At 37.6% G+C, this 72,089-nt stretch overlaps 2 protein-coding genes, 4 long non-coding RNA genes and 1 pseudogene across 10 annotated transcripts; 3 read left to right on the top strand and 4 right to left on the bottom strand.

Moving 5' to 3' along the window:
- Nucleotides 1–21,257: 21,257 nt before the first annotated feature.
- On the top strand, nucleotides 21,258–21,800 carry LOC113280677 (ervatamin-B-like). Its single transcript, XM_026529273.1, has 2 exons — nucleotides 21,258–21,442; nucleotides 21,530–21,800. The coding sequence occupies exons 1-2, from the start codon at nucleotides 21,258–21,260 to the stop codon at nucleotides 21,798–21,800; spliced, it is 456 nt and encodes a 151-aa protein (XP_026385058.1).
- A 2,173-nt stretch (nucleotides 21,801–23,973) lies between these two features.
- On the bottom strand, nucleotides 23,974–26,759 carry LOC113278538. The gene is made up of 3 exons (XR_003325561.1): nucleotides 26,623–26,759; nucleotides 24,203–24,299; nucleotides 23,974–24,117 (listed from the first exon to the last, which is right to left on the bottom strand). It is a non-coding gene; the product is annotated as an uncharacterized LOC113278538 (long non-coding RNA).
- An 8-nt stretch (nucleotides 26,760–26,767) lies between these two features.
- LOC113278537 lies at nucleotides 26,768–28,059 on the bottom strand. 2 transcript variants are annotated; one of them, XR_003325560.1, is made up of 5 exons: nucleotides 28,005–28,059; nucleotides 27,750–27,919; nucleotides 27,499–27,655; nucleotides 27,364–27,377; nucleotides 26,768–26,798 (listed from the first exon to the last, which is right to left on the bottom strand). It is a non-coding gene; the product is annotated as an uncharacterized LOC113278537 (long non-coding RNA). The 2 variants fall into 2 exon arrangements; XR_003325559.1 differs by having other exon boundaries at nucleotides 27,499–27,919.
- Nucleotides 28,060–30,051: 1,992 nt separating this feature from the next.
- LOC113284502 lies at nucleotides 30,052–34,925 on the bottom strand. 4 transcript variants are annotated; one of them, XR_003328198.1, is made up of 7 exons: nucleotides 34,576–34,925; nucleotides 33,913–34,009; nucleotides 31,863–33,371; nucleotides 31,694–31,769; nucleotides 31,437–31,537; nucleotides 31,097–31,349; nucleotides 30,052–30,982 (listed from the first exon to the last, which is right to left on the bottom strand). It is a non-coding gene; the product is annotated as an uncharacterized LOC113284502 (long non-coding RNA). The 4 variants fall into 4 exon arrangements; XR_003328196.1 differs by having other exon boundaries at nucleotides 31,863–34,009; XR_003328197.1 differs by lacking the exon at nucleotides 33,913–34,009.
- Nucleotides 34,926–48,283: 13,358 nt separating this feature from the next.
- On the top strand, nucleotides 48,284–49,050 carry LOC113284501. Its single transcript, XM_026533992.1, has one exon. It carries the CDS (start codon nucleotides 48,305–48,307, stop codon nucleotides 48,848–48,850), a length of 546 nt encoding a protein of 181 aa, XP_026389777.1. The 5' UTR covers nucleotides 48,284–48,304; the 3' UTR covers nucleotides 48,851–49,050.
- A 4,467-nt stretch (nucleotides 49,051–53,517) lies between these two features.
- Nucleotides 53,518–56,363, top strand: LOC113278536. The gene is made up of 3 exons (XR_003325558.1): nucleotides 53,518–53,633; nucleotides 53,782–53,878; nucleotides 54,969–56,363. It is a non-coding gene; the product is annotated as an uncharacterized LOC113278536 (long non-coding RNA).
- Nucleotides 56,364–69,713: 13,350 nt separating this feature from the next.
- LOC113284500 overlaps nucleotides 69,714–72,089 on the bottom strand; it is a 4,512-nt pseudogene continuing 2,136 nt past the window's right edge.

Raw genomic sequence — 72,089 nt, 5'->3', positions numbered from 1 at the left:
ATTTACCAAAACTAACCTATTTATATTCACATGCTACAAGACATAAAAGATTAGGTAACGACAGAGTCAGAATATAAGAAACTAGCCCAAGGAGGCCATTGTTTCACTTTCAGAAGGTGTTGGCTATTGTCGTTTTAGCTTCTTTATTTATCCACCATTACACTAGTCTTCAATAATTCTGTCAATAGTGAGGGATGGCACTGTTGCGCCAAAGCCTTCGGAAACACTACTAGTGTTTCAATCAGCTCTTATTGCTAGTGACAGTGAATTTCGGTGACACTATTAGTGTTTCAATCAGCTCTTGTTACACTACTAATTTCAGTGACACCAAGTTATAGATTAAATTGGTGGAGAAGCTCTTATTGCTAGTGACAGTGAAGAAGAAGAATCTATTAAGATCAAATTGGTGGAGAAGCTATTAGTGCTGGTGACCGTGAAGAAGAAGAGGTTGCAATGGATAAAATTTTACTGATGATACAAATGCAATGGATAAACACCCACTGTTGATCCAACTGAAATGGATAAACACCCACTGTTGATATAAAATTATCTGAACCGATGGTGGCGGCGGTGATGGTGGTGGTGGTTGTTGTTATGGATTATTAATGGTGGTTGATGGTTTTGTTGGTGGATCTGAAACTGGAGCTAATGAAATGGTAGCATTTTCTCCATCAGCATGGATAAACATCCATTGTTGATCCAACTGCAATGGATAAACTTCTACTGTTGATCCAACTGAAATGGATAAACATACATTGTTGATCCAACTGAAATGGATCAAGTACTTTTGTTGATACAAAAGTATCTAAACCAGAGGTGACGGCGGTGGGTGGATCAACTACTGTTGTTGATCCCTAAATTGGATCAACATATGTTATTGATCTTTTCTTTTTTTTGTGATGATTGCATCAGTGGTGGTGTTGGCGGTGGCGGCGGAGGTGTTGGTGTTGGCGGCGACGGCGGTGGTGGATGCGGCGGGCTGACGGTGATTGCATCAGTGGTGGTGGTGGTGGCGGTGGACTAGTGATGACGCCGGTGGTGGTGGCGCTAGTGGTGGTGACGGACTGGTGGTGATGGTGCAGTGGTGGTGGAGTGGTAGTGGAAGAAATTTGTTCCATTTTGAAATAAATAAAAAATATTATATAGGTGAGGGTATTAAAGTAATCTAATATTAAATGGATAAGGTTATTAAAAAAGGAGGGGCATATTTATTGTTGCCCTATCCGATGTTAGTTGTCCTTGAGACAAATCTGGTCGTTCATTTTTGATCTGGGAAATGTAATCTACCGGTCCAAAACGGGTGAAATGAAGTGTAACTAAAGAGAAATTCTAAATTCTAAAACGTGTCATCCGGCAAGTAGACTATACATTCTCTTAGCGCCTTTTTTACTCCAACTAACCTTATCAAAGGCTACAAATCCAAGCCGATTAAATTTGAAACGTTTCATCCAGCGAGGTTAATTTGGTAACTATTCCTACATTTAAAACTCAACTACCCCACCCAATGGATCCATGATTATCCGGAAGTAGTTTATTATTTTTCTCTTTAACTGTCGATTGGGCAGTTACTCGAATAATTTTGGTGTTTATGTTTTACAGGTTCTTCTGGTAGTCTCTCTTTTGGCATTATGAAGTTAGAGAAATACCAGAATTATTCCAAACTTCATGAAGATTTGGTTTTGTTAAAATGTCAATGGGAGACTTTTCGTCGACTGTCTCGAGCACAAAAATAATTTTTTCGCTCTCTACATTTGATTTTTTTTTCCAAATACTGTTTCTTTCTTTTTCCATCAAAATGGCGCTAACCTTCTTGACAAACACCTCCTTGCAGAATCTGTTCTTCCACCAGGCACCAGCCTCCATCCAAGGTAATAAAACATATATTATGAGTCGATTAGTACTAAAGAAGGGTTTTATTTTATTGTTGTGAATTTTTGGATCAATTGTAATTTTGTGTAATTTCAGCATTTCAAGTTAGATTTAGACTATCCGTACGTATCCGTTTGCTTGTGATTATTATCATATGTGTTGCTTGATAGTCAAGGTTGAATTGATTTGGTTTTTTTGTAAGTGTAATTTCTATACAATTTTGTGTTGTTCTTTTCTTTTCGTTGGTTATTAATTTGATCTGCTATGGGTAGAGTTACATCAACAAAATTCCCGCATTAAATCATGGAAGCAAAGTTTGTAATTAGTGTGTACACATATATCTCACTATCAGACACGTGTATATAAAAAGATACATGGAAAGCATGCAGGCCAAAACATCAAAACATGATGCGCTACGAAACACCAAATAAACCCCGAGGAGTTACTTTATGTCATCCCCAAAAGAGAAGCTAAGATCAACGGTCGAGAGAAAGTTAGCTGACACGGACGTGACAGGGGCAGAAGACACTTGTCTGACACGAGCAGACCCCTCAACTACCCACATTAAACACTCTGAGCAGTGTACGTGTCGATCAACCTGTGGAACGAGCGAGGATGTCTCTGCGGGATCAAGGGGCACACGCAGACCTCTGCGTAATAGATGCAAGGACACAAGAAGATAAGGTTCCAACGGCCTTCAGAGATGGGTCCCACATTCTAACCTTATAAATACCCCGTCTCCACCAAGAGGAAGGGGGATCGGAAAAATCAGGAAGGGAAGGAGAGAGAGAGAGAGATTGCAAGTGTAAGTTAATCATTTAGAAGAGAGAAACATGTAAACCCAAAAGTTATTCGACTATTCGTGTAACCGTGAAGAATATAGTAAAACAACAAACCCCGTGGACGTAGGCCTTAGTGCTGAACCACGTAAACCTTGGTCTTGTTTACATTTCTACACTTTATATTTATTTAGCCCCATGGATCTTTACTTATACGTTTTGCTTTCTTTGTTTGTACTTATATCCCGTGCGCAAACGCCTCGCATGGAGTTGTTAGATGAGGCTATGATAAACCCGAAGGTTTTGAGCCAAGGAATCAACACTAGGATATCATCATCACAAATCTCTTTAGATAATGATGATTGATTGTGAGCAAATGGATCCTTCGTGGTTTGTGTGTTCACAATTTGGCGCTAGAAACAGGGACTTCGTTCCGGTAAAAGATTTATCTTGTCCTGTGATTTCATTTTAAACTGGCATATGATTGCTCTGATTTATCATCTCGGACCGTTTAGATCATTTGTTAACTGTATTGTATTCAAAAACCCACCTTTTATCTTCGATAAGATTTATTGTTCTAATCCGCGGATTTACGATTTTCTTTAGATCTCGTGCGAACCTGTCTCTCTGGGGGGTTTTTCGTAGTTTTTATACTAAGGATCTCCTTTAATAAAACTTTAACCCGTGTATTGTAACTTGTGTGTATTAATCCTCTCCTGGAAGAATGTATTTCGCCAACTAACCCGCTTCACGTGGATATTCTCGTTTTTTGTTTGAAATGCCTTATGCAGAAAGAACGTATTGTGAGTAAAGAAGGAGAGTTTCGGCGAGATTTCATTGTCAATAAAAGGACACGTGATGGAAAAGACGCAGGAAGCAGGAAAATCCAAAGCTTTGTCAAAAGAAACACCCAGGACAACCCCGGTCATCACCCGAAGCAAGCAGAAAGGAGATAAAGCTAAAATGACCAGTCAAAGGCAAGATACTGCGGAAATCACTTCACCTATGAACGCTAATTCAGTTGCAGCGGCGGCTCTCAGAGCAGCAGCGACAAAGTACGGTGCGGCTGCGGTAGTCCCGAAGGCTGTAGAGGCTAGCAATACTTGCGCCATGAATCAACTTAATCAACCAAGAGAAAGGGTGGATGAATCCAGAACATTCCAACCCGTGCACCTTCTAACTTTTGGAATGCCACCAACAAATGATCAAAATCAAACCATATCGGCGGCTCCAGCACCGCAGAGGGGCACTCACCCCAATTTGGAAATGCCAGCAACCGAAGCTGAACCCCTGCCACCTTTAGTGCAGACCGTGGAGGAGGGCGGCACCATGGATGTATTAGCACGTGCTGGGACTCCCAATCAGGGGTCCAACCAATCACATCGACTGATGGCTGAGCTTGAGGAACTGAAGAAGAGCCAGCAGGTCTACGCAGATGCTGTAGCCCTGTTGGCCAGAGAAAATCAAGATTTAAAGGAGCGGATTGCTCTAAGCACGAAGACCAGCCAACAACTTGATGAGGCAAACTCCAAAGCGCCAGAGCCAAACCGAGACTGTAGAGTCGTCATAGCGGCTAACGAAGACGCGACAAGGGGAAGGAGCGTATCCGACCCGGATTATGACGATGGAGAGTCAGACGATAACGAGCAGAAGAATTTAGGGCACCACCGCGCAATGGAAGAACTACGAGATGAGATGATGGGGCCGAAAGGAGTTGCTTAGGGGAGAGATCTCACCAAGATAGGAAGAAACGAAGGGATGAACGAAGAGCAGGTTACCGAAAATTCGAAGATCAAGTTTACACGAAACTCAACGCTAGCTATGCTCGTATCCTACGAGAGATCAAAGGGAGGGAAAACTTGGAGTGGCCATGGTCTAAGGGAAAGCATCCCCCGAGATCCGAGAAGTCTAAAGATTACTGTGAATATCATTGTTTCAACGGACACCAGACTGAAAAGTGCAAGAACCTTAAAATAATGATCCAAAAATTAATTGATGCGGGAGAGATCAAACATTACGTACGAAAGGATGATACCGAGGACAGATCCAAGCGAACCAAACCAGTCCAACTTCCGGAAGGAAACCGAACAATCAACACCATCTCGTGTTCTGAAGCCACAGGACCCTCACTTACAGCGCAGATAGGAAAGAGGTTACGGAAGCAATTCGAAGACCGCTGCGAATTATATAAGGTCGATGGGATAGTGGTGGACGAACACGAAGAATGGATGGAATCTCCTATCATCTTCGATGCCGAGGATATCGAAGAAGATATGGAAAACCATAACGATCCCTTGGTCCTAACACTACCAGTAGCAGGATGTAACCTCAAAAAGATCCTCATAGACGGGGGAAGCTCCGTAAACGTCATATTTTACGATGCATTCAAACGGATGAAGCTCCATGATGAACAGTTAATGACCTCTTATCACACCATCTACGGATTCAATGGAGCAGCCACGAATCCCTTGGGAGACATCGTGTTGCAGGTTAACGCAGGGCCCATGAAACTGGAAACCCGATTCAGTGTGGTGGACACCCCTTCCCCCTACAACGCTATTATTGGACGAAAATGGATACATAAGATCAAAGGAGTTGCGGCAACATACCACCAATATCTCAGATTTCCAACACCTGAGGGAGTAATGGAAATCAAGGGAGATCGGATCACTATGCGGGAGTGCCAGGCCACTCAGGATCACATCAACAACGAGCAAGAAGAGCAGCGAAAAATCCGAAGAGTAAAAAATCAAGAAACCGCGAAAGAGAAGGCCATAGACCTGTTCCTCAAGGAAACTACAGGGAAGGGCTTGACAAAAGATGATAATGTCCTAAGCACAGAAACAAGTACTTCAACAACCAGCGAAGAACAGAAACACGCTAAATAGCAATTAAAGAACGTCCCAGTCCTCGGAAACCCGAAGCCTGTGTTCACACCAGTGGAGCCCGTAAAAGAAATCAACATAGGAACGGAAGAAAACCCGAAGATGATCAAAATCGGGACCATAATGGACGAAGGAAGGGAACATTCCTTAACCAAATTACTTAAGGAATACACGGATGTGTTCGCCTGGAAGCTAGGAGATATGCCGGGGATTGACCCAAAAGTAATCCAACATGAGCTACGCATCAAACCGGGCACGCCCCCGTTCAGGCAGAAAATACGAAAAGTAGCTCCAGAGTATCATGAGGCAGTAGAGACAGAACTTCGGAAACTACTAGACGCAGGATTTATCAAGGAAGTCAAGTATCCTACCTGGATCTCCAACATGGTCATTGTTCCTAAGAAAAATGGAGGGGTTAGAATATGCATCGACTTTGCTAATCTCAACAAGGCATGTCCAAAGGACAGCTATCCGCTGCCGAGCATAGACCAGCTGGTAGAAGCAGTAGAAGGATATGAAGAACTGTCATTCATGGATGGACATTCTGGCTACAACCAAGTAGCCCTGGCAGAAGAAGATCAGCCACACACAACGTTCTACACCCCACATGGCCTTTATTGCTATACTAGAATGCCTTTCGGACTTCGAAACGCAGGGGCAACATACCAAAGGATGGTCGATGCTATCTTCAAGCCATGGATTGGAGGAACCCTAGAAGTCTACGTTGACGACATTATCGTCAAAAGCAAGCTGCGTAAAGATCACCACCAGGACCTGAGGAATATCTTCGAAGAAATGAGACAACATCACATGAAAGTGAATCCGGAGAAATGTACTTTCGGTGTCACCTCGGGGAAGTTCCTCGGGTATTTGGTAACAAAAAGGGGCATCGAGGTAGACCCAGCAAAGATTCAAGCCATAGTAGAGATGTCGTCCCCAAAGAATTTAAAGGAAGTACAGAAGCTTAATGGATCTATAGCAGCGTTGGGCAGATTTATTGCCCGGTCTTCGGACAAATGCAAACATTTCTTCAATATTCTCAAAAAAGGGAGCAGGTTCGAATGGACCGTTGAATGCGAGGAAGCATTCCAAAAAATCAAAGAACACCTAGCCTCAATCCCGATCCTGGAGAAGCCAGACCCTGACGAGGTTCTGGCACTGTACATAGCAGCAACAGAGGACGCAGTCAGCGCGGTATTAGTCAAAACCAATACAAAGATAGAACAACCTATCTATTACGTCAGCAAGACCCTCAATTCTGCGGAAAGAAACTATACTAAGATTGAACAACTCATCCTCGCATTGGTATGGGCTACCCAAAAACTGAGAACCTACTTCCTAACTCACCTCGTCAGGGTCCCATGCAAAGCACCATTGGAAGCAGTCCTCAAAAGCACAGGAAAAGTGGGCCGAATAGCAAAATGGAACACCCATCTGGACCAATTCAACATCATTCATGAAATTCAACATTCTCGGAAGTCCCAAGTTCTGGCGGATTTCTTAGCAGACCTCCCCCTTGACAATGACGAAGAGATTAAGGGAATACCAGAAGCCGAGGAAAAAAACAGGGATCCAATGGATATCCTCGAACCTGCGAGTCAAAGACAATGGGAAGTCTTCGTCGACGGATCCAAAAATAAGGAAGGAGCAGGAATAGGCATTGTCATTATCACCCCAAGTGGAGAAAGGATTATACAGGCACTTAGATTGGAATTCAAAGAGCATACCAACAACATTGTTGAATACGAAGATGTCGTACATGCCCTCCGTATAATAATAGAGATGGGGGTAACCGATGTAAGGATAACAAGTGATTCGCAGCTTGTCATACGGCAAATAGGGCTCGAGTATAATGTGTACGATGACACCCTATCAGCTTACATGGCCTTGGTCCAAACATTGGCATCACAAATCCCGAACATTAAGTTTCGGCACTTATGCAGAAGGGACCTCAGGCACGCGGATGCCCTAGCATATATATCATCCATGCTGAGGGATAAAAATGTCGAAGCTATTAAAATAGCAAGGGTATATGAGCCTTCGATTGCATCTCAATTCTCCTTCGCTACCAATCAAGATACAGTGGAAGAAAATATCGAAGACCAGGTAGGAGAAGACATCCATAATGACTTTGACGAAGAGGATATCCTGTCAAGAGCAAATCAAGACGAAGACTTCAGCAACGAAGATGACTGGAGAGTGACAATCCATGCCTTTCTCGAAAAAGGAGGCTTACCTACGGATCAGAAACAAGCTAGGAAGATACTCTCCAAAGTGGGAAGATATGATCTTCGGGATGGGGTCATGTACAAGAAATCCTTCCTTGGACCATTACTACGTTGCTTGTCCCGGAAAGAGGGGCATAAAATTCTAAATGATATCCATTATGGTGACGCGGGGAATCATAGCGGCATGAGATCACTAGCTGACAAAGTAAAAACGCAAGGATATTACTGGCCAACAATGATACAGGATGCCGCGAGGATGTCCCGACGATGTGAAGAATGTCAGCGCTTCGCAAAAAAGATCCACGCGCCGGCAACAATGTTAAACTCCGTCGATAGCCCGTGGCCATTTGCAAAATGGGGCGTAGACATCGTCGGGCCTTTCATCGAAGGATCAGGGAAAAGACGATTTTTGATAGTAGCCACGGACTACTTCAGTAAATGGGTGGAGGCTAAGGCCTTGGCCAGGATCAGAGACGCGGATGTGTTACTTTCATATTCCAGAACATCATTTGCAGATTTGGTATACCCGCTGAAATTGTATCTGATAATGGCAAGCAATTACAGGGGAAAAATATAGACATGCTCTTCGATACTTTCAAAATAAGAAAGAACAAGTCCACCCCCATATACCCTCAAAGCAACGGACAAGCGGAAGCTACCAACAAGACCCTCGCCCTTATACTCAAAAAACAATTAGACGAGCATAAGGGAAGATGGTGCGAACAACTGCACAATGTTATGGGCATACAGGACAACACGAAGATCCGCCACCGGGGAATCCCCGTTTCTTCTAACTTATGGAGCTGAAGCAGTCATACCTACGGAAATCCTCATGCCAACCACGAAGACCGAAGCTTGGGAGAAAAACCTCACAACAGATATGATGTTAGAAAGGTTGGACGACTTGGAAGGAAGAAGGGAAGTAGCATTACAAAAGATGGAAAATTATCAACGAAGACTAGCAAGGGAGTACAACAAAAAGGTAAAGCTCGGAATTTTGTAGAGGGCAGTATGTGTTGAGAACAATCCCACGGTATCAGCAAGAAAAGAAATGGGGAAAGTTAGCACCTACGTGGGGAGGACCTTTATAATACACGACGTTGCGGGTAACGGTTCCTACTACCTTCGTAATCTAAAAGGCGAGGTCCTCCGGCATCCTTGGAATGCTAAGTGGCTCAAACCATACTTCCCATAGGAGCAACGCAGACTTGAATCTGCTTGGAGTGTACCAGAAGAAGAAGGGAGCCTGACCGCTCCACATGTTTCTATCTCTGGAAGAGGAATTGCAGGCCTCAACTTATCAATCAAACAAGCTTTCAAATTATCAAGTCAGCGGAATCTATCGACAATATTGGGGAAAGTAGTTAATCTACAATCTCTCAGGGCTCCCCCATCAGTGTCCATAAGTGTAAGACCAGGGGGAAGGCACCCAGCAGAAAGAGATACCCAACCAATCTTAAGGCAATGGGTGAAATATTTTAATCCCATATCCTAGAACGTTGCCCCGGCCCCCACCGTCTGGGAATCCTCTGGCCCAGGATTCGCCAGCGGGGTGACAGGTCTCAAGACGATCACGAAGGTACCTTCCTTCAGTATCGCACCCAAACACTTAAAAACTTTTGTTTTGTTTTTCACAAATGCTTAAAATAAAAACAAACCAACATTGCAGGTATATCAAGAAAGGATCCATTTCATAAAGGATGATTACAAAAGAAGTGAAAGGCCAATTCAAGGATACACATCAAAAAATATTCCTTTTACAGGATATCAGCAAAAAATATTCTTGTTACATGATTACAAAAAGGGAAGGATAATGATGCGGTCCTACAAAATGCTGCGGTCTCTGCCTAGATTGCTGCCCCATCGGCAGGATTATTCCGAAGACTTGAAGGGACGCTCCCACCAGAAGAGGGTCCCGAGGAGCAGGCAAGGCAGAAGGAACTGGACGACGAGGATAGTTCTTCACGAGACCATGCTCGTTCTTAGGCCAAGTTCTATCCTCTCCAGCATCTTGTTCGTCTCCTCAGCCAATTGACAACGAGCCTTGTGCTTAATAACTGTTGTCCGCTGTTGGGCTTGGGATAATAACGAAGATAGCCGATTCACTTCTCTAGAAGCAGCACCAACGGCCTCCTCGCGGGTTGCGCTAAATTCTTGAAATGATTGGTCTGTTCTTCCTGCTGCGCTAAGGAAGATTGAGCCTTTTCAAGTTTTTCATTTGTGACGCGAAGGTGTCCCTCGAGCTCTGAAAAAGACAACACCACGGAGTTAGCGCAGAAAAAAAACACGGTCACACTCGATGAAATAGGATTATACCTTCGACACGAGCCGAAGCCGCTTCATACTCATTAACAACCGCATCTCGCGCTTCATCAAGATGGTCATATTCCGCGGATAATTTCTTATAGTCTAGTTGAAGGTTGGTGAGAGTAAATTGACAGGCATCTAATTCTACCTGCTTCATCGAGTCCATGTGACGAAGGTGGTCGACCTCTTTATTTATCTCTGAGACCCCTTTGCTAAGTCTGTACATACACACTTCAAGATTCCTCTCAGACTCAGCCTGACGAGCTACGTCGGCACGGGACGCGGCAAGAGCATTGCTGAGAGCAGACTTCGGCACGGGCATCATCTCTTCTCTCTGACAAGACAGAGCATACTATCCTTAACCCCTGAAAGAGGAATGGATCGAGCCTTCTGTAATTCTTCTTCCAGCAGCTGAATCCTAGACTCCAGCAAGGAAGTACGCTCACGGGCTTCCCGCAGACTATCACGTGTCCACAGCAGTGTGCCATTAAATAAAGCACGATCATGGTTGTACAGATTTTGCATGTCGACCATCTGAACATGCCTCGCGCCATACCTCAGCCCGAGCATCCCATTTCTTGGCTTCATTCTTAATTTTCTCAACAATCTCTAATACGAGATTTTTGCCGAGCTCTTTCGTTTCGAAGCCATATCAGCTCGGGGACGCCACCCACTGGAGATAGGGTGGGGAGACTCAGACAGAACAACTAAGAAATAGAGGAATGACGACATACTGCGAGGGAAAAAGAACCAAACCTGTGAAAGTTGAAATTTGGCTGCGAGTTTGCTCTAACTCAGCGCGAACAGCAACAAGCTCGGAACGAAGACCGGCCTCTGCTTCACCCAGCTTCTCTTTCTCCTTGAGGCTTTTCTTCAGCTCTTCTATTTCCACCTCAGCCGCAGATAATTCCTTTTCTCTGTGACGAAGCTTAGCCTCGAGCTTCAGAGATTTCGCTTTGAAGAACTGATACAGCACGTGGTTACAATGCTCACTCCTCATCATCTACACATCAAGACGACAAACATTATTTCACCGAAGCATTCGATCGTCACGAAGAAGTATGTACGAAAATTTACCTCCAAGACACGCTGCTGCGGAAAGCCATATTGATACCCGTCGGCGATGGCCATCATATCTGCAACGGAAGTAGGAGGCTCCGGCACAAGGGTAGCTTCGGGAACACTCAAATTTTTTCCCCAGGCTTCAGACACCCGCGCCTTAGAAGACATCTCCATCATGCGACGGGTATACGCAGTAGATTCCTTTTCCCCAGCAACAACAGGGGCGGGATGAGGACAAATAGAAGATTCTTTTCCTTGAACCAATCCATTATGGCGTCCTCACCCTCAGACGTCGGCGACTGTGGAAGATTACCAGGGCATCAATGACCGATTTCCCCTTCTCTGACACGGCCCCCTCAGCACAAATGTCGGCACTCTCCGCGCCACCATCTTCAACAGTGCGTCTCCATTACCATCACCACCAAGAACATCCCAATTATCATTGGGGGAAAGTAAAGAGAAGTCCTCGGGAAAATCGAGGGCATCGTCAAAGAACTCCCCGTGGAGTACATCCGATCAAAAAAAATTCTTGAGAGGCGGGAAGGGTATCCGCGACATCACCAGCAGGGACAGAAATGTCCCCAATAACAACGTCATCAGCCACCACGGCTTTGTTCCTCCTTCATCACCAACATGACCCGAAGACCTCTTCTTCGACATTGATAGGGGAAGTACCAGTACGTTCCTCCCCATCTGTAATCTCCTCATCCTCAGCAAACTCTTCGTTCACTGGACTAGTAACTTCTTCTTGGGCCTCAGCCTCGCCCATCACAATGTAGAAGACTGCTTCGGCTTAATCTTTTTCTTCTTCAACACCTGAAAACCAACACCACAAAAAGAATTATTTTTCCCGACAGTTGAATTTCTAAAAGAGGAGAAGCGCAGCTAGAATCCGCGTACCTGAGCAGTTGAGGTATTCTTCGGTGGAAGTATAGCACCAGAACCTTCCTCCTCGTCTCCCTCTACGACGTCAAGGGCATAAGGAAAATTCATACCCGCAAAGTTCAAACGCCAGGGACAGAAATCTCCATAACGAGCAGGAGGAGACTCGCGTGGCTTACTCTCGGTAGGCCGCCAACCGCGGGGACCAGGAATCCAACCGTAAGCCCATGGACCAACTATTTCGATAACGGTGGCGTGCCACTCGTAGTCATGGTCGCGCTTGATCCTCTCGCGCGCTGGGAAGTTTCCGATGACTAGACCCCTCCGTGCCAGGAACATACTTCAGCTTGGCATCGCTGACCTCATTTAACAGACGAATCTCGCCCCGAGGAGCAGCGAGATTCCGAAGGCTGACACTCCACGGCTTGCGGTTCCTACTATTGACGTAATCACCGAAGGAGTTATTGAAATTCTCAGGAGTATACCATTCCTTCTCCGCGGGATTGGGGACGTAGCAAGTCATCGACGTCTCCCCCTTACTCCGCAGATAGCACTCCTTCAGGGCGCGGAGATAATTCCCCGATAGTTGGGATACGGAACGGCTGTGAGTATTGGTGGAAGAGCCTTCACGACTAGCGAGCACGTCATAGTAGAAGGAATCACCTGATTTGTACAACGGCAGCATAAGACCAGCTTCGAACGCTCCAACCGTCGTTAACAAATGAAATTCATCGAACTCATACTTTGAGATAAGCTCATAAGTAATCATCCTCAGGGGCATAGAAACGAACCCGAAGGCTTGAAGCTCATGCTTTTCCTTGAATATTTCGAGATCAATATGCTTGAAGGTTACTTTTTTCTTACTAACCGAGACACTGCGTATCAAGGGGGCAGCCTCATCCTCCTCGGCGGGGCCGGATGAACTAATGAACCCTTCGGAAGCTTTTCTCTTCACAGGAGGATTCTTTGAAGATTCAGCCCTCGGAACTACACCCTTCGTATTCTTCCCTTTAAAAGTTAGAGGGGACCGCAGACGATGCTCGGGCACTAACGAACGTAGAGGAGGAACATCAAAAGCAACAGCACGAGGCGGAGCGTGCGTACTCCTAATATCATCACGAGGACGAGACGCTGCGCTATCGAAGACTCTTCGGGACCCCGAAGGATTTTTCGGAGGAATCTCTTCCCTAGAAGACGAGGCCTTCGCTCCAGAAGAAACTCGACTCCGACGAACATCATCTTGAGACTCTCTACGCGGAGGAGATCTCGATAGGCCAGAACCAGGAGTCTGATAAGTAAGCCGCGGACGGTCAGACATGGCTGCGAAAAGATTAAAATCAAGATCAAGTTACACACATTCAAAAACATTACCAAAGATCAAAAAACCACATAAATAGCAATACACACACGATAACGCAGAAACCCTAAAATTAGTATACATGCTCAAAATTCCATAAAATTCACACCCTCAAAAACTCAAATACAAGCAAAAAAGTGGCTTCCTTGATTTAAGATGAAGAACAGGGGAAAACTAGTATGCAAGCATCAAAAGAAGTTCTTCATCACAAACAAGGAACAACAGTAGCAGAGAATTTACAAATCAACACAGCGTAAAACAGTGGAAACAAAGAAAAGAAAAACTTACCGGCAAAAACAGCAGCAGAAGAAACAAACAGTGGAAGCGGGCGTGATTAATGCTAAGGTGGAGAGAATTTAAGGTCACAGGTCCAATGAAGACTGACAGAGAATTTAAGGTCACAGGTTCAATGAAGACAGACAGAGAATTTAAGAACTGAAAAACAAAGAATGAAAACTGAGAGAATGTTTAGGAAGAATGAAATTAATTTTCTCTCCTTAATATACCCGAAAGAAAGAGAAGGAAATTAACGGAGGAATGGGAAACGTGCCCGTTACATAAGCAGTTAATGCACGAATAAAAGACGTGCCCAAGTATCTAGGAGAAGTTATTAGGAGTGAGAAGAATATGCGACGATAGTTTTTCTTCAAGGCACCCATTAGACATTCAAGCCCGAAGAAAAGGGGCAAATTGTGTACACATATATCTCACTATCAGACACGTGTATTTAAAAGATACGTGGAAAGCATGCAGGCCAAAACATCAAAACATGATGCGCTACGAAACACCAAATAAACCCCGAGGAGTTACTTTATCTCATCCCCAAAAGAGAAGATAATATCAACGGTGGAGAGAAAGTTAGCTGACACGGACGTGACAGGGGCAGAAGACACTTGTCTGACACGAGCAGGCCCCTCAACTACCCACATTAAACACTCTGAGCAGTGTACGTGTCGATCAACCTGTGGAACGAGCGAGGATGTCTCTGCGGGATCAATGGGCACACGCAGACCTCTGCGTGATAGACGCAAGGACACAAGAAGATAAGGTTCCAACGGCCTTCAGAGATGGGTCCCACATTCTAACCTTATAAATACCCCGTCTCCACCAAGAGGAAGGGGGATCGGAAAAATCAGGAAGGGAAGGAGAGAGAGAGAGATTGCAAGTGTAAGTTAATCATTTAGAAGAGAGAAACATGTAAACCCAAAAGTCATTCGACTATTCGTGTAACCGTGAAGAATATAGTAAAACAACAAACCCCGTGGACGTAGGCCTTAGTGCTGAACCACGTAAACCTTGGTCTTGTTTACATTTCTGCACTTTATATTTATTTAGCCACATGGATCTTTACTTATACGTTTTGCTTTCTTTGTTTGTACTTATATCCCGTGCGCAAACGCCTCGCATGGAGTTGTTAGATGAGACTATGATAAACCTGAAGGTTTTGAGCCAAGAAATCAACACTAGGATATCATCATCACAAATCTCTTTAGATAATGATGATCGATTGTGAGCAAATGGATCCTTCGTGGTTTGTGTGTTCACAATTAGTTATAAGCTAAAATCATGAAACATCTCTTTGTTTCTTCTCCTAACACTATCATTTTTCTTTTTTGGTTTTTCCCAACGGATGCAATAAAGAGATGATCGATCCTGCAGTGGTGGGTCGGCAGTGATTAATATAGGTCGAAGGTAGGGAGCGGAAAATTATTCCGTATTTTATCAACTTAAATGCCAATTTTGATTTAGTTTACCCTTTGTTCCCTATTAGCTAGGTGGATCAATAAGTTCTTATTCTTCCTTTTTTTTGGCTTTTGGTTGTGTCCCCCATAGACTAACAATTATTGCAGCTACCAAGTGAAAGTATACTCTTTCTGCAGGCGCAAGTGGAATTGGTTTGAAGACGTAAACATGGATGAGAAGAACGTCGTATATGGTGTCCGCTGTCCACCGGCAAGTGCAACAAAGTTATATGTAAATCTACATCTACAAAAGCCATAATTATAGATAGTGTTTGTGAGTCGTGGCCCGTGGGTAATTCAAGTATATTGTTCCTTTATTTATTTACATTCAGTTGATTGTATTCTTAGGCTTTGGTGGACATCAAAATGTGGTGTTGTTGGAGTTGGGGGCATAGTTCAATACTTGGTTTTACTATGAGTTTATCTTTTTCACTATCAAAATTTGTATGTTGTGGACATTCTACTGTCATTGAGAACCGGTATTTTTTCATCTTCATTTTACGTTGAAATGAAAATCCATACATATTTCAAAAAATAAAAAATGCATACCATAATTCGTCGAACCCAAAATCAAACATCCATCGTGTATACTAATCCAACTGCTTATAATGAATGCCAATATACTTAGATTACAATCTTCTACTATGTAAAAAAGCGAGGCCAGATCATGAAGTCCCATGCGCCGAAGGCGCACGAGAGGTGATACCCTAGTTTAATCTATAACTTGGTGTCACTGAAATTAGTAGTGTAATAAGAGCTGATTGAAACACTAGTAGTGTCACTGAAATTGGCATCTTGGATTGAGTCTGATCTCTCTAGATCATAGAACTCATCTTGGGAATCATCTTCAGTCAAGCCAAGTTGATTTGCGGTTTTCGCATCCTGCTCACTTTTTAATGTTGTCTTGCTTTTCATAACACGAACACTCATCATTTGCTCGATGGTACCAAGAGATGGTCTAATTTCACCCCATATTTGTATTTTATGAGTCTTTACATTCTTAATTGGTTGCGGCATACTTGTCTCCGAGTTGAAACCATCTGAACCCGACCTTGACCCACTATTCGTATCATCTTCTTCCACACCCTTCTCCAACAAAGTTGTTGGTTCCCATTCTGAAGCTTCGGCACCTGATGTTGTGTTATCTCCATCTTTTGATAAGCCATTTAAGTGTAGCTGAGCAGAAAACGCTGATCCGCAGAGGTTAAAGCCCCGAATAATTGGACCAGTCACGGTTCAATTTTCCAAATCCGTAACTTTGACGGTTTGGTTGCGGGTGATCCCTAATCCGCTACCGTCCGTCCGTTGTACACCCCTAATGATATGCAGAGGGATGCTCAAGTGGAGCCAGCCCATTGTAAGGATGTGCACTCGTACCCATGCCCAGCTGGCTCCAAAGCCCATTTTAGGCTTTATATGATTATTTTTTTTACAAACAAGCTTGTTTTTGTTTTTTTGCACCCTATTTTGGTTGCACCTATAATAAATTTTTACATCCCCTTCCCATAATTTTTGGTTGATGAAAAAGTATGGTATGGAGTGGCATTTTTTATAATGTTTTGGAGTTACAGACGCACAATTTGGCAACAACATTTTTCTCGGACATTGGTGGTGATTTATTAATTTATATGAAAATATGTGCATTTTGTTTTCGCATCAACGAACCCAACGTCGGGATGTACCCAAGGACAGAGCCAGCCTATTATAAGGGAGTGCACACTTGTCATATTTAGGTTAACCAATTAGGTGCATGTTACTGAGTTTTTAGCTTATCGCGGTACTGTTCAGATTTGGTGACCAGGCATCATTGCACATGGATACAACAAAGATCCTAATTTCTGGATCAAACATCGAATACACTTCACGCTAATCTAGGATACAGAATTATCAATTATATGTCCCAAACATAACTGAACACAGAAAACAACATTAGAATTCACATTTCACACCTCAGTAACAAAACAGAAACTCATCGATTTTTAGTTTTTATTTGATTATTATTGATTAAACTTGTACATAAAATTTTATGAAAATCACAAAAATGATTAAGAAGAAATACAATATTTAATCCTTTTGATTACATAAAAAAAATTCTTCGATTTGTCTCCAGTGCTTCGCTTTACCTCCGATTCTTCCTGCACTAAAGAATAAACACCGAAAAGGAAAGTAAAATTGCTGAAATATCAGATGGGGGTGTGGATCTAATAAGATTAGTGAGGGGAAAAATCATCGTGCAAATATATTGAGTAGAATGCAGCTCATTATGTATATTTAGATATGAACAAAACAGTTCATTCTCGGCATAGAATGCAGCAAAATCCATGTTGAGTAGTAACAACTAACAATCTCAATAGCTATTATGTATCGTACATACTGTTTTTCTTATACATACTCTCATTTACTATCAGATTTATGCTGCACACATACAGGTTAGGTTCTTCCGGACGAGGAGTCGCCTCTGCAAGTAAATGTAGTTTTGCGTTAACTTTTTTGGTCTGCCATTCCACCGTGGCAGCGAACATCTTGTTATATTCCTGCTCTCTGCTATGCTTGTCCAACAGAAATGTCTATTCAATCTCTTCTCCTATTTCAATCTCTTCTATGCTATGCTTGTCCAACAGAAATGTCTATTCAATCTCTTCTCTTGAATGAATAATAAAAAATGCATTTTGTGCCCGTTCTTTTTTTATTTTATTTTTCTTGTATCAAACTCTATTAACTAGAGGTACACGATTTTGGAGTTACTTACGCACAATTGGTGGTGATTTATATGAAAACTAGATTTTGTTCCCCTTCCTATTTTAACCACATTTTTCATTTGGTGTGATACGGGTTCGGCACATCCCGTTGTATATTTTTGATCACAAAATTAGTTAAAATGACCAAAATAAATAATTCTTGGGTGAAAAGACATGTAAGATTTGATACTGTTTAAGTGGATAAATTTTTAATTTGATAACTGTTTAAATGGACGAAATTGTAAAAATAGTCAGGATGTAAACAATATCATCCTGTCCATTTTCAAATATTTTTTCTTATTTTTACTTTACATCAGGATGCATCCAGTTTCATCCTCACTATTTTCTAAGTTTAAGCCAGGATGAGTCCAGTTTCATCCTTACTATTTTTTTGGTGTCCATTTCACCCGTATTAATTTTTACTCGTCCATTTGAACCATGTTTTAAGAGTATTTGGACATTTGACCCAATTTCCGATTTTTGATTAGGTATTGCAGAGCTTTACCCTATCCAGTCGCTATAAATTTTTATTTGGTGTGGTACGGCTTCATCTCGCCTTCTCTAGATATATTTTTGCTTAGCATTTTTAATCTGATATGGCTCGACTTCGCCTCGCACCGTCCATATTACCAATTAATATAAAAAAAAGTTAAAGTTTCTTGTTGTCGTTGGTTATGATTTTTTTTATGACAAACAAACAGGTGTTGGCAATATGCACGTCTTGGAGGTTAGTGGGGTAAAAGTGCAATGCAAAATCATATCAAAATTTGGGCTTAAAAATAGTTAAATTTAGAATGAGTTTTTGTGCACTACTAAAAATGGAGGGGGACGATTCTTTATTTTTTGAGCGGATGTTTGAAGTAATTTTGGATTACCTCATATCTATTTTTTTTAATACCAAATTTGTTCTTGGTAATAAAATTAGTTAGTGTATTGATTAGTGAGTTAATTAATGGTTACTGAGATTAAATTATTAATTTGATTTTTTTCAAAAGAAGAATTATTCCGAGGGAGAAGAAGAAGATGAAGATGATAATGAAGATGAGGGTTTTGGAAGAAAAAAAGTTAGATCTTTTTCTTTAAGAGCCACAACAAGATTATGATGTTTTGAGTACTCACTGATACTTCAAATTTAGTTAATGGTGCTTGAATTGGCCAAAATATTCCTAAAAATGAATAATTTACAAATTGATTTTAGTTTGGTTAACAAAGTCCGGTTACGACATTTGAAGAACAGGTAGCCGAACTCATCTGCAAGTGTAGTTCGTCTAATGTTTCTAAAAACAAAGGTAGCCGAAATCAGCTTTAATGGAGCTTTTTCTTTCAGAGAAAAGTTCGGTTAGGAGAAAAAAATTGCGACGTAACTGAACTAAAAGTTCGGCTGTGAAAATAAAATAAAGAAATTAGCGAGTAACCGAACTCAAATATATAGGTGTTCAGAGAAAAGTTCAGTTAGGAGAAAAAATTGCGACGTAACCGAACTAAAATTTCGGTTAGGAAAAAAATTGCGACGTAACCAAACTTTTCTCTGAAAGAAAAACCTCCATTAAAGTTGAGTTCAGCTAGTTCGACAAAGTTTTTCAGATAATTTCTAGCCGAACTTTTCTCTGTAACTTCCATTTTCAACACATTTTGATGATTACTTGTCATTTTTTTCCAACCAAAAACGAATGACAAATAATGAGTTTGTTATAATTTTGATTTTATTTTGTTAATAATTTAAATTAAGTTATATATAGAGGTGGTTGTGGTGGTGGTTCGAGGTGGTCGGTGGTGGTGAGCTGTGGTATGATGGGAGGAGGTGGTTATATATATAGGTGGTGGTGATGGGAGGAGGTGGTTAAACATATATAGGTTAGTCATTTCCACAATTTATGATGCCCTTTGTAATTATAGGGTAGATATTTTATCACTTAATAGTAGAGCTGTCAATATCTGACCCGGCCCGCAGGTTGGCCCTAATCTGGCTTGTTTCAACCCGGACAGGCTTGGCTTGTTGGATAAACGGGCCGGGTTAGGGTTGTTATGTCTGGCCCTAGTAGAAAACAAACCGGGTTAGGGTTAACCCGCGAGTTACCCGCCAACCCGTTATTTTCATTATGATTTTTTTGAAAATTTACCATTGGTTTCCCTAGATCATACATGTATTTCATCTAATTTATTCTTAAAAGACTTAATATGATCAATAATTATGACAATTATGTTCAAATTTACACAAATTCTCATATTTAGATTAGATCTAAAAAGAATTTTCGTTTTTACAATCATATACAATTAACATATTGATCAAAAAAGTTTATGAACAAATCCATAATCATTCACATATATATTATTAAAGTAAGTAAAACCCAAGATCGAATCTAATAAATCATATAATCAATCAAGATCTTGATTCATTATCACTAAACCGTGTCTGCTATACATAAATATATAAACACATATTTGTTTTTGGTAATATAATTATAGAAAAGCAAGATGGATCATTTACTTAAGGAAGAGAGAAACATGGGTATGGACCTGCATCAAGGATAACACTAGAAGACTAGAGGAAAAGTTGAATTCATTTGTTTTGGTTTAGACGAACAAAGCCAGAAATAAAAGAAAGAAGGAAAAAAGACGAAGAACACAATGGAATGAAAGAGACGGTGATGTGGAAGTAAAATTGAGAAAAGAAATTTGTCGTAGGGTTTTATGTAAAATCTGTTGGTAAATTTCATTAGCGGCCAACTTTCAAGTTTGGTCGTGTAGTCCAGTGGTCGGTTAGTTAATGATACCTCTTTGAGCTAGGTTCGAAACTCACATACAACAGACTTATTTTTATTAACGATAAAATTATTATTTTTTATTTAAATAGATAACTGACTAGTCAACCCGTAATCCGCCAAGCCAACCCGTTTCGGGCTAGGATTGGGATTTTAAGCTTGTTTGTGAATAGTATTAGGGTTAGGATTGATCCTAACCCGTCTACGGCTTGTCAAGTTAGGGCCGGGTTGACCCTAGCTTGCCCCGTTGACAGCGCTACTTAGCAGTCCCCATAATTTTTGAATAGCCACCAAAAAAAATGGTTCTTAATTTAAGGCTAACAGTATTTATGAAAATGGGCCTATACTTGAATAGCCCAACAGAAAACGTCTTCGCCTCGTTTTTGTACTTCCGAGCCGTATAGTAACATTCTTTCTCCGTCTCTCACGTTCTTTTTTGTACTTCCTTTTAGTACTTCCGCCAATAAACAGAATGGCAGTTAAATACAATGTGTAAACAGCATGTAATTCATTTTTTAACGTGTTGATCATTAGCGTATTACCAAATGTCCTTTCCAGGTTTACTAATATCCAAAATTTTTATCTAATTTAATTTAAGAAGGATGTCACATTCATCTTGCGACGACGACGTGGGAGCTTATATGACATGAAAAGAAGTGCAGACTTTTTGTTGAAAAGATCTCCTAATGCTGTTGAGCCTTTTATAGTAGATTGGCGGGCAGAGGGTGCAGTTACTCCAGTCATGTGTCAAAAAAAAGTTGGTACTTGTTGGGCTTGTGCAGCTGTATCTGTATCTGCAGTTGAAAGTAAGCAGTTTCTTACTTATGTATGGTCATCTAATCCCATTATCTGTCCAGCAAGTGGTAGATTGTGCAACTATAGATGGATGCAATGGATCAAATGATCAATGATATATAGGCTTATCAAGTTTCATGGGATTTGTTCGGCTGAATATTATCCTTATGTTGCTAAGTCTCAGTCCTGTGAACTTGGAAAGAAATCAATAGTATGGATTAAGGGTTATGTCTATGTTCCAATAGAAGCTATGGAGATAATTAAGGCTGTTAGCAAACAACCTTTATTTGCTTGCCTCATTCCAGAGGTTGCTTGTCATCCAGGTTATTACAGGTATGGTGGAGGTCTGTATTATGGTGGAGACAAGAATGTACCTATAGACGCGAATCACTAAAGACACCCATCATTCGGATAAGGGCATCCCCAAGACACCCCAGCTATTAAAGGCGCCCAACTTTTGGTGGTGGTGATGGGAGGAGGTGGTTAAACATATATAGGTTAGTCATTTCCACCATTTATGATGCCCTTTATGATTATATGTAGATATTTTATTACTCGGTACTCCCCATAATTTTTGAATAGCCACCAAAAAAAATGGTTCTTAATTTAAGGCTAACCGTATTTATGAAAATGGGCCTATACTCGAATAGCCCAACAGAAAACGTCTTCGCTTCGTTTTTGTACTTCCGAGCCGTATAGTAACATTCTTTCTCCGTCTCTCACGTTCTTTTTTGTACTTCCTTTTGGTACTTCCACCAATAAAATTTCTAGAAGCTTCACAGAATCACGATTGAGCTCGAACTCTTGCAATTGAAGAAGATGATGACGATAATTCGGTCGGTTTATGCAATTGAAGATGAAGTTAATCGATATAATTAACCTAATTTTTGAACGGTGATTACGAAGATGATGGTTAACAGCTGATCAGAATCGAAAAATCACAGATACTCTCACTTTTGAATTGATATATTTAGGTAACTATATTATGAACACCACCACCAAATCTCTGTGTGAACCCAGATAGGAGGTTGAAGAAAAAAGAAAACTTCTTTTTTTCCCTGTATCTTTTGCTTATGAACTTAGACATCGGAAGTTTGATCAGAGGTCTTGATTTTGAGGGGAAACAAATCATGGAGTTTAGGGTTGTGTAATGATGTAGGTTAGTTTCTCACGGGAGTATTGTTCACCCTAACGGTGTTACCTAACGTTTAATTAAGTATTTGATGTAAAGTGAGTGTAACAAATGAATTAGGTGTAAATTCTGACAAAAATGTTGTCTACCACCTTTTTACGAAGGGTGTTACTAACGGCCGGTTAAATACAATGTGTAAACAGAATGTAATTCATTTTTTAACGTGTTGATCAATAGCGTATTACCAAGTGTCTTTTCCAGATTTACTGCTATCCAAAAATTTTATCTAATTTAATTTAAGAAGGGTGTCACATTCATCTTGCGACGACGACGTGGGAGCTTTTAAAGGTGGAAGGATATGTATCATTTTATTTCCGCACCAACGAACCCAACGTTGGATGCACCATAACCTTGCCATATCCCTGATGGTTTACAATCTAGGTTAACCAATTAGGTACAAGTTAGTGAGTTTTTAGCATATGGATACAACAAAGATCTCAACGGCTGTAGAGTGGAGGATTTTAAAGATGATGCAGCCCTTATAACTGGGAACAACATTCTATAGCATCTGTCTGTACTCGGATTTCATTGCAGTCAACCATATAATTCCTTTTTGTGAGTAGAACAAGTTTTGTGCTGCGTCAAGAACCGGTGGCTTTCGCTAGCTCTCAAGACTTCCGAACATGTCAGAAGAATCGGAATCAAACAGCTCATTCTCGGCATATAATGCAGAACCCATGTTTGCGTAAACAACTAACTATCTCAATACGTAGCTGTTAATTCTTTATTAAGTACAGATTTATGTAACTACAAGATTTATGCTGCACGGGTATGGGTTCTGTTCTTTCAGATGAGTCGCCTCTGCAAGAATCTGAAAGGAGAATTTTTCATGTCAGGACCAGCTGATTGTTATTGATCAAAGGTAACTAGCCATCAAAAACTGAATGAAAAATTGATTCAGTAAAAGTACTGTTACCTCAAATCCCATCTTCATGTACAGTGCCAGTGCTGGTTTGTTATCCCGACAGACATTAAGAATACCTGCTTTATACCTGCAACATCAAATTCAAGATTATTGGTTGCATTAGTTTTCCTCCTTGCAGCTAAGCGTGCAATTTGGATGACTGAAAGAGAAGTCAATCAGCAGTCAAAGGACGGAGGGATGGATAGTTTTACCATCTTCTTTTGCAGTTTCAATTGCAAACTTCAGCATGCTGCTTCCAACAACTTGTTAACATGCCAATTCGGTTACGTTCGAGATTATGCCATAATTCTGTGATCCTCTTTTTTTGAAGGTGCTAAACACATTCATAGGCATCCGAAGTTCCAGGAAAATCAATGGATTCAAATCTTAGGTGATTCTTAACATCAAATTGCCAACTTAAATTAGAAAATTATCCAAGTACGTATAATGCACCCCAGGATAAGCCCCCCCTGTAACAGGTACTTGACACGAAAATCCAGAGTTCCGAAGACTTTTTAAGCATGGCATTAAGCACATTCTCACCTTGCTTTCTTACAGCATTAATGCACATGGACGGTTTTTAGTCGTACATTGCCATATTATCACATTAAACTCCTGCATCGACAGTAAGCCAATAAGCAGCTGTATCATTCTCATGTGATGCATTTACTAATTTTCAGTAGTGTAAGTGTAGTTTTACCTGCTTGGCGTATTGCTTTACAAACTGGCTGTGTGATGGATCTTCATAAACTCCTCCTGCTTTCAACCATGCTTGATGCCTATTCAGAACATCCTGCCTGATCAGATTCACAGAGAAATGCATGACCATATAGCAAGGTTCATCAAGAATTCAAAGAATGAATTCAGAATAGAATTAACACAATGAACTCACATTGTTACAGCAGAATGTTGAAGAAAATGCAAGAACTAGGGATTGAATTCCCTGTGGTGTCAAATGAACCAAACCCAACTAAGAATTTATGCGACGTTAAAAACCCATCTTACAGGATTCAGAATTAAATGAGCCAAATTGGTTACAGGCCAATAATTGAAAGCATTTTCACCTTCTTTTTTTTCTTCTATGATTCTCTCATTTTCTCACCCACCGGTGGTGAGATCTGAGCACCTACGTGGTCAACCGTTTGGATTATAAGGAATGTACACACAATTAACGCACAGTTGAATACAGAAATAAAAAAGAACCCATCAATTTTAGTTTTTATTAAATACTTACACTTATACATAGAAATACAATTATGCTTGGATCTTTTATACGATTACATTCTTGTACAGCAAAGAATTACAGAACTTCGCTTTGTCAAACTAACAAAGAAGATAACTAAGTCAAAAGAATCTTAACAAAGTTGCAAACAAGCACAAGGTGGTGCTACTGCAGGAGCGCAGTGGAGAATTTAAGATAATTGAGAGGAAAAATCATAGTGTGAAAATGTTTTGTGTTGATGATTAACACGTCTGCTACCATGGGATTATGTTGTTGGTGCGTAATGAAGGAGGAGGCGCTTCCTGTTGCTTGTTCTTGGGTTAGGGTTTGTTTCAGAAGATGGAGGCGGAAATAGAAGGATGGAAAAGAAAACTCTGCTACTTATAATTCTACCAAGTCAGTTTAGGGTTCATTTCTTATTGTTATTATTTGATCCAACGGTCCTAAAGTGGATACAACATGTAGTTGTCTTGTTCCTTTATCAAACTGGCATGGGGTGATTTCATTGTAGCTGCGGCCAAATTGTTTGTTCCAGCCACCAATATGTGACAGAATATGTTCAGAACTACCAAATTGTATTGCTGAGTTAGGGTTAAGAAGATGTCACCTCTACCAGCCAATACTGCTCATGTAAACCCAGATTTACTTCTGTGACCACAACCAGCAACCATGGTTTTACCCATACAAGTTGATACTGGATTCCTCTCATCTGAAATTTTCAACTGAAATCCCACACAAGAATCAATAATAACAAACACCATAAGACTGACAGAAACCTTTGTAACAGGGTTGAACTTTTGAGGGATTAGTGAACTACAGAACAAGAATTTTCTGAAGCGGAACTGGCATAAAGCTGTGGAATGATCATCACTGCCGAATTTCATAATTAATTCAATAACATCTAACCCTAGACCGTTTAGTCTATCGATTATGGCTCAGAAATTCAACCATTTTTACATAGATTACTCTCAGAAGCACGGTATATTGTAGGCATAGCTAATTTTATGATCAAAGACTAAAACATAAAACATGTACTCATAATCTAACACAAATTCGGATTCAATAGGAACCAGACCGAGTTTCATTTGACTCTATGACTGAGCAAACCTAAATAGATTATTTGATTAGTGATATCTTTGTGTTTTCTGAGCAAGATCAACAAGTGTGTGGTGTCATTTAAACAGTGGAAGAAAAACATAGATGCATTCTTTGGCAACTATGCTCATTCAAGAATAGCTAAAAAGCAATTTGTTAAAAAAATGCGTTCATGTTTCTTGTACGACTGTGTAGTCAAGCCCATAAAAGCAGTATTCAGGATAAGTTTCACCTTGTACAGTTATATCACGATATGGTTTAAATCGTGATACAGAATCACAGATACAACTTTGAATACCATCAAAGTCGTGCAGATCAAACGGAACAAAATGCTAATGTGATTCACGGCTAGAAATATATCTTGGATGAGGAGAAGAGTCGTGAGAGATCTGGAGTCAGAATGTCTGTTTGCTTGGTGTTAAAGTTCAACTGTTGGAAAAACTCAAGTTAAAATGACTTGTATTTCACAAAAGAAATTAACAAGTCATAAACTAGAAACGGGGAAGATTTCGACAATGGTTTAAAGTGCTTGAAAGGCCCTAGGTTCAAACAAGTACGAGGTCATGTGGTTGTTCCAACTCCTAGTTCATGTACTAGTGAGCAGCAATATACAATCGTCAATTGATAAAGAAGTCCAATATTGCGTGTATTTCTCATTGATTTTAACGAAAAGAACCTTGTTTCACTTTAACCAATGCAGCATGCAAATAACTAAATAAGTAATGAAACAAAGCGGGTACCAAATTATCAGCCATGTACCAGTAAAGAGAAAGGAAAGCAAAGTTGAGATTTTTTACACTTACAGAACCAAATGTCTCTAGAGAAAGACTCCCCAGATGTTGTGACAGCATTCAAGATTTAGGTTTGCTATTCGAGAAATATCAAGTCCTCCATCAATGAGCTTCCTCTCTCTTTCTTCAATTGGAACCTCATCAAACATTCATAATTTTGAACCTTGAGCCAACAAAGCCGCTAACACCTAAATAAGTGAACATAAATTATCAAACCATAATTTGGTATTTTCATAAAAAAGAACTAGCAGAAAGCAGAACCATATACATTTTTAAGACATGAATCTGGTGGAATAAAGAGCTGAATAAATACAAAATTACCACAGAACAGCATCTTCTCTGGATATTTTGGAGAGGTAAAAATCTTAAGGAAAAATCAGAAAAGACAGACAAGACGCGCGGGCAATTAATATCTTATCAAGACAACATAGAATAGAGAAGTAAACAGTTCATGAGCATCAAGCGAAAGCAAATTATAGAACTCTAAGTTCTCCTTTTCGGCGTCAAGACATTTAGTCTCAATTCATAATTTCCCCCTTCATTTTAATGAGCAATTTCACTCTTATACGTATGACCACAGACTACATCCACCATTAGTAACTGGCTCAACAATGGAGCCTCAAGTATGCTAAGACGCCAACTGAGCTACTGACAATATAATTGAGGAAATCTTCCAATTAACACTAGCTCAACTAAGTACATCTGGTTTATAATGCCAGTTCTGGTATATTATCGACGGACAAGTAAGTATACCTGCTTTACACCTCCTGTCACATCAAATTCAAGATAATCGGTTGCATTAGTTTTCCTCCTTGCAGCAAAGCGTGCAATTTGGATAACTAGAAGAGAACTTAAGCAGTCAAAGGAAGGAGGGACGGATAGTCTTACCGTCTTCTTTTGCAGTTTTAATTGCAAACTTCAGCATGCTGCTTCCAACAACTTGTTGACCTGCAATTTCGGTAACAGTAGCGTACGAGATAATGCCATATTTCTGTCATCCTCTTCTTTTGAAGGTGCTAAACATATTCACAGGCTTCCAAAGTTCCTGAGCAATCAATGGATTCAAATCTTAGGTGATTCTCAACATCAAATTGCTAACTTAAATTAGAAAATTATCCAACTGCGTATGATGCATGCACCTCGGGATAAGTCTCCCCCTGTAACAAGTACTTGACACGAAAATCCAGAGTTCCAATGACATTTTTAAGCAGGAAATAAACACATCCTGGCCTTCTTTTCTTACAGCAATAATGGACATGAACGGTTCTAAATAACGTGTCGTACATCGCCTTATTATCACATTAAACTCCTGCATCGACGGTAAGCTAATAAGCAGCTGTACCATTCTCATGTGATGCATTTACTAATTTTCAGTAGCATAAGTGTAGCTGTACCTGCTCGGCATATTACTTTACGAAACTGGTCGTGCGATGGATCTTCATAAAGTCCCTCTGCTTCAACCATGCTGATGCCTACTCAAAAAACAACCCAAATTAAACCCACCTTCCAAATTTAATTCGAAAAAACAATTTTAAAGCAGAATTTCAAATTCCTGAAAATCACCCAAAACTCTTCATCAAGTTTGGCTTCTCCAACCACCCAAAACTCCGCCTACTTAACTCAACTGTTGGTGTGAAATTTATTGATGGACAAGGATAAACTGACAGTGCAGTTTCATACTCAAACTAGCAAATTCTAAAAATTGATACAAGTAACTGCAACACTAACAAAATCAGTATCATAACACTAGAAGAAAATATGGATCCCTAAAATTACCTACCAGATAATGTAAGAAGCATTCCCTACTACTGGCAAAGTTGAACGAAGTAAGTCACTAATGTAGATAAACAAAATGTAGACATCACTGATTAAGGACGAGTCACTAACAAAATGTGCAATCAACAAAGGAATACACCTTAACCCAATACATAAAAAAACACTACTATAAAGTTGGACTGATGATATAAAGATGGAATAAAAGTAACTTATAATACACAGCTCACAAAGACAGTGTCGGTAGCAATTAGGTTCACAAAAAGGTTACTAGTTATCCAATCTCAAAACGAAAATCTCAAAAGTCTAAAAAAATACTAGAAAACTCAACAAACATTACCAGTTTATAAGTGTGCATTCAGGGTTCCGATCCTCTATATTTGCTTGAGATATTGATCAAGGCTCTCTGTCTCCTTCAACTGACTCCATTGTTTCTGTATCTTGTTCCCCTAATTCTTTCAATGAAACTAAGCTGTTCTTGTGAGGGATAACTAAACATCTCCTGAGTTCCACAAGCCTTTTTGATTCTGAAGCTTTTGTGCCATAACTGTCCAGATGATACCAATGTAAGTTAAAAGCACCGTAACTCTTCACAACTGCCAATAATCTGCTTTTGTCAATCTTAAACTCTTTACTCCAACCCCCTCCGATGCCATGATCATCATCCTTCGTTTTTAATAGCCATAAGTCATGAAGTTTGTCATCTTCAACATTAATAGTAAAATACAGAAACCCATCCAAAACCCCTATGTGACAGCGAAACCAATCACTATTTGGTGGCAAAGGAGGTGGTGAAAGATGTTCACGAATTTTTTCCTCAACAAAATCGAAGCCACAGATCATTTTTAAATTATCATCCATCCAGTAAACAGCTTCATTGGCAAAGGTACAGTGTATATAAGAGACGCGGTATGCATAATTGAACTCATCAAGTTTTCTCCATCCACTGCCAGAGCCTAGAGTGTATATGTGCACTTTCCAAGGGACCGAATATATTCTTAAAACTTTGTACCCATTTGTTGAAGAAACATAGCAGAATCCGCTGATCCAACATAAAACCCATATTATCCATAATAATTTCTGGAAGCATCACATATTCCCTAGTGATAGGGTTACAGATACAAACAGATCGTGGTTTAACAAGACAGATCAAACCTTGGCATGAACCAATAAACCTAAATCTCTTAAATGGAGGGGTAAAATTCATCCTTCTGATTCTCTCGACAGGTGTTGTTGACTCATTATTCTCATTAGATTCAAGATAGTAAAAAAATCTCATCATTAGTCAAACTAAGAAAACTCAGATTACCAGAATCATCACCAGTAGAATCATTATGACGATGTAAGTGCATCTTGTAGAACGATGGATGATGAGAAACAATATTATTCCAACTTGTGCATACCGATTTGCACCCCAGAATACATTCAGCAGGTAAGCGGGTTAAAATGTTCAATGTAATATTTATAGGTAGAATCTTGAAGCAATCCATGGAAGAAAAGTAAAATAAAGTGAGAATAGATTCGGGTATAACAAGAATGGATTGTTATCTTCGCACACGCATTGTGTATTTTGGCAGCCATATCCATATAGGTGCGCCAGACAGACCACGCTGCACAATGTATCGGTCAATTTGAGAATAATTAGCAAATTTATACCTAATTGACATCTTCCAAAATTTACTTTTACCATTTACTGACAAGTCTATAAAGATTATACACCCAGAGAGAATTGAAATAGATGGTGATTGCTACATCGATCAGCTGATGATCAGAAGTCTAATCCACATACGTTGGAATGGTTGTTAAAGGCTAATTCTCTATAGTTAAAATATAATAATTGTTAGTTGTAGCCTGTTTGGATGTTTATGCAGAAATCATTTTATGACTTCTAGTAATCAAAACGTTAGTAGTAAAAAAGTTAACATTTTGTGAAGCTTCTGCCCGTAGTCTTATGGGAGTTGGGCTTCAGAGATGACCTTTGTAGTAGCAATTCCAGCCCCATATGAGAAGATCCAACTTCCGAGCACTTCAAAATATTTTATGCTCATACAATACAGGAGGGTCTCTCAGCAGCATTCTTAATCTTAGCAATGATTGCCCCTTGTTAGTTGCTGACAATGACATCGGAAGCAACCTAGCACCTTCATGCTTTATCTCTATCATCCTGTCGCATCCCGTTTCACCCTGAAACCATTACCATTCCCACCTACCATAACAAAATGCACTGCAAACTTTTAAGAACTGGTTGCTTTTGCTCGCTCTCAAGGCTTCCGACCATATCAGACAAATTGGATATGAGCAACTCAAACAGCTCATTCTCGGCATAGAATGCAGAGTAACTAACAATCTCGATAACTATTCCCCTGATAACTATTCCTATATTTGAATATTTGCCACACTTGTTTATATGGACTTTACAATGAACGGTTCCGTATGTACCATTTTTTTATGCTAGGTCTCACTGAATACTATTGTCAGAACTTTACATTTCGAACAAAACCTTTGTTAGTTTTCAAGAATGAGTAAAATGTAACCACAGATTTATGCTGCAGAGGTATAGGTTATGTTCTTCCAGATGAGGAGTCGCCTCTGCAAGTATCTGAAAGGAGAATTTTTCATGTCAGGACCAGTTCATTGTTATTGATCAAAAGCAACTAACCATCAGAAACTGAATCAAAAAAAGATAAAAAAAAAAAAAAAAAGGTATTATTACCTCAAATCCCATCTTTCTGTACAGTGCCAATGGTGGTTTCCTAGCGTGCAATTTAGATGACTGGAAGAGAACTTAAGCAGTCAAAGGACGGAGGGATGGATAGTCTTACCATCTTCTTTTGCAGATTCAAACTTCAGCATGCTGCTTCAAACACCTTGTTGACTTCGGTTACAGTTACACTCGAGATTATGCCATATTTCTGTGATCCTCTTTCTTTGAAGGTGCTAAATGAACTCACAGGCTTCCAAAGTTCCTGCGCAATCAAGGACAAATCTTAGGTGATTCTCAACATCAAATTGCTAAATTAAATTAAAAAATTACCCAAGTACGTATAATGCACCTCAGGATATGTCTCCCCCTGTGACAGGTACTTGCCACGAAAATCCAGTGTTCCAATGACATTTTTAAGCATGGCAATAAGCACACTATCGCCTTCCTTTCCTGCAGCAATAATGCACATGGACGGTTTTTAAATAATGTGTCGTGCATTGCCATATTATCACATTAAACTCCTGCATCGACAGTAAGCCAATAAGCAGCTGTACCATTCTCATGTGATGCATTACTAATTTTCAGTAGTGGTAAGTGTAGTTTTACCTGCTTGGCGTATTGCTTTAAGAACTGGTTGTGTGATGGATCTTCATAAAGTCCTTGTGCTTCAACCTGCTGATGCCTACTCAAAAAACAACCCAAATAAAACCCACCTTCAAAATCTAATTCGAAAAAAAACAATTTTAAAGCAGAATTTCAAATTACTGAAAATTACCCAAAACTCTTCATCAAGTTTGGCTTCTCCAACCATATACTCTCCATTATCCGACGATTGCAATAAAAAAAATACAAAAAATACATCAGTAAGCGGAACATGATAATGGCAGAACAAGAATAATCACTATATAAATTCGAGAATAGATAAAATGGAGCATTTTTAAATCACAAAGAATTATCAAGGTTTAAGACTCACACATCAAGGAACTATGACAAAAGCATATGTACTAACAAAAGCATATTAATTACCAACTTGCCCCATCAGAGTAACTATGACAAAAGAGCCTCACTTGGATGTTAAACCCATAGCTTCTGTTAAGTAATCATCACTAGGGCACAGTTCAAAACGATACTTGACGACTTACTAAACCTGATACATGTCATACAAAAACTCTTCCCTCGGTAAACAAAGTTTGAATTGTTCATAACCAGAAAAGAACAGGTGAAAGTCTACCTATCTTTGACAGTGTTGAGACGAAAACATAACCTAACCAAACATAGCCAACTAGAATATTGGCAACAGGGAAAAAGAGGAAACCAAATGTAATTGATAGCCTCAGCAAAGCTGCCCGTCTATCTGTGTCTCATCAGATCACAGAAACTCAACCAGGACTAGTATGTGTTCAGAAACAAAGATATTGCCAACAAATAAGACTAGACAAACTATCTAAAATAATTTTTCCCAAAAATCATATAGAATAGCCAAGTAAAATATTGGCAACAGGGAAAAAGAGGAAATCAAATGAATATTGATGACCTCGGCAAAGTTTCACCTCTACCAAAAAGTCATAAGATCTAATAAACACATCCAGTACGCTTTTGTGTATATTATTTGGCTACAAAACACCAGGATCAATGACCAAAACATTGATGACACCAGATATCACAGCATACCCAAGCAATATGTATAAGCAACAGGGAAAAAGAGGAAACCAAATAGTTATTGATGACCTCGGCGGAAAGGGAGAAAACAATATGAGGCACTAAAGTATACATCAGTCGTGAAATTCTTTGTAGAAAAATATAGTAACACAAGTTTCTCAGCTAAAATATTCACTATGTACAGATGTTGGACAACAAATACGTATTTCATTGTCCCCAAAAAAACAAATCATAGCCAGATCAATATAGGCAACAGGGAAAAAGAGGAAATCAATACATTATCCTGATCACCTCGGCAAAGTTGCCTTTATATGTAAAGCACACAATAAACTAGAACAAAAAACACATTGTGGTTCGTCTATCAGGATAACTATGACATAAAAGCTTCATTTGGAAATTCATCCATGGCTAAGATCTGTGACATCACTTAGACGAATCATGAATCCCCTTGACTATATATAAACAGAAAGAAACAACCATTTAAGAGTATGAAAGTATATCCCAAATAACATGAATTATTAGCTTCTAGCTGCACAATCAGAAAATGATATCTGTTACCTTTTTGCCAGATCTAACAAGCCTCAATGTTCCTTTAGGCAATGCAAATAGTACTGAACCAAATTTCCTATATCATATAAACATTTAAACAAATAAGAACATGCGCAGAACATCCGATCTGCCTCAGATAAATGCATGAACTGAATTAAGATATTGAACCCACACTGGATCATTCTATATCTGTTATGATCTAAATTGGACACGGATTAATAAAATGTTGGGCTCTTGTCTGAGGGAGTCTTTGACAGGTACAAGATTACACGCATATTTTTGATCCAGAGATGTCTTACAAAATAAACGACTTAGAAAATCATGGTGCTTTTCTCATACAGGTCCTTGAACTTTACAGTTCAAGGCAACATTGCAAGGCTAGTTTTTGTGCCTATTTATCCTCCGATAAACCTTTGGCAACCGGCATAATAAGAGTACAGTTATGTTTATGTGATTCTTAGTCCAAAACTGATTTTTTAACTTAGGACTGTATGGAAGGAATGAAAGCATGATTTGCAAAAGGGAACGGTTGTAAGACACAATAGTCAACTACAACCTAAAGAGTTCAATCAGGGATACCTCTTTGACTTATCTATGGTTAGCCAGGTGAGGAGTACCTTGGCAGCTCGTCCTTGCCAGTACCGTCAGAAACAGTTGTTTCTCAATGTTGAAGAAAGATACCTAACTTTTAGAATGGCGAAGTCGCACTTCCACCTAAAACCACAATCAGCATAAAAAATTCTAAAATGCAGAACTAGCATCTGAAAAAAGGAAATAGTGATAGCAAGTCTCTCAAACTAAGAATCAAGGTTCTTTTTTGTGGATGATCTATTTCTCGTTCCAAGCTCTTGATTTTGGAGATTTGGCTCACTCGACGCATTTAATGTAGCCTATTCCGCGGCTCTCGCTCGACATCTTTAATCATCTATTACATGACTGATAACAATGAAAATTCCGTATTCCTAAATTTCAGTAATTGGCACATTAGGTTGATTGCAAATGTTATTCTTAATAGTTTCAAACATCCTATGATGAGTCTAGTTTCTAATAAAAACATAACATATATTTGTCGTTCTATTGATTTGTTACTCTCATTCTACCTCGCAATGCACTAAAATAATCTCATCATTCAATAAATTGAAGATCATTAGTATATCACTGAGTAAGAAATGTAATAGAACTTTCTAATAGAGGTATCAAAGAACCAAACAAAACAAGATTTCTAAGAAACCAATAATCTATCACTGCATTCCAATCAGAAATAGTAGAGTTTTCATTACCTTTGTTGACAAAATCACTGCCAAAACCTTTCAATTGGATGGAATTAGCTTCTCCTGAGTTTCTTCCTAGGTTCTCAGATTTCTCAGAGACACTTTTGATTTTCATAAACTCGTCCATTCCCACTTCTGTACCTGCTGCCGAGAATCCACGGGTTAAATCTGAGAAACTGAAGCAGAAACCCAGGAAAAAGGTTTTGACAAACTAGGGTTCAGCACCCTAAACCAATTTTTCGCCATTTAAATTGGATGGAATTAGCTTCTCTGCCTCGACCTAATCTGTGAATTTGGTTTGGACTTTGGAGTTCCGGCTTCTCTTGCTTTATAAAGAATCATTTTTTTTTTGGACCATGTTTTTTTTTTCGGTATTATGGTTTTATTTTAGGTAAGACATTAGAAATAAGTGTAGTTCATCATTTATCTATATATTTATTATAATACCTAAATTATCCTTTGTTTAATTCTGGGTATGATTAGTTAGTGTTAATAATAGCTAGTATAATGACTAAGTTAAAGATAATTAGTGAGATTAAAAAATCAGATGGGTTTTTTTTAAAAGAAATAGAATTATTGAGAGAGTAAAATATAGAAAACATGAAGAAGAAAAACATGGAAAATAATTTTTTTTTTGAGTTCATTAATCTTGAGTATTCAAGTGATGATTCAATTGATGATAGTGTTGCATCTGTAACAATAAAACAGTCAAGAAAAATGTTAGAATCAAAATGAATAATTTCTGAAAGTAAAGCAACACTCAATTGGACTGCAAACAGAGGACAGAGTCACGTGTTCAACACGTTGTCCTTAACACGATATTTGACCGGTGCGCCTCAAGAAAGAGTGATGCCAATACCCTGTGGTCAAGTTCGTATCCAGAATAAAACTGCCCGTTGCAAGCACTGTTAGCACTACAGTAATTGCCCACTCTTACGACCTCAACAACAATTGCGCACGAAATGAAAAATAAAGGACCATACGGGGGGAGAAGACGAAAAGAAGAGGATAGTAGCTCTTCTGGACACAAAACGAAATGAGAGAAAGTGATCGCTTTATATAGGGGAAAATAGAGAGAAGTCTCATAAAGGCGCATTAAAACAATTTCAATTAATTCAGATTTTTTCCAACGGTTTGAAACGTTCATGCGTCATAATCTTTGATATGAAACGTTCATGCAAATTTAAATTTGAAGTAAAAACGTTCATGCAAATTCAAGTTTGATATAAAACGTTCATGCAAATTAATGTTGATATAACGTTCATGCATAGACATAATGTCGCCCAAAGATTTATTTTGTTTGAAATCTTTTAAGTATTAGTTCAAAAATTCAAAAGAAGTTTTGCCAAAAAAGATAAGTCTTGACCCACACCGACACCCACACCCGAGCCCGGCCCGCCCGCACGGACGGACGGCGGCGGCGGCGTGCGTGCTTCGGTGCGAAGCACCGCGCGTGTGTGAAAATGTGTGATTGCACCAACTAGCTCATTGCCTAAGTCCTCTCCCTCGCACAAAAGTGCTAATGACCCAAGGGCCACTCTAATATAAAAATTTTCAATACTTATGGAGAGGTATCATCTTTAGTTTTCCCTATGTGGGACTAAAGGTTCATTCACAAATATTGAAAATGAGCTAGTGTCCTTAGTGACCAATAGATCCTAAGTTCCAATCCCACCAAGACCAAAAAACCAAACTATTTTATAAACTCATTTTCTCTAACAATCCCCCACATGAATGAAATACCGATAAAAATCAGAAAACGGAAAGCGAGAAATACCACTTAGGCAAGAGGTGTCCCTGAGGTCTTGAACCTTTGCTTAGTGAGAAATTGCCGGAACTACTTGATGGACAGTGAACGCGATGTCTTGAACTATCATCGTTTGGTGTAATCCGCGATAATAACCACGTGTGATATTTCTCTAGGTGCTGTCGAGTTCGTGCCGTTGTGTCCTTTTTGGTCCTGGACAAATCTCGTTTCTCCGAATGCTCTAGAGAATCAGCTCTTTTCTCATAGGAAGCGACCCACTTCCACATTCAGATAGGTGAGTTCTATCAAGAGTGTTTACTGCTACACCCCACTTCAATCTAAAATTGAAACTATAGAACTCATTAAGACTTAATAGAAAGTCATCCTCACATGCAGTCACACTATCACGTCTACACCATAGGAAAGGGGCAGAGAATGAATTCTCTGATAGTGTTTACCTTGACCCGCCACAAATTAGTTTCTCATTCGAAACCTTGATCTTGGGATCTCCATTCAGCAAGGTTGAGTATCCTTCATGGCAAGTTTATTTAATGAGCCTAAGCCACATCCCCTTAGATGCATTACTAACTATCTCCTTGGACAAACCTTTCGTCAAAGGGTCCGCGATATTCTCCTTGGACTTAACCCAATCAATGGAAATAACGCCTTTTGAGATTAGTTGTTTTAGGGTATCGTGTCTTCTCTTTATATGTATAGACTTCCCATTATAGTAGCTGTTTTTAGCTTTAGCTATGGCATCTTGATTATCACAATGTATAGATATAGCCGGCACAGGCCTATGCCAGAGAGGAATGTCTTCTAAAAAGCATCTTAGCCAAGCGGCTTCCTCTCCTGCTTTATCTAGCGCAATAAACTCATATTCCATAGTGGATCGAGCTATGCAGGTCTGTTTTGAACTCTTCCAAGAAACAGCCCCACATGCTAGAGTGAAAACATATCCACTCGTAGACTTAGACTCCTCTGAGTCTGATATCCAGTTTGCATCACAAAATCCCTCAAGGACGGCAGGATACCTTTCATAATTCAAACAAAAGGTCAACGTGTATTTCAAATACCTCAACACTCTAAAAAGGGCATCCCAGTGTTCCTGCCCTGGATTACAAGTATACCTACTTAACCTACTCACAGCATAAGCAATGTATGGTCTAGTACAGTTCATCAAATACATCAGACTTCCTATAACTCGTGAGTATTCAAGTTGTGATACTCCATTACCTCTGTTCTTTTTGAGTTTACAACAAGGATCATACGTAGTATAAGCAGGTTTACAATCAAAATGATTGAATTTTCTAAGCACAGATTCAACATAATGAGATTGACTAAGACTATAACCGTTAGAATTTCTCATAATTTTCATCCCTAAGATTACATCTGCAGGGCCTAAGTCTTTCATGTCAAAGTTCTCATTCAGCATGTTCTTAGTGGAATTAATTACATCCATGTTTGTACCAAGTATAAGCATATCATCAACATACAGGCATACAATCACACAGGCATCATTTACAAGCTTAGTATATACACACTTGTCAGATTCATTGATTCTAAAACCACTAGAAAACATTACATGATCAAATTTTTCATGCCATTGTTTAGGTGCTTGTTTCAATCCATACAAAGATTTTTTCAATTTACAAACTTTGTTTTCACAACCTTTCACTACAAAGCCCTCAGGTTGTTCCTGTAAATTTCTTCATCTAATTCACCATGTAGACAAGCCGTCTTTACATCCATTTGATGTATTTCTAGGTTATGAACCGCGGCTATAGCAATTAACATCCTAATGGAAGTAATGCTCGTAACGGGTGAGTAAGTATCAAAGAAATCTACACCTTCCTTTTGTTTGTAGCCTTTGACTACTAACCTAGCCTTGTATTTTTGAATAGTTCCATCTATGTTACGTTTCCTCCTGAAGATCCATTTACATCCTATGGCCTTACACCCTGGAGGTAAATCTACTATCTCCCATGTATCATTTTCTTTGATGGATTCCATTTCACTAATAGAAGACTCTTTCCACCATGGAGCTTCAGAAGAAGTCATGGCTTCTCTATAAGTTTGAGGATCAGACTCTGCTAGTGTTATGAAGTCAGGTCCAAAGAAGGTTTTAGTTCTAGCCCTTTTACTCCTCCTAAGATCAAATTCTACTTCATCTTCCTCTAAAGGTAAAGTCTGACTGGTTGAAGGAACATCTAGGGGATCAACACCTCTCTTACGAGAGTCAGATTTTAAAGGAAAAACATTTTCAAAAAACACAGCATCCCTAGACTCCATAATAGTATTTACACCAATTTCAGAAACATCAGAATTCACAACCATAAATCTATATGCAGGTGTATGCTCAGGATACCCTATGAAGACACAGTCAACAGTTTTGGATCCTATTTTGGTTGCTTTAGGTTTAGGGATCTGAACCTTAGCCAAACACCCCCACACTTTAAAGTATGCTAAAGAAGGTTGTCTACCTTTCCACAATTCGTATGGAGTTTTATCTGATCCTTTAAAAGGCACTCTGTTCAGGATATAGCAGGCTGAGAGGACAGCTTCCCCCCACAAGTTCGAAGGTAATCCTGAACTAATTAACATGGCATTCATCATCTCCTTAAGGGTGCGGTTCTTACGTTCAGCTACTCCATTCGACTGAGGTGAATGAGCATGGGTAACCTCGTGTATTATGTCATGTTCTACACAGAAATCTCCTATAGGAGTTATGTACTCACCACCACGGTCGGACCTAATGGTTTTAATGGTAGTATTCAATTGGTTTTCAACTTCTAGTTTATACCTCTTAAATGCTTCTAAGGCATCATCCTTACCTCTAAGCAAATATATATGACAGTACCTAGTACAGTCGTCTATAAAAGTAACAAACCATTTCTTACCGCCTCTAGTTTGAACTGATTTCATGTCAACTAGGTCTGAGTGGATTAATTCTAAGGGTTTAGAATTTCTATGAACATTTTTGCTAAAAGGTTTTCTAGCATACTTTGATTCTACGCATATTTCACATTTGTGTTCCTTTTCCAAACTAAATTTGGGTATGCAACCCACATTGGCTAGTTTAAGCATTGATTTATAATTTACATGTCCAAGTCTACCATGCCAAACGTTCAAAGACTCACAAACATAAGCAGAAGAATCATTATTATTCATTACAGCATAGTTTACATTAAGCTTATACAGACCCTCGGTCTTATAACCCTGCCCCACATAATCCTTACCCTTAGTTACAACACATTTCCCAGATTCTATTACAATTTTAAAACCCTTATCATCTAAAACAACACAAGAAACAAGATTTTTGCAGATGTCCGGAACATGAAGAACTTCATTCAAAGTGAGAGTCTTGCCAGAAGTGAGCTTGAGCCCAACTTTGCCTTTTCCTACAACCGCAGCTGCAGATGAGTTACCCATATAGAGTTTCTCTCCTTCCCCTACCTTATTGTAGGAGGTGAACATTTCTTTGTTCCCACAGACATGTTTGGTATCCCCAGAGTCTACCCACCAGTCTCTCACATTTGTTACCAAATTTACTTCAGACAGCGTGCCAGAAAATTCATCTTTGTTGTTTTCAACCAAATTAGCATTATTTTTCTTTTTAAGGTCCTTACGGTTTCTACAGTGAACCGACATATGGCCAGGATTTCCGCAAGCATAGAAATCACCCTTAATTTTATTAATGCTAGATTTAGGTTTCTGAAACATACCTTTCTTGCCTGGAGGTTTCTTGGAGTTTTTTCGGTTCTTATCAGCATTGGAACCTTTGTGTTCAGTCACATGAACTTTGTAAGACATGTCCCTTGAAGAAGATACATTTTTGTCCTTGGAGCACAACAATTCTTCAACTTGAATTTTCTTACCCAGTTCAACCATAGTAACTTCAGCAGTTTCATGTCTCAGTTTCTTCTTGTACTCGGACCAGGAAGTAGGCAATTTCTCGATAGCAGTAGACACTTGAAAAGTTTCATCAATCACCATACCTTCCGCATCACTCTTTCTTGAGGCGTACCGGTCAAATAGCGTGTTAAGATTGTTGCGTCTGTAACAATAAAACACTCAAGAAAAATGTTAGAATCAAAATGAATAATTTCTGAAAGTAAAGCAACACTCAATTGGACTGCAAACAGAGGACAGAGTCACGTGTTCAACACGCTTTCCTTAACACGATATTTGACCGGTACGCCTCAAGAAAGAGTGATGCCAATACCCTGTGGTCAAGTTCGTATCCAGGATAAAACTGCCCGTTGCAAGCACTGTTAGCACTACAGTACTTGCCCACTCTTACGACCTCAACAACAATTGCACACGGAATGAAAAAATAAAGGACCACACAGGGGGAGAAGACGAAAAGAAGAGGATAGTAGCTCTTCTGGACACAAAACGAAATGAGAGAAAGTGATCGCTTTATATAGGAGAGAATAGAGAGAGGTCTCATAAAACAATTTCAATTAATTCAGATTTTTTCCAACGGTTTGAAACGTTCATGCGTCATAATCTTTGATATGAAACGTTCATGCAAATTTAAATTTGAAGTAAAAACGTTCATGCAAATTTAAGTTTGATATAAAACGTTCATGCAAATTAATGTTGATATAACGTTCATGCATAGACATAATGTCGCCCAAAGATTTATTTTGTTTGAAATCTTTTAAGTATTAGTTCAAAAATTCAAAAGAAGTTTTGCCAAAAAAGATAAGTCTTGACCCACACCCACACCCACACCCACACCCGAGCCCGGCCCGCACGGACGGACGGACGGCGGCGGCGGCGTGCGTGCTTCGGTGCGAAGCACCGCGCGTGTGTGAAAATGTGTGATTGCACCAACTAGCCCATTGCCTAAGTCCTCTCCCTCGCACAAAAGTGCTAATGACCCAAGGGCCACTCTAATATAAAAAATTTCAATACTTATGGAGAGGTATCATCTTTAGTTTTCCCTATGTGGGACTAAAGGTTCATTCACAAATAGTGAAAATGAGCTAGTGTCCTTAGTGACCAATATATCCTAAGTTCCAATCCCACCAAGACCAAAAAACCAAAATATTTTATAAACTCATTTTCTCTAACAGATAGCTCATCTGAATCTTCATCTCCTTCCTCTCCTAGAGTATTTGTTAATCTTCACAATGATCTGGATATGAGTTATTTCTTAGATGGTGATTGTATTCTTCCCCAAACTCAATCTCAAGATGAAAACGATGGATTTTACCAACGAAGAGCATTTGGGTATCCACCTATGCTTCAAACTTAGATAATGTTGGTTGAATTGCTCCGAACTTCCAAAAAAATGAAAAATTTTAAGTAGATTTGGGCTAGTTCGGTTACCTTATGTGAAGAACATGTAACCGAACACATCTGAAAGTGTAGTTCGGTTATTTTTTCCAAATAAGCAGGTTACCGAACTCGCTCGTTAATTGAGGTTTTTGGTCGTCCAGAATAATGTTCGGTTTGCCCGCAATGTAACCGAACTTTAGGGTCTATAAGTTCGGTTGGTTTGCAAACAATAACTAACCGAACTTCACGTCAAAATAAGATTTTACCAAGTGTACATAGTTCGGTTGGTTCGCAAACTTCATATGAACCAACTATCTAACCGAACATTACGTAACCAAATTTCAATTTTTTTGCGAACCAATCGAACAATCAGTTCGGTAACCTAATTTAATATCCTATGGAACCGAACTGTTATTCGTGTTCTTCCTTTCAGAAAGTTCGGTTAATAAACTAGGGTTTTTATCAAAACTCGTGCTAACCGAACAAGGTATTGTAACTTACATTTGAACTCTTATTTTGACGATTTCTATTCAATTAAACGAATCAAAATCAAATTAAAAGTAATGGGTTTGGTCGAAAATACCTGCGGGTCTTTCCCATGACAGTTTCAGGGTTCTTCAAGCGTCTATTGTAGATGATTATGACTTCACCTTCCGGTTCCACTTCTTTGTGAATCTCCAATGCACTTGGTTGATTTGCTAGATGTCCTAATGGGGGACCTTTTCCTGGGAGTCTTTATGTTTGCTTTCGAAGAACCATTCTTATACTCGATTGATTAATCGACGATGAAAATTTTATTAATCGACGATTAATCGATGAAGACGATGTTGAAAGAAATAAGAAGAAGAAGAGAATAAATTTATTTATTTTTCTCGTAAACAGTTTGTACGGCTAGGGTATGGGGTGGCTTTGATTTTTTGTTTTTGTTAATAGATTAGATTAGGTTAAATTTATATTTTGGTAGTTATTAGTTTAGTTATAATCTTAATTAGGGTTATGGGACAAATTAGTAATGTCTACATTTTAGGACATCCCTTATAAGTGTAGGGTAAATGGCCTTATAAAATCATAGTCCCCAAAAAGGATGGTCCCCGAAAAATGATTTTTATAAAGAGAAAACTAGGGTTTCTAATGGTAACCAACTGTTGGGCTTTCGGTCCCCAAATGCACGGACATGCACCCATACATCAAGAAGATGAACCGTTTTTTTTTTGGGACCATGGATTTTTTGAGGGGACCATGGTTTTAATTTTAGAAGAACATTTAGAAGTAAAGTGAAGCCACCCCTTATCCATACATTTTAGTTAATGACCTAAATGTCCTTATATTATTTTAATTTTAACTTTTTTTAAAGAATAATTTTTTTGAAAAATATTTTTTTTAGAAATAATTTTTTTTTAAAAATGGTTTTTCTTTTCAATTTTTTTTTCAAAATTTAATTTTTTTTAAACTTTTTCTTTATTAGCTTTGGTTCGACAAGTATTTTTCTCGCGAACCTTTTAACGATATGCAAATTCGGAGGCATTTTCCGACAAACTCATTATTTTTAATTTGTTTTTGATTGAAAAAATCGATTAGTAATCATCAAAATAGGGTTAAAATGTTAGTTTGAGAGTATTGTTCGGTTAGAAGTAGTTTAGAAAAACCCTAGTTTTCTAACCGAACTCCCTGAAACATAGAACACCAAGAACCTGTCGGTTAGAACGAAAAATTTCCTTGCAAACCGAACTCGTAATTCAGTGTGTTCGCAAGAGTTTTAGAAATTTTGTACCTAAACTTTGAGTTCGGTCTGGTCCCAATTTTTTTAGAAATTTTTTATTAACCGAACTCTTATCTGAAAATACACTGACCAAGTTTCGGTTACATTCATAAAAATCTTTGCAATACTTAACCGAACTCCTATCTAAAATTTTTTATATATATTTTCTCAAGTTCGCCTAGATTTTTTTTTTCTCCTAACCGAACCACATACAGAAAACTACAAAAAAGAAAAAAAGGAAAAAAATTAAAAACGGATTGAAAACGAGTATGAAATCATAAGCAGATTGAAGACGAGTATGAAATCATAAACGGATTGAAAAACGAGTATGAAACCTAAACATTCTCCATTAAAATTTTATTGGAAAAAGAAAAAAAAAACTTTGAAGTTCGGCTAGATTTTTTTTAATTAATTAATTAAATATTTTGTTCTATCTAAATTTTTTTGAAGTTCGGCTAAATTTTTTTCCCCTAACCGAACCTCATACAAAAAAATACAAAAATAAATTAAAATTTAAAAAATAATAATAAAATTTAAAAATAAAATTAATTAATTAAATATTTAATTAATTAATAAAAGGGTAGCTTAGTCATCTCCACCTTTTAGGTCACCCTTTATAACCATAGGGAAGGTAGCCTAATCAAATCACGGTCCTCTAAAAAAAAAATCATGGTCCCAAAAAAATCGTTCAAGAAGATGCACTTATCATTTACATTGGTTTTGGTCTTTTGTTTTGAAGCTTCGTTTTATCGGCCAATATAGCTTCTTATCCATGCCACTAACTTGCACGATCACATTTGAGTTTAATGTGTTGGTGCCTGCTGGTGCGGCCTAATTAAATATCCGAGGTCAATATATTGTATTTTGTGACATATCACAAACAAGAGAAGCCGAACAAAGTGTAAAACCGGGGTCCAAAAAGGTTTCAACTAGGGCAAAAACATATATAGTTTTTGCAAGCCTAGGATTTGAAATTGCATGTTATACATAGCACCATAGCGGTGGGCACCAACATTCTAAAGAATTGGCCAAACTAATTGCACGTAATGCTTACTCTAAGGTTAGAGCTAAAAATAAAACTTTGGCAATTCTAAATGACGAAAGTTAATCATAAAGTTGATCAATGGATTATGGTAAATTGGCCTAGTCAGTTTTTTGTGTTTTCTTAACGTCGACGATCAAGTAGCTTGTTACTAGATCTTTATTTTTCCTTTTTGTTGTTCTGTATATTTTTTTAAGTGTTTCAGTTCTTTTAAACCCACTTGTTTTTCTGATTAATATATCATTCTTTGTCGATCAAAAAAATAAATAAATAAAAGGAAACCTGACATTAGGTGGTAAGATGGATAGTTGATAAAGTTGAATTTGAGTTATTACAATAAATGGATTTGGATGGATATGGCTTGAAAGAAAACCTGACATCAGTTTCCATATGTTCCAATATGATGATGACAATAGTGCTCAAACCATCCGAAAGGGCAAGGGATGATATCGGGAGATGAATCCATGTAATTTTTAGTTTTGGAGTTGCTTTTGTTTGGTTTTCTCGGCTAGTTGCAATTTGCTGATATAACTTTCTAGCTTCACTTTGACTTTTGTATTTTCTTAAGGAAATGCACCATGGTTGATGATTTCGCTTCGCTATAGCTTAATTATAGAGAAATTCAACTATTAAGGTCCTTCGCTTGGCTTTAACGTGGCAATTTCGCTTCTTACAACAACAAAAAGTTGATCAGATCTGACCGACCCTTAAGATAAGCGATCCGTTTGAAAAATTACTTTACAAAAACTCACTTTTCGTGACTTTTTAAATGGGTACTGAGTTTATGTGTTCAAGTTTTCATTATAAACCTATTTTTACTCCTAATTTTTCACTTTTAACTTTTTTTTTTAATATTTTTTTAACTATATCTGTATTTTTTCTCTTAATTTTTTTGTACTCATAAACAATATTATTTGAATTCACTAAAGTAAACTTTTGCACATCTAAAGTAAATTTTATTATATCACATATAAAGCTTCCCACTGAACCAACGCCTTAAAACCCTACTCCACTCATATAGCACATCTGCATGACAAACAATTAATACTTCCAAATCAATAATCATCCACTACCGAAAACTACACCAGATCAAGGTAAACGAACTTCAACGATTCTTCAATATGCCGATTATCTCAAAACCTCCAACCTATCTAGGAGTCCAGTTGAAACAAGGCAGGGCATCCAATCAAACGTTCGCTCCCCTCCTACAAAGACTAGCCCTAAAAGCTAAAGGATGGATGAAAAAATGCCTAACTCCAGCCGGACGACTCACTCTTATCAAAACCTCTTTAATTCCCACCTCAAACCACATTATACAAACACAAAATCTACCCAGCAATATTCATAAACAAATAGATCATATCACTAGAAAAATTTTCAGGGGACATGACTCAGCAATTAAAAAACTTCACCTTATAGGTTGGGATAAAATAACAAAACCAATATGTGAAGGAGGATTAGGAATAAGGAAGAGCAGTGATTATAATAAGGCGCTTCTCATGAAGAGAATATGGAATTTACATGAACAATCTAACTCTATCTGCGGAAGACTCTTCAGTGCGAAATATCTCGATCAACAACCAACACTACAGGGCATTAATTCCATACCATCCTCCTCCAGTTCTCAATGGAGACAATTGGCAACAATTGTCCCTACCATACAACATTTGATTTTCCATCGTATTGGAGATGGATTATCAACTCCGATAGAAGCCAATTGGATTCAACATTCAATAAATCTAGACCCGTCACAATGTTACCTAATCTGAATGGTAACAGATATCATTGGCCTAATTTCCCATTCCTGGAATCATGAAAAATTAAGTACCCTCCCCAATCATATAATCCAACAAATAATGAACATCCATCTTCCCCAAAATAGCCCCCAGGACAAAATCATCTGGCCACACTCAGAATCTGGAAACTACACTACCTCACCGGGATACAAATGTCTCACCCATGGTCAACCAGCACACACCCCTATACTACCTACAAACTTCCTATGGACTTTACCATGTCCTCCAAAAATTCAACTTTTCTTGTGGAAAGCCATCAATAAAGGATTACCAACCTTCTCACTCTTACACCACATCCACCTGACCAACTCAGACATATGCCCCAGATGCAACATTGATCCAGAATTGGAAAGTCACCTTCTAATTCACTGTCAAACAACACCTACCTTCTGGAACTCCTTACTCACTCAACTATCAATTTCACCTAACTCCCACCCCGCTTTCACCTTAACGTCTCAGACAACCATTTACCAAATCCTTCAACAACCTGCGTCAACATATGTAATCTCCTTTTTCTGTTTTCTATTCTGGACCATACGGCTAGCTAGGAATAACCTAATATACCAACAAAAGCAAACAACTACAGAAGAAATCCTACCATGAGCACAAAAACTGCAACAAAAATTCTACGGGGGACTACACTCTTCACCATAAATCATACCAGGAGATGCGCTGATATTTAACCACCCGACGAGGGATAAAAAGATATCAACAATATCGGTAGGATGGTCCATTCCCAACATCAACTGGATAAATCTTAAGACAGATAGAACATCCAGAGGTCACCTAGGATTTGCAGGGGCAAGGTTCATATGCAGAGATTCTGATGCACGAACTTTAATTGCTCTAGCTCCGTCACTAGGAATTATGACTGCATTAACTGCAAAAAATTGGGTTATGCTATTGGCATCAAGAACAACAACAGAAAGGAAATGACCAAGAGTTCTCTTTGAAACCGATTCAGAGAACCTTTTGCGTTTCATCACTTCCTCTATCCCCACCTTGGCACATATCAGGGATGATCGAGGAAATAAAATTCAAATTTCGACAAATCCCGCAGGCTGCTACAACACAACTACAGGGAAGGAAATCAAGCGGCAGACGGATTACCCAGTCATGCGGTAGATGGAAGTCATACGGGGAGTTTATCAACCAAAATATGGGACCAGACAATCCCATCTTTTATATTAGTCAAATTCTATTTCATGATTCCGTGGGTATCACATACCCACGACAAATTGTGAGCTAATTTCCTTTTAATTATTTATAAAAAAAATTGGGAACAAAAATCAGAATTTTCATTGGAAAAAAAACACGGGAACTCAGTCTCCGTGTTGCATTATTTGCATGTAAATTGAGATTTTGCATTGCACTATTTGCACCGAAACTGATTTTTTGTCCATATTAGCTAAGCGATGCCCCTCCTCCATAATGAGGTGCATATTCGCTCTCATTTGACTAATTTTGGCTATAGCCAAGCGAAACGCCAACTATAATGCTTAGCCTAAGTACTATCACTTTTTTGTGACAGCCTTTCCCCCCTTAGTTGTATTATCCTTTTGAGTAAAAAAATATTTATTGTTTATCGTGGAGAATTGAAAAGGAACGGTAAACCAAATGGCCATAAAGAAGAGGAATTAGTGAAGTTTAGATTATTTTTTTAGTTGAATTTAGAGCTTAATTGATAACCAGCTTCTCCATATGCGGAAGTCAATTTCAAAACCACAACCAAAGTTTTTTGTTTTTGCTGATAAAAAATAAAAAGATCACTCTTAAAAATTGTTCTGAATTTGATTACCAAACTAATTTTTGGCTCAAACTAATCAATCTCAAATTAACAAATAATTTCTTTTTGATAGAAAAAATCAACAAATAAATAAAATTCATTAGTTATTTGATGTACAGTTGTGACTTAATTTAAAATGCTGACACATAGATTACTTGGTCTGCAAGAGCATTGACCTAAGCAAACTACTTGATAACCAAGTTTCTGTTTTTTCTTTTCAGCTTTTACTTTGTCTCCTGCATACAGCTATATATAAACAGAGGAAGAAGCGGTAGAGTTGTATCAAGTATAACTTCAAGCCATCAATACAAAAAAAGAAATGAAGAGAGAGGGTCGACAACATGGGATGGTTAGAAGCTACTTGGTCTTGCCATCGCCATTAAATCCTACACCCAAGTCCAAAATAGTCAACGCACTGGATTCTCGTCCAACCGCCGGAGCATTCACAAAAGTGTCAAGGAAGCCAACGAATCATTCCAAGTTCACAGGTAAATGCGGTGTAGCGAGGTGCACAGATTGTCACATTAACCCGGGGAGTAAGTCGAAAGATAAGATCAAAGGAACTCAAAAGCTTAAATCATGTAGTGCTGCTATGGATCAGCGGTCATTGGCTTGGAGTGTCGTGGATACTAACAATGGAAATGGTTTGGATTATGATTCTAAATCTGCTACGAGTATTCTGTGTGCTATTTCTAGCAGTGAATGTTTTGATGATTATTATTATGATGATGACGATGCCATTGAGTTTGAAGAATATGAGAGCGATGAGGCATTGACGTCGCTCCAAGGGGCAGAACAGTTTCAGGAGATTGAATTTGTGGTGGATTGTCTAGCCGAAGAAGATGAAGGTTGGTGTGTTTTGTGAACATTTGTCATGTGAACATTGACTATTGTTTGTTGAGCACAAGCTCAAGCCGAAGATCTGTACTTTGTTTATGCCCTGATGAAATTCTTTATCATTGGGGCAGCAAAAACAGTAGATCGGTGATATAAAGATAATTAATATATATGATTGTAATGTTTGAGAAAATAAAACAAAGTGGCGTTGTTCTTATACCAGCCTAATACAGTTGTACTTTGGGAATTAGTCCTAGTCCATTTCCATGGCCGCATATGCTTGTGAGAGTGACCTTTGTAGTCTTCTGCAGGACAAGAAAATGTTGACGGTTAACTAAAGAGGACCGGAAGATAGAAAGTGTGAAATGCCTAGAAGCTTACTAAAACTACTGGGCCATCCTGCTTAGCCATACTTAATCCCAAACTACAAAGACATAAACATGCGATTTCAGTGAATGATTACAATTGCTCAGGTGACTAAATGAAATAAAACATGTATAAGACAGATAAATGACAACTCTCTAACAGGGGAATCATTTTCATCATGTCAATATTTCTATCTTGGACTTCGGCTTCAACTCTTGAGAACATCCTCATTTTCCTCTTTCTCTAATTCACCACAATTTACAGAAAAATTTAAAAATTTCATGCTTGACTAGGGGAAGAAACCAACAACAACAACCTCTGATTTGGAAACCAAGGCACGAAGACACCTAAGGGACTCCCTAATTATAAGAAGACAATAACAAGAACTTAAAACATGAAAATGAACTAGGAAAGTAGAATTGGGTTTGCCATTCCGAAGAAAAAAAAAGGATCCTTAAGTCCTGCATATGTTCGGCAATACCCAATATGGGACTAAGATAAAATCGCAACACATAATGCAGTGAATTCTATATTAGTCTGACCAGAAACTAAACTACTCACTGAGTAATAAATGGCCAATTGTACATAACTAGTATGTCTACCCCAACTCCCTCTAAAATTGCCTCCATCTGGTGCTGTAAGACAAGAAGAACCTGGAAAGCATCATCTCACGAACCCCAATCCGGGGCATTGGAGAACCAAGCAAAATTTCATCTCTGGTTGCATTCCCCTGCCTCCCAGCTACTTCTTCAATCACTGGCCAAGTTATTTGTGTAGATGGCAGATTCTCATGACTAGTAACAATGAGAATTCGCTATTCCTAAATTTTAGAAATTCGTTCATTACGATATTATGTTTAATAGTTCCAAACTTCCAATTATGAATCTAGTTTCTAGTAAAACCATAACATATGTTATTAGTTCCAAACTTCCAATTATGTTTAATAGTTCCAAACTTCCAACACTGAACCTCGCACTTATGTTATTAGGAAGACAAAAACCAGCTAATACTCTAAGTAATTAGTCAACAAAACCTTAAGAAGTTGGAGACTTCAGTACCCGAGATCAAATGAATAAAAAAAGTGGTATATAGCTAGTTTAAGGGTAGGCGGGCTTGGCTTGACCGGCACACTATTTAGGTCTAGACAGGGAGGGCGTAGATTTGCCACTGTCAGAAACAAAAAAATTGTAGGAATTTGGCAATCGGCCATCTTTTCCGGTTAGAACCCTTTTTAGAAAGGGAGTAGTGTTTAAAGAATCTGACTTAGACGATAGCTATGGTGGTGTACAAACTAATAGATATCATGATAAACTAGGCTGTAGCGACGTACAAACAGAGCACGAATTTTATATCTATGCTCCAGAGTCATTACCATTCATTAAGTGGATCATGCCCACACCACTAATCTATGAACCGCAACATTGCCTAATAGTTTGATATAACTGATGTTGAAGTTCACCTAAGAAATTTTATAAGCTATAGTTCTGCACTTGTGCTTTCTATATATATTAGATGTGAGTAGCTATGTGTTTCTATACATGGCATGGCAGAATATGTTTTGAAGCTACCAAATTGTATTGCTGAGTTAGGGTTGAGAAGATGTCACTTCCACCAGCCAATACTGCTCATGTAAACCCAGATTTACTTCTATGACCAGAACTATGGCTTTATCCACCATACAAGTTGATATTATATTCTTATCATGTGAAATTTCGAATTGAAATCCCACACAAGAGTCAATATAACAAACACCAATAATCAATTTTGTAAAGACTTACAGAAGCCTATTGTAAAAGGCTAAGATTGGCTGATTCTTTAGAACCGAAACAGACATTTGGTTGAGTTTTTGGGCGATGAAGGCACAAGTATTTGCTTGTGCATATGTGCTCTTTGCAAGAACATCAAAAAAAAAAGTTTATAACAAACAGTATGCAACATGCAGGTTTCGATTAGAATTTACATAAAGCTAGATTTCACACAAAGTTGAATGTTGGATGCAAAAGTGGCAATCCTAATTGTAGAAAAACTATTTAGATGGTCAAACTAAGGAAGACGACTGAAAATGTGCAAACAATGAAGGATAAGATAACTACAGCAACAGGGTGGAGAAAGGACTTACCAGAAGATATATCTAGATCAGTCAGTCCACGAATACGTGTATCTGCCAAACTCCCGATGTAACCTGAAAAGGATCCTTCTTCAGTGGTTTCCTGGTACATTACATGTTATGTCTAATAGCTCCAATTATAAATCTAATATAAAACCTTAACACATATTTATGTTATATTTGTTACTTCTACCTATTGAAGATTAATTTCTCATGGAGTAAGAAATGTAATATAACAGTCTAATAGAGGTATGAAAAAACTAAACAAAACAATAATCTATCACTGCATTTGGTCATGTAGATATACAATAATCGTTTATGGAAATTCATGTGACAGAAAATCACAGTACCTACTCTTATAGCAGCATAAAACACTAAAACCCTGGAAATTTAGTAAGTCACAAAACATATTAGCCATGGACACGTGCAGATAGCAAAAACAAAACATACTCCAATAGCAACACAACACATCCCAACACTTTAGTAAGTCACAAAACATATTAGCCATGGACATGTGCAGATAGCAAAAAAAAAAAAAAAACCATACTCCAATAGCAACATAAAACATCCCAACACTGAACCTCTGCTATTAAAAAACACCAAACAAGCATATAGTCAAGTAATTAGTCAAACAAAGAAAACCTTAGGAAGCTGGTGACTCCAGTGCCTAAAAACATCTCAGTCTCGGCAACCTGAGACTTCTTCCATTTAATTTCAAACTCCATCCATCACCTTTGAAGGTTGAATCAGTTGAAAAGCTTTCTTAGTGCGAAAACTTTCCAATTTAATCATTTGTTCCTGAATCAATTCACACAAACCAAAACCCTTTTTCTATTTATCAACTGTTGCTTTCAGCTTCTCTGAAAGCAACACTTGATAACCAGAAAGAGGGTTTTGGCTTCTTCTTGTTTCTTTCTTTCTTTTCACCATCCACCGCAGCTGTTTCACCTTCAATATCTCAACATCTTTTTGCTCACCACCCCATATCGTCTTTGAAAACTCATGGCATCTCTTTAAATGGGATTGGAAAAACTCAAACTCATAAAATTATACATGCTAGCTAGTTTTTCAAAATCACATTTAGATAAATGGTACGAGTTAATTTGTTTCTTCAGATATCTATCCTTATAATGTCTGGTTTTACTAAAAAAAAAATCCTTATAATGTCTGGTTTTACTAAACAATTGTTCTAAACTTGCATCAATGGAACCCTAAATAAACCCATAAAAAAATTGAGCATTCTGATTAGAAACAGAAGAGTTTTTATAATCACTGCCAAACCTTTCAGAAGGACAATCTCACCTTCGTCAGTCAAAAATCTCCTGGATTTCTTCCTCGGTTTCTCAGATTTCTCAGATTCAGCTCGCGGTTTCCCAGCAGCAGGAACAGAAGTTGGTACGGATGGGTATATGAAAATCGCAATTGAATCAAAAGTGTCTCGTTTGATAAAACGAGATCGACACTTCAAAATATTGAATCAGGAGTATCCAAAATAAACCCACACGAAATTGAGATAGTAGAGTTTTTATTACCTTCGTTGACAAAATCACTGCCAAACCTTTCAGAGCGACAATCTCACCTTTTTCAGTCCAAAATCTCCTGGATTTCTTCCTCAACCCGTGGTTTCCCAGCAGAAGTAACAGGATGAGTTTATGAAAATCGGAATTGAATCAAAAGTGTCTCCTCTAATAAAACGGGATGGATACTTAAGACTGCCTAGTAAGCAATTTGCCGAATCATTCGCGAATTTTCACGTACTGCTCGTTCCCGAACCAAACGAGCGTATAATTGAAACACCAAACCAGATTCGTGAACTTTGTGGACTTTCCGACCTATAAGCGTGTATACGGATCCGAACTAGAATCGTCGGAATCAATTCGGCCCATAATCTCCGAGTAATAACTAATAAGGCCCAGATGCTAATTTCTCCCTTCCTTCTAGGCTGAGCAGAAAAATCGAAATCGCGGATTTCATACGTATTCGTCCGTAAAATTGTGGGTGAAATCCAATCCGCAAGAGTTATGGACCCGATACGGGTGCATTCTCAAATCCGCATGCGGTGCGGTTACGGTTGCGGTTGGGTTTTGAAAACCGCGGATTACCCGCACCGTAGGACAGTTAGGGGATTTAGTAAGATTGTTAAGGATAATATGGAAAGTGTGAGTTTTATATATAAACGTCTTTATCTTTCTAAAACCTAATAGCTTTTTTTCTTTTTTTTTCGAGAGGAAAATATTGAGTTTTTCTTCTCTGAGCAGCATCATCTCCTTCGATTCTTCTTCAATTAGTTTTAATTAGTTTGGAATTTTCTCTAACATCTTTATCGATTTGCAGAGAAGTAAGTAACGATTAACTATTACTTGTGATTGCAGAGAAATTAAGTTTTTTTATTTTCCCCCCCAAATCGATGGCATGTTAGGGATTCAATTGATTTCTTCTTCATTGCTTCTTCAGTATTAACTTTCAGTGTCTCTTTCATGTTGTAGAGATTGAGTTTCAGAAAATGGTGAAGTGAAGAATATACCTGCAACGAGGAAAGTTGAATTTTTTTTGATAGTTGCAGTTGAATTTATTGATAAACAAGTGAGTTAATGGAACACAACCCTTGTTTATTAATGAAAATTCAGTTTCTTTACTAATTTTTGGTTTGAAAATGAATTTTGTTATTTGAATGAAGATTTATATATTGTTCTTGGCCTATTAAGGAGTTGGGTCTTATTGAATGATCTGTTTAGGTAAATAGTTGATGGGGTTGGGGTTGGGAAAATTTAGCTGATTCTCTTGTAAAGATTAGGCTAAATTGAGTAGGTAGTTCATGGAGGAACTCATGTGATGATGATGATGCTAACAAGTAACATATAGAGTTTCTATTGAACTTTCACAAAATCTGATAGGTCGATACAATTAAGAGGGAAACTTATTTCTAATCTGGTTTTATCACCTATTTGCGATGCTTATGCCTTGTCTAACATAAATTGCTTTAAGATTATTTATCTTGATCCATAATTCTAACTCTAGTTTAATATTTGATTTCCTAAACCTCATTAAGCCTTTTAGTTACAAATTGTATTGTCTTTAGTTTACAATATTCATGCTTCGCACAATGTAGCATCCATAAAGAGGCGAATTGTGGTTGATGTTTATGTGCCTCCCCTAACTTCAACTCATAATGTAAATGTCTAACGTTGATTGGTTGATTTATGCTTACTCCCCGATGTTTTGTTTATGTTTTCCTTTTTGGTGCTTGGAACTGCATAAACTTGATCACTATCATATACAAAATCTTATTGAACACACCCTAAAGGTTCCCCCTGACTTTTGGAGGAATTAATTTGCTAATACCCATGTCCTCCTTGTGAAGTGGATTTTGTTACTGCTTAAAAATTCGGGATGATATCGACTTATTGTTGATCATTTTGTTAAGCTTGTGCTCATGCCAACATGTTTTCTATTATTGTAAAAATATGTATAGTGGGGTTGACTGTTCTTGGAATACAATGCAATGATGCTTACTCTTTGAAATCATTCTACTGGTCTGAGTCCGTTGCATTTAGGTTTGTTTCATATGATATGTATTTTTCTACATTGTATGAAACGGATCAATGGACTTAATCTCTTAAAATATGTTGTCCTTGTTGTGTTCATTTACCTAATGTTTTAAATATGTCTGTAGATGGCTTCAAGTACTAAGGGACCTTCTATTCCTGTTGACAATCCTGATGAGAGCATGGATACAACTACCCCGGTATCCGTCGAGAGCATATCTACAACTACACCATCATCTCTGGTTGAAGTTTCAAAGCCTCTTAAAGCTTCTGGTAAGAAGCAATCAGATTGCTGGCAACATTTTGATAAGCGTCTTGATCTTAAGCCACCTAAAGTTCAGTGCAAGCATTGAAAAAGGAAGTTTTCATGGGTTAAAGACGATATAGGGGGTTCTAACTCTCATGGAACAACAGATATGAACAACCATATAAAGAAAAGAAGGTGTCCTAATAACCGTTAGACTTTCAAGTAAGTGATGGTGAGACTCGTTCCTTTGTGACTCACTCGTTTGACCAAGACGCATGTAGAACATCCCTCACCAGAATGGTCATCAAAGATGAATTACCTTTAATGTTTGTACAACGTGAAGGCTTCTTAGAATTTTGTCATCAATTAGAAACTAGGTTTGAAGTTCTTTCTCGTTTTACTGAAGCTAGAGACTGCATGAAGATGTATTTAAGTGAGTACCACAAATTGAAAGCTGAATTTTAAAAGTATAGTAGAAGGTTATGTCTCACCACTGATACGTGGACTTCAGTTACAAACATGAGCTACATGGTGTTGACAGGTCATTATATTGATGAGAAATGGGTGTTAAAGAAGAAGATATTGAATTTTTGTCCAGTTACGGATCATACTGCTCTGGAATTGGGTAAAACAATTGCAGATTGTCTTTTACAGTGGGGTATTTAAAGGGTATTCACTTTGACAGTTGATAATGTTATTTCTAACAATGAAACAGTTTCTTATTTGTCCAAGAGAGTTGTGGGTTGGAAGGCTGCAATTTTGGGAGGAGAGCACATGCATCTTAGATGTGCAACACATATCCTTGCCTTAGTGGTTGAAGATGGTATGGATTTGTATAATGAATCTATTTCTAGGATACGTGAGGCCGTTAAGTTCGTTAGAGGATCAGCAGAAAGATTTAAGAAGTTTAGAGAATGCGCTGAACAACGGAAGATTAACATCACCAAATTTCTTAGCTTGGATTGCGAGACTAGATGGAATTCTACTTACCATATGTTGTCTGCAGCTGAAAAATATGAGGAGGCCTTCTAACAATTTGAAGAATTAGGGTATGCGGATAAATTTCTTAATCCCCCTCGACCACCAACCAGAAGTAAAACAAACGTACCAGCAATTCCTAATGTATGGCCCGTTGCTTCTGATTGGGAAACATCTCGTGCATTTGTTAGATTGCAAAAAAAATTCTATGATGCTACATTGAAATTTTCTGGATCAACCTATGTCACGTTTAATTTATTCCTCGATGAAGTAATTTGTATTAATGACGTATTGCAAGAATGGGTTAAGAATGGTAATGTATTATTTGCTGACATGGCTGGTTGGATGGTTCTTAAATATGAAAAGTATTGGGCAGTGGATAAAATCAACAAAATGTTATACATTGTTGTGTTGCTTGACACATGACGCAAGGAAGCCTATCTTAGATTTTCTTTGAGAGAGTTACTGAAGGAGAATCATGTTACAGTTGACCACGAGGTCCATGAGATGATGACTACAGTTAAGATTATTTTAACAAATATGTTTGAGGAGTATGAACTGTTATATAAAGGGAATGATACGGTTTCAAGACCTACAACTGAAGTACAATATGATACTTCTCGTTCACTAGAACCTTAGAATCCGATCAACAGATTTGTTGAGTCTGAAAAACATCAAGAAACAGTAGAGGGAAAAACAGAGCTGGATATGTATTTCTCAGAGAAAACAGAGGATTTTAATCCACAATTCGATGTTCTGAATTGGTGGAAGGTTAACTCTTCTAAGTATAAGATCTTGTCCATGATAGCTCGAGACGTGCTTGCTATGCAAGTATCAACAATAGCTTCAAGATCAGCTTTCTCTATGGGTGGTCGTGTTCTTAATGAGTTTCGAAGTTCCATGCTGCCAAAAACAGTGCAAGCACTAATCTGTGCTCAAAATTGGCTTCTAGATAAACCAATAAATCTCGAGAAGCTGATAGACGCAGTTGAAAAAATTGACTTAGGTAACTCTCAAACCTTGTTTCCTTTTTTTTTTTGCATCTTTGTCTTAATCTCTTTGTTTTTGCAGAGCCTGTATCTTGACTTCTTACACCTCTGTAGCAAGTTTTACCTTTTGCTTCTAGGTTATGTTTGACTATGTTGCTTCTAAAAAGTATGTCTGGGTTCTAGTGTATTTGAGTGCATTTCACGCTAACAAAATGATTGCTATGATGAAATTTTACCATAAGGAGATAGGTTATAAAAATACAATATTGGAAACTAAATTCGCGTGTAACATTGCATTTGTGTTGCTTGCATTAAAAATCATGCTTCATTATCTGTTTGGTTTTGAATTAGCACCCTCATGTCATGTGATCCCTGTTTAAGCGAATGGAAATGGAATGTGTGTGAAACAGATTATTCTTAAGGACACGCATTGCTGACTAATTAACCTATTAGATTGTGACCCTAAACTTCATTCTAAACTTGCATGAAGGAAATCTTGCGGATGCGACAGAAATCTTACAATTGCTTACTTATTAGTTATTATCTATAACTTACAGCTATTTACTGATTATCTATAACTCCTCCTCATTTTACAAATGCGGAAAAAATCTTGCAGGAAATTCCAGACATATCTATCATGGATTAAATGAACTAGTAATCAAATCCAAGGACACTTTTTTGGCATCAGATGGCTTGGCACCAGACTTGTTGTTGCATTTGAATTAGTACTTTTTTGTGTTAACTATTAACTATCTTATGTCTATTGCACCAGACTTGTTGTTGCATTTGAATTAGTACTATTTTGTGTTAAGAGTCGTCTGTACTAAAATTCTAGTTTTTATATTTAGATTTTTTTTTATAATTTCTTTTGATTAAATCCGCGGTTAATCCGCATCCGGCCCGTACAATCCGTTGATCCGCAGAGGACAAATCCGCGTGTGATTATGCTGATCACGGTTTAATTTTCCAAATACGCAACTTTGACGGTTTGGTTGCGGGTGACTCTTAATCCGCATCCGTCCGTTGCTCACCCCTACTTCCTTCCGTGTGTTTCCCAAAAATGTATGATGAAGAGATTCAAACATCTGCCATGCAACTCCCTGTGCTGGTTCCAGACCACTTAACCAACGCTTCTTTGATGCTGAACTGTGTATATAGCAACACATATACGAGTTTTAATACACAAATCAAACTCCCCATATCATTACTTTAATATCTAATGTTTGTTTCATATTTAATACATGCGAATTTTGTACCCCGTATTCGTATCTATAAAGCTAATTATAAACGTACGTATACCGTTTCGAACTACTGCCGACTCACGAATCGTTGACCGGATCTTTGATTGAATTAGACTTTTACGAATCCGAATAATACCCGTACATTTACAGTTTTGTACGTATGTCGAACCCCGAATTGCTAACTAGACTTCAGGGTCTCACTGAAGGTGCCTCGACTTTGGTTTGGTGTTCCGGCTTCTCTCGCCTTTTAAACAGAAATTAGGGCTTTTAATTGTAACTCTTGGTCTTTCTTGGTTACAACAAGATGTCAGCCTAGGCTAAGCCAAAATCAAGGTTTCTGCCCAGAGTGGCAGAAAAACCAACTACTCCGGGTCCGGGGTTTGGCTATGTGGGATCGGAAGCTAAATAAAGAAGCCTATTACTGGGACGTCACATTCCAACATTTGGATTTTTAGTGACCAAAAAATTAGTAACGGGGTATTTTTGATTCAATACCAAATGTCTAAAATAACCTTCAACTAAAATCAAAAACCTAAAAACTAAAACTAAAATCAAAAACTAATTCCCGTTCAAAGATATGCTCCCCCTCCTCCTCCTCCTCTTCTTCTTCTTCTTCTTAACTTCCTATGCCTCATCAACATAAATCATTCCCTCCTTTTTTTCCAATCAAAATCATTTCACCATCTTCGATTAATCGACGGTTCGAAAAACTTATAATCGTCGATTGAATTCTCTATTAAAGGTGCGGAAGAAGCATATTGATAGAAGTAATGGTAATCAACAAACCAATTGCATATGAAATGATTAGATTGATTGAAACAATAGAAAAATTTAGGTTTCAGAACCAATTACGGTTAGGTTTTCCTCAAAAAAACCCATTCGTAACTGTTTTACAGTTGGGTTCGACCAAAAAAATCCTAGCCGTAACTGATTTATAGTTAGGTTCGATCACGAAAAACCCAACCGTAACTGTTTTACAGTTGGGTTCGACAAACAAAACCCAGCTGTAACTGATTTACAGTTGGATTTCGACCAAAAAAACCCATCCGTAACTGATTCACAGTTGGGTTTCGACCAAAAAATCCAGCCGTAACTGGTTTAAAATTGGATTTTTCTAATTTTACCTAGTTTCGGCTAGGAGTTCATCATCACCTAACCGTAAATTTTTCTTACGGTTGGCTACGAAGGAAAAACTCAACCGTAAACCTCTCTGAAAAGCTAAAAAATTCATTTTTTTTACTTACTTTCATCAATTTTGAGAAATAAAAAGAATATTTGATGGGTGATTTAAAATCTAGGGTTTTAGTTAGAAAAAAATCTCCAAAATTTCTCATTTTTTTTCAAATTTTTCTTCCCACCAAAATCACTTAATATGATTTTTTATCACTAATGATATAAAAAATTTGTCAGTCTAATTATTAGTTAATTAGATTATTAGCACTAACCAAATAAGGGTTGTTTAATCATTATACAATTATTTTAGATGAGAGGTTTTCGAAATTATTATGAGTGATCCATTTTTTTCTTATTAGGTGAAGCCCCTTTATTGGAAGTGACGTCCCAATAATAATAAGCTTCTAAATAAAGGTGGAGAACTCCGCCCAGTGTATTTTAATTGGCGCGGATCTACTCGCACTCACGCTATTACACTCACGTTGTTATACTCATATTTTGGTCGATATTTTTTAAATAAAATTCATGTAACCACAGCCGATTTGAAGATAATATTCTAATCATGTGCTCTGTTTATTATATATTTATATTTATAATAGCAAAATATTTGGATATATATGCTAAAACATCTCATAAGAAGTGATATAGAAGCAAGGCAATGAAAAGAAGCATCAGATCTGAGCTTAACTAGATTCAACGCTTTATCCAATATATCCACCACGGGGGAACGAGACGAGGACACGTGTAAAGCAAGGAAGAGGATTAACAACTGAATTTTACAAAAGAGACAAAACATTTAATGCAATTAGTAAATGACAAAGAAGGGAATAGGGAGTCAGAACAAGGTGGAACCGGATCATCTAACGGTAGTAAGAATAACCTACATTGGGAAGTGATGAAGAATATATTAGGGATGGAATAATAAGACACTGGGCTCTGGTTTCTCGATGAAGATGTAGCGAACAAATATGTACATGCTTAATACTGTAATTTAGGTTGCATTTGTGTTATAAATTCAGGGCTAAACCACTGAGAGGGGATTAGTTTTTTGTGTGAGAAACTGTATGCGAAGAGATTGAGAGTTTTCTTGAGCTAAGAGAGTAATATTTATCCCTAGAACACTAATTTGTGGGTGAAATCATCTAATCAAATATTCTTCTCCTGTGGAGTAGGTAATTATATCGGAACATATAATCACTTCGTGTTATTTACTCCAAGGTCCATGCACTAGTTTATTTACTTGTTAATTAATGGTCACACTTAAATGGTGTGAGATGTAGAGTTAGAAAAATAGCTACTACAAAATATTACTTATTGCCCAAAATGATGCCGTAATGCGGTTGGTTCGGGTAAACTACATTAACCACATTAATGGATAAACAAATCCATGAATGTGTACTTATTTAACCTGACTTTTTCCATCCAAATCATCCGAGAAAAACATATTTCAAGTTGAAGTTTTTACTAAAACTAATTGCCTTGAATACGAGTCCGAATTTGTATGCCCTTTTAAAATCGGGATGCACGTTCCTTTCCTTTTAATTAGAGGAATTTGGGGTGTGAAACTTGTTCTTTAGATTATTGTTTCTCTATTTTAGTAACCTATTTTAACCCCAAAATTTTAGGAAAATGTTTCTCTTCTCTTCTTTTCATGTTGTTCGTTCTTAGCAACTAATGTATTCGGAAACTTCAATTAATTTTTTATTTAAAGAAAAATATGTAACAAAATATATCATCAAGTCTTGAATTTTGAAATTCTATTGTAAATGTATAACTGTGATGAATTTCTTAGTCTCCAAATTAAAACTTAAACTCAATCACAATCATTTATCCTTAGCTGCTTACTATTGTTAGAGCATTGCTAGGTCGAACTCGCATGTGTTGCTATGTCAAACATGTTTATCAATGTTAGTGATCAAAAGTTTAAGTCTTGATTTCTAGCCTATTTATAGATGCCTCAGACTAGGACATAGATAGTGTAGTTGAGCTTAGATCTTTCGACGTTCATCTCTTGAAGACGAATAACTACTAAGGGGAGCTTGTGGAACTTCTTCGAGAAAAGGTATGTGGAGACTTGAACTCATCTATCACTTGGAAAGTCTATTTCTACTATCTCCTATATTGATATATAAGTCGTGTTATGATATAGTTTTCTCTATACACATTTGAGATTTTGAGCTGAGTATATCTCGCTTACATATTTCTCGAAATATGTGTTGGTAAGCTTTCGCTTCGACCAAGTTCATCTTACATCATGAGAAAATTGCCGAGTATAAATCCATAAACTGAGAGCCAAGAGTATGCATATGTGTGTATACCAAGGTAGTCAATATCGGTTGCATATGACAATATTAAAGGTTTTTATAGGATATCGGAAAAAAACTTTTCTATATTCAAAATATCGCCGATACGAAGGAGAAACGATAAAGACGCGTGTATCGTCCTGTACGGAACGATATATCGGTTTCACTTGTACATTGATAATATAGGTTTCACTTGTACCCTTATATATCACTAATATATTTTGTCAAGAAAGTAACTCCACTAATTTTGGTAACTTCATATATGATTATGGTGGATGTAATTACTATAAATGTGATGTTGATGGGATAACATACATTCAATGTTTGGTTTCATTGTTGATAATATAAGGCTCTAATCAACCACCTCTTATTTTATAAGGTTGAAGTATGTTTACTACAATTATTATTTTCATTATGGTTATATCAATATATTTTCTTGTTTGATAAATAATAAATAGTAAAAAATCCTAATGATGTATCGCCTGTAAAAACATATATTATCATTTGTATAGGTGTATAAGACCCGACTGTTACGATACCGATAAACAATATTGACTACCTTGGTGTATACGAAATTGGTGAAGGAGACAGGTTAAGTATGCGTACCCGTACGCATACTGGCGGAAGTTCTCGAACCGAAAATTTCTGCTGAGTTTGGTTTTTGGCAAACTCTTAACTGGTCACCTTAAGTATGCGTACCCGTACACATACTGGCGAAAGTTCTCGAACCGAAAATTTCTGCTGAGTTTGGAAACTTAAAAGACTCAAATCCGGTTGATTAAGTACGCATATCCGGACGCATACTTAAGCTGGTTATTTTTTCAAATCGGTCAGTTCATGGACTTAAACATTTAAATTATAAGGAATGCAATTCTTTGCAAACTGTGGCTATAATGTCCACGATTGATTCAAGTGAATCCAACCGATTTGATTTCAATTGTGTTTGAACAACTCTTTAACTAGTTTCATTTGAGTCATTTGAACTAGTTATGGTTAAGATGAATAAGGTTGATATAAGAGTAATCATATGGCTAACCTCGGTTAACTATTTGTGAACCAACATGGTGTACACGTTTGGGTACGATTACATAAACCTAATTGAGGGTACATTTCATTAGTGTGTAACAAGATAAGTTCAATCTAACGTTTGAAAGATATTATCTTGGTTGGATCAGGTTTTTCATCTAAAGGTGATTATTGAATGCTTTGTTACCAAGGTAACTTAGATTGCAAATCCTGATTTGAAAACTATATAAAGAATAACTCTAGCAACTGGGAAGACTAATCCCCACACCTCCCGTGTGTTACTAGTTGCATAACTAGAGTCGATTCTCCTTTAACCTCAGGTTTCTTCTCTAGACCCTGTAGGTTAACGACTTGAATACTTCATTGTGATTATGAAGCCAGACCCAAATATTATCTTTGTAGTTACGTGATCCGATCTTGCTGTTTCTATCATGTTGAGCGCAATTTGAATAATTGGCTCGAGAATTTATATCTCCGATAGACAAGATAGAAAAGTAATCACAAACAAACTTTGTCTCATCATTTGTGATTCTACAATAACTTGTTTCGCTAGTCGATTAAGTTTTTTGTAAGGTGATTGATAATAGTAGGCTGTTCTTCGGAAATATAAGTTCGGTTTATCAATTGGTTTCTGTTCACCTTGATTTATCAAAATACGTAACAAAAACTCTTGGGTATTTCTGTGGGAGACATATTTATTCAATCATATAGACTTTTCTGTGTGAGACAGATTTGTCTATCAAGTCTTCGACTTTGGGTCGTAGCAACTCTTAGTTGTGGGTGAGATTATCTAAGAGAATCAAGTGCGTAGTATCATGCTGATAGACACAATTATGTATCTAATGTGTCTCAATTGTATGTATTGTTAGTGCTCGATTTGGTATTTATTTTGTTATTTTATGTCTTTGAAGGATTTTTTAGAGAAATAATCCCTTGCGGCGGAAATGGGCTCAAAAAGTAGTGTTTTACACCCCAGAGAAAATTACTAAAGGCACCCCAGAAATACACCGGAAACATCCCAGAAATGTCCCGGAAGAATCCAGAAAAATTACTATTTCCACCCAAAAAAATACTATTTCAGCCCAAATTGCTAAAGGGACACCAAAACTGGATTTGGGGGAGGTCAGTTTTCTTCCCAAAAATTTGAAATATAATTTTTGGCAGGAAAAGTTCTTCATGTACTGGCAGATTTGCAAATCGAATTTTGAAGGTGTTTTAAGGAGATTAAATCGCTGAAACTCAATGGGTATTTGTGATATGGATATAGGAAGACATTGTGGGTGTTGGAATCGATCATAATTGGCTGGAATCATCCCATTCAAGAAATCAAGAAGCACGTTCAAGAAAATGAATATCACACGATTACATCAAATTTAGACGTGTACTCGTGTGTTTGGAGAGTGTTGAATCAATTTTACAGCGTGATCATGTTTGGAGTGTTTCTACATCATTTCAGCGCGTGGAGAGCTAATTAAAGGAAGAAAATATCAGAAAAATATTTTCTCTTCAAGCCGAGTAAAGAGAGAATTATCTTGAGTTATGGCGTGATTAAATGAGGCTGAGGAGTATAAATAGATTGCTGGTATCACAGAGAAGGGGTGACGAGAGTTGAAGGTCGAGAGGATAGCTCAGGAGCAAGAAATCACGAGTTGTTCAAACTCTGTTTCTGCTGCTGCTGATGATGAAGAACACCAAGAACACTAAGAACAGACTCGCAAAAACAGTCATTCTTCAATAGGGAGTCGAGGGTCGTATTCAACCCGTCAACAACAGCGCATAATTGTCATTCTTCAGCAGCAGTAGTGTTATATCGTTCCTTTCTGGACTCTTTGCGTAGGTCGTATATTCACTGCTTATTCTTTTCCATTCTTTTAACCAACTTTTGAGCATCAATTATGTATTTTGATAACATGGTTAATATGATGAGCTAAACCCAACACTGGGACAACGGAGAAAGCTGTGTTTCATCCTTGTGGTAATTTAATTAATTCTTTATTTACTTTTTGCACCAATTTTAATTGAATTAAGATTTTAATTAATTGTTTGTGATTTTATTTGATGGATCATGCTTAGTCCTAGGGATTTTTGATGCCCAACAAGTAATATTTTATAGCAATAAACTACAGTTAATATTTGTTTTGTTTTCGAACTATAATTCCCTAGAATTAATTTCTGAACCACTTGAAAATGAAAAACGACCGAATCTTTAGTCCCAGTTTCTCGCACCATTGTTGATAAATTTTTGTATAAAAATCATTTATTTATTATTTTACAAAATTTTAATCTTTACAAGTCCGAGTGAACGACAACCCTTTTTCTACACCGAAAAATATTAAATCACCTGCTGGGATCAGAGATGTAAGGAGCTCTACTGTACATTGAATCAGAGTGAGATTGATTAAGGTTCAATTACAATTCAGTCCGAAGTTAATTGGTAGTATGCTAGTGTCTGTAGCGGCTTAATACAATGTGGTGTTCAATCTGGACTAGGTCCCGGGGTTTTTCTGCATTTGCGGCTTCCTCGTTAACAAAATTCTGGTGTCCGTGTTATTTCTTTTCCGCATTATATTTTGTTATATAATTGAAATATCACATGTTGTGCGTTAAGATCAATCAATTAGAATATCCAATATTTGGTTGTTGATTTACATTGATTGACACTTTAACATTGGTCTTTGGTACTGTTCAAGATGTTTTACAGAATAATCAGGCTCGCGGATTTCTATATGTTTGATTTGCTTATTACATTGTGAAACAGAGATATTAAAACTCTTTGATATACTTTATTCTAGATTGATTCTGATTGTCTATTTGATTCTCTAGAAAGTGTATTTGAGTAAGTCCTCTCAGATTGCAAACAAATTGTTGGGTGTGGATGTTAGACCCCCGCATTTTCAACTATCAAAATTGTTACTTAGAAATTCATCTCTTTTGGTTACTACATATGCAGGTTATTGGGAAAAGTTAAGGAATAATGGGTGTGAGAGCAACATAACCTCACGAAATTTCCTGTGTCTTTTAACCATGCAAATAAGCACCAGATCCTCTTAAGCACTTTAAAAAGGATGATAGTTGGGTTATCATTGACTGTTTTTAGCATCCCTATGGTGAAGTTATCAGTGATCATGTTTGTTAGAGCATCGATTGGTCGAACTCACAAGTTTTTATATCTCAAGCTTGTTGTCAATATTAGATGCACAAAAATATATATTGATTTATAGTCTACTAAAGTCAAGTCTCAGACTAGGACTAAAATATTGTAGTTGAGTATCAGACCTCACCGAATAAACCTCCAATATTGAAGACTGGAGAACAAATGAATATATTACCGAGAAATTCATCAACAAAGAGGTATGTGAAGACTGACCTATCCTATTTACTCAAGGAAAATTTACCATTCTATCTAACGAGACTATGTCGTATGATTTTGGTAGATTCAATATTCCATAAAATAAATTTTCAAGTTCCATCTTGTCCGGTTAAAGTCTCAAAATATGATTGAAGCAATAGATGTTCATAAATCCTTAGTAATATTTGTTAGAATAATTTATTGTTCACAAACTATTCTTGTTCCAAGTTGATCATTTGGAAATTTCCCAAACAACAACGTAATTGTACATCTACGGATATTGGTAAAGTTTCAAATCTATGAATGAAAGATTCAGAACTTCTTGGTGCAAGGTACGCATACCCAGTATGCAAACATAGTCAAGATGGATATTCCACGAATTACATATGTATGCATACCCATTGAATATGAGTTCGGCAATGGGAAAGGTGTGTATACCCGATATGCAAACTCATTGGATTTGACTTCGTGAACTAGTAGAGGTATTGAAAATAAGAGGGTACTAAGTACACCACAAACTTTTTCGTTCGACAACCTGTATGGTCAAATTCTATACAATTGCAAGTAGGCCAACTTAATGATCCTTGAAAATATGTATATAGAGTTTATTTCTCTATCTCTTTTGAATCAGAAAGTCTAGAAAACAGAGTCCTTGAACCTGATTCTCAAGAAGAGTACTTGGACGATCTCAAAATTCAATATCCAAGATCAATCTAATCGTATCCAAAGTATGAAAATTGTCATCTATCTTTCAAGATACGAATTCTACAAGAACGAGTCTCGTAGTCGATCATAATTAATATGGACGTATCTCCTAGAATTGAATATGTACTACTTGTGTGAATCCCATTATAAAGATAAACGCGAAAAGGGAAAAACACAAGACACCAAACCCCGGTACCTCGTCCATTTTGAACACCGAACTATATTAAGACGCTAGAGACACTAGCCTAGTATCTTTGGACTAAAATGTAGTTAAGACCGAATTCACCCTCCAAGGAATCCAGTTACAGTCACGCTCCTTATGTCTCTTGAACCTCGCAAGGCTTTAAGTTATTGATTCCCTTAGATGACGTCCTTTACAGCCTAGGAGTTGATTCAACCTAATTGAAGATTTTTGATACCAATCTTCCTCTAACAGATAAGCCTATTTCATTTCCCATTAGATAAAATATTAAGGCTTGGAAATTTATTTGGAATATATATAGCTAGCAAACCTCACAAATCCCGAACACTTACACTCGGTTAGATGAGAAGCTTGGATTCTCAACCACTTCTCAAGAACAATCGTGAACTAATCAATTAAGAATATATTTTTCAGATATCTATCTTGAGGAATCAAAAAGTCCAAGATGAAGATAACTTTGTGATTTGTATCTATCTCGCTCCTGAAAGAGATTACGAAAACCTAGACGACAAAAATAACAAGAACAGGATACACGAACTATCAAGGTAAAGATAGTTGTATTTGTCTTTACTAATCCCTAAGTGAAGTATTTTAGTCGTAGACCTAATTATGTTTCTCAAAGGAAACCTAAGACAATATAAGATGACTTTAACAATCAACTAGGACAAAGATGTGTCAGGGATTTAATTTACCATTTGAATGAGTGTCAATATTTATAGATGTTCAAGACTGAGGGTTGCTTAGAATCAAGCTAACATAACTTGAGATTTAAGCAAATACTTTCTATGTTTAGATGAAACTCTAATTAGGATTTCAAATAAGTATGTGTGAAGTTTATCTTGAAATCGCATAGAAGAATATACATTATGGTCCTGTTACGGAACCATGTATAATGAATGTTTTTTGGAAAATATGCCTTTCAAATTAGTAAGCAATATCGTGTTCATTTAAACACTTAATACTTTAATCATGATGCATACACACAAGGTGTTTTAGTGTTTATAGATGTCTTAGAGGTGTTTATGAGAATCATAGCAATGTTAAAAATATTTAAAAAATAAGTGTGAAGAATTATGTGTTGTCCTTATAGTTTTTGTGCATCGATGTCTAGTTGTACCTCAATTATTTGTCCATAAGAGAAATGAACTCGTGTATTTATGTACTATCCACCAATTGGTTGATACCTGACAAGGGTTAGCTTTATTTGGGACATGCTCTATTGATGTAGTTCTTCATTTGTACGATCCTCATGTGTTACAACATAGGCCAGTTAAACCTGGATGTTGGTATTCTCAGGTACGGAATTGTCAAGTTTGGATGACGATACTCACCGCTTTAATTTCTTGTTAAGATCAACTTCGTATTATGTTAGACTTAGGATGTGGAATTGTGATATGAAATACTTTAGTTACCATTACCATTGAAGAATTGAAGTCGGAAAAATGAAGAACAAACGAAGATATCACTTCCATCTTTATCTTTCTCGCAGTCCACCAAAGAATCATGAAAAACAAGTTTATTCTTGTGAGTTTAATATATATGAGAGACTTGATCATTAAAGATGATCAAAGTGTCTAAGGAAGGATATGTAAAAGTAGTATTTTATAACTCACCATATAGTTTTTTGATGATCAAGGATGTACTCGTTAATTACTCCTTGTTATTTAAACTTTCAAAACCTAGAAGAATCTTTCCTGAAAATTATCTGGATTTTATAAACTGATTCTGGATCTCAAAAACTAGTAGGCGCGTTCTAAAACTGAACAAGATTTTGGAAACTAACTCTAGATTTCAGGAATTGATAAACTAGTTGTCACTTTCGAAAACTGATCAAGTTTTCCCAAACTGACTTTAGATTACGTGATTCTAAATTGTTTTCATCTCTTCATGACATATTTTAAAAACCATGCATGTAAGAGTTAGTCGAAAACTCAAGATTATTTTTAAGGAGGTCCATTGTAGATTAATATAGCAAAACTTGTTGAATATTGTTGAGGTTTTGAAGGAGGAAGAAATGGTTACGGGACCGAGAGCTTTTATGATACAGTATAATTAGGGCGATCGGTGGTTCATGAGCTAACTTTTTTGGTTCAAGAACCTAGCTGGCTACTTATATATTTCATGTTTTAAGACTTAAATGGTGTCCTAATAACATATTTTCGATTCAGAAAACTTGTTTTGGTTTCCATGCTTAAAATACTTGGAGACCAAGAGTGTTTCATGTTTGAGATACTTGGAGGCTAAGTATGTGACCTTTATAGAGAAACTTATTTTCAAATCCAATCTCACAAGAGAGTTTAGGTCATGAAGGCAATTTTAGAAGAGGTATAATGTTATGTTCTTAGAGAGTTATTTTGAGTGTTTGTGCTCAATAACCTGCTGACTATAAGTGTATGTAATTGATTTGACAAATCATTTAGGTTCTTTACTCTATGAGAAAAGTTTTTATGGTAAAAAGGTGACCGCAATCCTTTTTTTTTTTTGAAAAGAAGAAGAAAAAAAAACAGAAAAAAAACTTTTTTGGAAAGAAGAAGAAAAAAAAACAGAAAAAAAACACGTAATCACTTGTGGTTGTAAGCACATAGACAATCATGTTAAATTTGTATGTTCTTGGTTTATTATTTCTCTTAGTGTGCATCTTTTTTTTTTCCAGTTTTACATTGATCCAAAAAACTAATGTCTTGTAAAATTATTTCCCCAAATTATCCCGCCAAGTTTTATACATATCTTCGTCAAATAGTTTAAATTGATAAAAGAAAAAGAAAAACTTTATTTAATTAATTACATTAGAGACTAGCTGCAACAAAACTTTTGATACATCAATAAAATTTCAGCTACCATGTTTATTAGTCATCTTTATCTTCATCATCCTCATCATAGTTGAAAGGCAGCGGCACAGTCTTGAATACCCTAAATTTCCCCACATTGTTTAAATGTTCATTCTCCAATCTGACCATACAAAACAACATATAAGTCACATCACGATCCAAACTTTTTTTTAACAATTCTCTACCTCTCGGGTTCAAATTTCAGAAGCATAAGAGCTAATTTACCTAAAAAAATTCCACATGCCACGACGAATAATTTCGGGGCTAGCAACAATTGTCGTCAAAGCTTCTTTGTATAGGAATGATACATGAAAATTTAACATTGTTTGCAACCAAGCAAATCTTAACAGAACATTCAATACCTGCGGTTTAATAAATTTTGTTAGTTTCTCAAACAAGAAAATGGGATGTAGTAATATACTACTAGTAGCTTCTTGACCAGTTACTTACCATGGCTCCAAAGTACACATTTTTTCTTGAGACAAGAAGTTTTTCTCTAAGCCAACGATTTTTCGAGTTCCTTTGTAGAAGACCCCAGTCGATAACAATATCCCAGTATGTACTTACCGTTGTGGCAACGACTGAGCTGATCCATGCCAATACGAGCCATCTAGTCAATGGCCGCCTTGTATATGCAGTTCTCATAAGAACTGCCACCATTGTCGAAAAGTATTTAAATGCGTTATAGCCTTGCATTGCATCATGCTCGTCATATAAGCGTCGGAGGCACTACAATTAATGAATGTACACTAGGTATAATCAGTACCGAGTTAGAGCTATATTTTACATTGATCCCGATGGAGTTTTAAGAAAAAAACCTGAAGCAAACGGCTCCAATATGGGGCAAGGGCAAGGATGAAGTAAAAGATATTGTAAATATCATTATCTTTACAAGTGTTGTTCCTCCGCTTGAAGTCTCCCCAACCATAGTAGCAAATATAGAACTCAAGACTTCGAATAGCTTGAACTTGGCTAGTTAGTTGATCAGCCAGGAAAAAATCTGGTAGAGTGACCTGTCCAGGAAAATGGGAAGAAATAATTAATGGGATTACAAATGGTAATCCAGTTTACAATTGTTTCTTCTTCTAGCTCTTATAATGTAGTTTACATTACCTTGTAAAGTGGAGCAAGAAGACAGTGAAAGAAACACCGAAGCAAGAAATAACGACTTGAGCGGTAAATGATATTGAAGTGACAAATCGTTATCAGAAGTACGAGCTGTGAAATAACGGGAAATTGATATGATTCAGAAATGTTATATGCTTTACAATATGATCTTGAGCAAGGCTGTTTCAGTAATCATACCGTGACTAATCCAAGAGGAAGAATTTCGGTGAATGCTTTATATCTTTCGTTTTCACGTCCATTTCCATATCCAGATTTGCAAGTACACTAGCCAATGCAAGTGTTGCTATAGCTGACCCCAGTAGGAAAACTTCTCTATATCCTAATTCAGTCCCTTGTTTGAATCCAAATATGAATGGGTAGTTTACTTTGTAACGTTTCCAATAATATATGTTTACACCGTACATCAGCATATGTAATACGATGAATCCAAATAAGCTGCATGAAAAATTTGAAGTCTCATGTTAAACAGGAAACCAATAATTTTAAGAAGATTTTCCTATAGAAAATTGAATAGGCGCTTGCATCAAAATGCTTATAGCCTGTTTGGATAATAAAAAAAATAAGAGTTGTTTTTTCTCTAGAAGCAGAAATGAGAAGGATTATTTTTTTGCTTCTACAAGGATAATTCTGTTATCCTAACCTCTCTAGAGAAATCAGAAGGATTTCTCTATTAGCCTGGTTGGATAATCCTAACCTCTCCAGAAGCAAATAGTTGTTGTTTCACAAGAAGTTAATTTTTTTTGCTTCTACAAGTCATTTTGAAATTATGTATCCAAACTAATTTCTAATTTTTCTGCCTCCAGAAGTCGAAGATCAATTTCTTAAGTGATATCCAAACAAGCTATCAGTTGTGTTACGTTACATTTACAATGAGAGGTTAGGAGATATATCATGAGTGAATGCCTACCTGTAAAGTGGAAACATGTTTTCCATGTACTGAGTGCTGCCTTCTTTTCCTATAATGTTTCGAGCCCGTATAATTAATATTAGTGCTACAATTAGAGCTGCTGTGCAACCACTAAACACACCTGAATAAAGAATAAGCAGCTCAGTACCTTTATCAAGTCCTTTTAGACAGCA

The sequence above is a fragment of the Papaver somniferum genome, chromosome 5 (assembly GCF_003573695.1).
Source record: "Papaver somniferum cultivar HN1 chromosome 5, ASM357369v1, whole genome shotgun sequence".
Lineage (NCBI taxonomy): Eukaryota > Viridiplantae > Streptophyta > Magnoliopsida > Ranunculales > Papaveraceae > Papaver > Papaver somniferum.
Note: the sequence above shows the minus strand (reverse complement) of the source record. Positions and strands in the feature narration are given on the sequence as shown.

Bases quoted from the DNA above. Each gene is read 5' to 3' on its own strand.
- LOC113284501 (XM_026533992.1), top strand. From the start codon at position 48,305: ATGAAGAGAGAGGGTCGACAACATGGGATGGTTAGAAGCTACTTGGTC.
- LOC113280677 (XM_026529273.1), top strand. From the start codon at position 21,258: ATGAAAAGAAGTGCAGACTTTTTGTTGAAAAGATCTCCTAATGCTGTT. The intron at 21,443-21,529 runs GTCATCTAATCC...AATGATATATAG, and splicing joins CAGTTTCTTACTTATGTATG to GCTTATCAAGTTTCATGGGA.